At 39.3% G+C, this 70,260-nt stretch overlaps 5 protein-coding genes and 1 non-coding gene across 8 annotated transcripts; 3 read left to right on the forward strand and 3 right to left on the reverse strand.

Annotated features, from left to right (window-relative positions):
* Window positions 1–243: 243 nt before the first annotated feature.
* Window positions 244–348, reverse strand: LOC126612696 (U6 spliceosomal RNA). The gene has a single exon (XR_007619266.1). It is a non-coding gene; the product is annotated as a U6 spliceosomal RNA (small nuclear RNA).
* A 1,154-nt stretch (window positions 349–1,502) lies between these two features.
* LOC126610766 (cathepsin B-like protease 2) lies at window positions 1,503–6,008 on the forward strand. The gene is made up of 11 exons (XM_050278896.1): window positions 1,503–1,718; window positions 1,897–1,950; window positions 2,085–2,165; window positions 2,304–2,460; window positions 2,587–2,591; window positions 2,683–2,757; window positions 2,856–2,981; window positions 3,766–3,984; window positions 5,285–5,398; window positions 5,480–5,515; window positions 5,635–6,008. The coding sequence occupies exons 1-11, from the start codon at window positions 1,632–1,634 to the stop codon at window positions 5,770–5,772; spliced, it is 1,092 nt and encodes a 363-aa protein (XP_050134853.1). The 5' UTR covers window positions 1,503–1,631; the 3' UTR covers window positions 5,773–6,008.
* An 806-nt stretch (window positions 6,009–6,814) lies between these two features.
* On the forward strand, window positions 6,815–34,361 carry LOC126610752 (uncharacterized). Its single transcript, XM_050278877.1, has 19 exons — window positions 6,815–7,659; window positions 8,115–8,249; window positions 18,224–18,295; window positions 18,680–18,750; window positions 18,877–18,976; window positions 19,079–19,177; window positions 19,461–19,587; window positions 24,224–24,357; window positions 24,446–24,505; window positions 24,684–24,919; window positions 25,142–25,571; window positions 27,191–27,514; window positions 27,626–28,228; window positions 28,380–28,553; window positions 31,042–31,272; window positions 31,365–31,648; window positions 32,048–32,332; window positions 32,765–32,887; window positions 33,730–34,361. The coding sequence occupies exons 1-19, from the start codon at window positions 7,510–7,512 to the stop codon at window positions 33,860–33,862; spliced, it is 3,771 nt and encodes a 1,256-aa protein (XP_050134834.1). The 5' UTR covers window positions 6,815–7,509; the 3' UTR covers window positions 33,863–34,361.
* A 327-nt stretch (window positions 34,362–34,688) lies between these two features.
* Window positions 34,689–36,994, reverse strand: LOC126610759 (protein COP1 SUPPRESSOR 2). The gene is made up of 6 exons (XM_050278886.1): window positions 36,674–36,994; window positions 36,245–36,544; window positions 35,894–36,017; window positions 35,709–35,782; window positions 35,354–35,511; window positions 34,689–35,126 (listed from the first exon to the last, which is right to left on the reverse strand). The coding sequence occupies exons 1-6, from the start codon at window positions 36,778–36,780 to the stop codon at window positions 34,963–34,965; spliced, it is 927 nt and encodes a 308-aa protein (XP_050134843.1). The 5' UTR covers window positions 36,781–36,994; the 3' UTR covers window positions 34,689–34,962.
* Window positions 36,995–49,600: 12,606 nt separating this feature from the next.
* LOC126610763 (peptidyl-prolyl cis-trans isomerase-like) lies at window positions 49,601–51,900 on the forward strand. Of its 3 annotated transcripts, none has more exons than XM_050278892.1 (7): window positions 49,601–49,789; window positions 49,890–50,000; window positions 50,156–50,306; window positions 50,415–50,503; window positions 50,611–50,665; window positions 50,824–50,909; window positions 51,548–51,900. In XM_050278892.1, the coding sequence occupies exons 1-7, from the start codon at window positions 49,688–49,690 to the stop codon at window positions 51,701–51,703; spliced, it is 750 nt and encodes a 249-aa protein (XP_050134849.1). In that variant the 5' UTR covers window positions 49,601–49,687; the 3' UTR covers window positions 51,704–51,900. The 3 variants fall into 3 exon arrangements, with proteins under 3 accessions (XP_050134849.1, XP_050134848.1, XP_050134847.1); XM_050278891.1 differs by having other exon boundaries at window positions 49,602–49,789; window positions 49,884–50,000; XM_050278890.1 differs by having other exon boundaries at window positions 49,603–49,789; window positions 49,878–50,000.
* Window positions 51,901–52,716: 816 nt separating this feature from the next.
* LOC126611994 (protein-tyrosine-phosphatase PTP1-like) lies at window positions 52,717–53,410 on the reverse strand. Its single transcript, XM_050280280.1, has 3 exons — window positions 53,321–53,410; window positions 53,155–53,223; window positions 52,717–53,073 (listed from the first exon to the last, which is right to left on the reverse strand). The coding sequence occupies exons 1-3, from the start codon at window positions 53,408–53,410 to the stop codon at window positions 52,717–52,719; spliced, it is 516 nt and encodes a 171-aa protein (XP_050136237.1).
* Between the last annotated feature and the right edge of the window lie 16,850 nt (window positions 53,411–70,260).

Consider the following 70,260-nt stretch of genomic DNA (forward strand, 5'->3'; position numbering starts at 1 on the left):
TTTTGTTTCTGAGAACTCACAAGTAACTTCCCAGTGGGTCACCAATCATGGGAGTGTTTTAGCCACCTTCTCGCTTAACTTCAGAGTTCCGACAGAACCCAAAGCCAGTGAGCTCCCAAAAGGTATCGTGCTAGGTAGGGATGGAAATATCCATTTAAGGATCACTCCCCTGGGCGATGTGGGATGTCACAATCCACCCCCCTTAAGGGCCCGACGTCCTCATCGGCACACTTCCGGCCATGGATGGCTTTGATACCATTTCTAGATTTATGCGTGTCATCCTTGCACATGGGCCATGCTAATCTTCTTAGTATCGTTCCAATTTTTATCGGATGTCTTTGTCACATCCCCGCCTAGGGTGGACCATTTCCCAGGCCTGCTCCATCACCGTAGCACGATATTGTCCGCTTTGGACCCCGACCACGCTTTCACGATTTTGTTTCTGGGAACTCACGAGCAACTTTCCAGTGGGTCACCCATCATGGGAGTGCTCTGGCCACCTTCTCGATTAACTTCAGAGTTCCGACGGAACCCGAAGCCAGTGAGCTCCCAAAATGCCTCGTGCTAGGTAGGTATGAGAATATGCATTTAAGGATCATTCCCCTGGCGCGATGTGGGATGTCACAAGCGTCGTCACTGGTCCATTGAATGCTTGTTAGGTCTAGAGTTTATCTCTTTTGAAATCAATACACACAGTTTTAGTGGTGTCATTGATCTGTTAATGTCACATGTTCAAAACTACCACAACTATCCAATAAACGTTTGTCATATGTCGTCATCGGTTGCATGAGAATATGTCTCTTTAAACGTGACATTTCATTAATATCATCTAAATGTTGTGTTTAGAAAATTCATTTGATTTGGAGACTATTTTACATTCATATCTGTCAAACAAACCAATGATTATAGTAATTCATACGGGATGACTAAATAATCTTGAGATTGAATGAATTTTTCTAAGATGATAGTTATATGATAATAAAGAGAATGAACAACTATGATTATAATATTTCCAAACCTTTAAGGAAAGGGAACTTCATTTTTTTACTTCAAAATAATGGGATTAGTTATGGGGCTCACACCACATCGAACTTCATAATTATCTTTGCAAAAAATTAATTCAATTCGAAACTATTTGTCCATTTAATTATCATGAATTTTTTTAATATTTTTTAGAATATAATGTTTGTCAATTTATTTGAATTCAATTAAATGTCGCAAACATTTTTAATTTAGCTAGTGTTTTGTAAAGATGATTTATGAGGAGTACGAGGAAAGTAATTATCCTTACAAACTGGCGGATGAGGAAAGTTTTGCAAAGACCAATGCTGGATGGGCACTTAAAGGCAGTAGCCAGCCGGCCCATAATGTTTTACACAAATATCAAGGCTAAGTCATTGTCGACGTGTCGTGCAACAATCTCTTTAATCCCACCAATAACATTTCCATATAATTTTTTCTGACAAGCGACCAACAACGTAAATAAATAGATAAATAAATAAATAAATAGCAAAAGGAGGATACAAGGAGAAGACGGGAAGCGAGAGAATAATTATCTTTCCTGGAGTCGAGTCCTTGTTAACAAAGAAAGACTTGATAGGAAGATAGAAAGGGGGAGTGGAGGGAGGAAGATGGCTACCATAAGAATTCCGCAGGTGTATTTTGCTGCTGCGACTTGTCTGTTACTTTTAGGGGCCATCTCCAGCTTTCAACCACAGGTAAGTTGGTCTTGTCAATTAGTCTCCTTTGATCTTATCCCCTGTTTGTTCTGTTTCCTTTCTTTGACTCATAATCAATTATATGAATATGGTGAGAATTGGAGTTTCAATTGTTGAAGCTAACGCCAGTCGTTGGTTGCTGGCCAAAAATCAAACTAACGTTTAACACTCTCCACAGTTGATTGCAGCCAAACCACTTTCCAAGACTAAGCTTCAATCTCCTATTCTTCAGGTTTTTCTCTTTTGCTTCCTCATCTATCAATGCTATGGATAATACAATACCTGTTTTTTTTGGGGGGTTGGGGGTGTTAGGCTAATAACTGAGACTTCCATTCCATTATTAATTTGTGATTCACCCCCAAACAGGACTCGATCATTAAACAGATAAATGAAAACCCCAAGGCTGGATGGGAAGCTGCCATGAATCCTCGATTCTCCAATTACACTGTGAGTCTTTCAACCCCAAGGATCTTATTATGCTCACATTTAAACGAATTTCCTGCCCTCCTATTGCCTCACAGATGCATCTATTGCTTATTTTTGTATTACTACTAGGTCCCAAGATTTTTCCTTTTCTTTCCACAGGTTAGCCAGTTTATGCACCTCCTGGGAGTCAAACCAACACCCCAAAAGGACTTGCAGAGTTTTCCTATCAAAACTTATCCAAAATCTCTCAAGTTGCCAAATAATTTTGATGCCAGAACCGCTTGGCCTCAGTGTAACACCATTGGAAGAATATTAGGTCAGTTGGTGATTTCGTTTTATATGTTGTTATCCCGCTTTTTCTTTGATTTAAAAATTCAAAGGCAAAAGGTGCTGATGAATTCCCCTTTTTATGTCAAATGCTGGATCAATTTCTTTAATGAAGATCAGGTAATAATTTGTCCTACATCCCAATGATATATTGTCCAATAAATTGATGCCGAAAATTCAAGGGGAAAATTTGGTTTTCCTGGAAATATAGGGTCACTGTGGCTCTTGTTGGGCTTTTGCTGCTGTTGAAGCACTATCAGATCGTTTTTGTGTCCATTATGGCATGGTAAAAGCTGCACTCTTTCTCTTTTCCATTTCTAATTTACATTGATTTCTTTTGTATATTTTGTTCTCTTTTTTAATTTGCTTTATGCTTTATTGCAGAATATCTCTCTGTCTGTTAATGATCTCCTAGCGTGTTGTGGTTTCATGTGTGGAGCTGGTTGTAATGGGGGATATCCAATTTATGCTTGGCGGTACTTTATCCACCATGGTGTTGTCACTGAAGAGGTAGCAAATTCATGTACCAATCCTACCTCTCCAGTGGAATCTCAAAACGATAGTAGATAAACCTTACCTCTGTTCTTGCATCTGCCTATTATGCCATCATTTGTAGAACTATTGTCAGATACATAATGTTTTCAAGATCATAATCAGTACCAATCCTAACCTTCACATCAAATGCAAGTCTACCTTTGATATTGAAATGATATCTTAGTGCTCTCTTACCTTAGAACTCGAAGCCTTCTTGCAACATAAGAACCATTCCCAAACCTTGCTCCCAAGCTCAGTCTTCCTCCATTAGAATGACTGTCACTGCTTACTTTAGAATTAAAAGTTTTTCTTGCGATGTAGGTATAATTCTTAGCTCATCCTAATTCCTAAACAAGGAGGTCAGCATAACTGCAGAAAATAAGGGAGGTCATTGTGTTACCTAAAGACAATGGGTTCCTTTGTATTTCCAACCAATTCTCACCCAAAAGGGAAGTCCAACTCTCGCAACATAGGGACCATTCCTAACCCTTGCATTAAAAGCGTACTGTTCTTCCATTGTTAGAATGATTGTCAGTGCACGCGAATTGCAAGTCTTTCTTCTCACTTAGGAATAATTCCGTAGTTCATCCTAAACAGGGAAATCAATATAACAAAAAAAAAAAGAGGTCCCTGTGTTAGTCTCTCCATTTAATCTGCACCAGTCCCGTCTGATATAAAATTTAAGGGTTCTTTCTTTCATTAGGTTCATAAACAACTTTTTAATACTGCATGAAGTCCTGATTAGTGTTCCATCTGGCAGTGTGACCCATACTTTGATTCAACTGGCTGCTCGCACCCTGGTTGTGAGCCTGCGTATCCGACTCCAAAGTGCGTTAAAAAATGTGTAGATGGGAACCAGATCTGGAAGAATTCAAAGCGTTATAGTATCAGTGCGTATAGAATCAACTCTGATCCTCACAGTATCATGGCAGAGGTTTATAGGAATGGACCAGTTGAGGTTGCATTCACTGTTTACGAGGTAAGTTCTTGTTCCATAATTGAAAACAGCAATTTAGGTGTACAATGTTCTTAACACTTTCTGTCCTTTTCTCTTTTCCTTTTCCTCCCCATTTGTGATATTGGAAAAGAACTAAATATGATTATTTGCCTTCTTCATATGATTATCAGTCTTCACTGAGATTTCAACTCCTAATGCATTGATGGCCTGGCACTCCAAACTTGATATAATCTTATAACATTTTCAAGAACATTTTACGTCTCTTCACAACTATCATTCATATTAAAAGTGAAGGGGTTTTGGGGAGAAACTAGGGGGAGAGAGGGTGGCGCAGGGGGTGATAATACCTACAGAGTTGCAGCTTTTTTTCATTGAACACAACTGAGTAGTATGCATGAGCCGAGTGTGACACTGTAATGAACACAACTGAACTCATGGTCAGCTAAAAGTCAAGAAGATTAGAGAAAAAAAAAATATGGCATCATCACTTTGCATAAACAAATTATATCCCCATTTGAGCAGTCTTATCTTTGCTGTCAATTTGGTCATCAGACTTTATCCTAAACTTAATTCAGGATTAACCCTCATATACTATCTTGGATATGTGATCCTTGATTCTCCGGTGTCCTTGGTATTGTGGTTGCAGTGGGATAAGGAAATGGGATTGTGTTGGATAATTCCAAAGGATTCTTTCTCTTTTCAGTGAATCTTTTGCTATCTCTTGGAAGGGTAAGAAATCAAAGGTGATGTGGAGTTGTATGATTGCTCTGGTTTCATTTATTTGGATGGAAAGAACCGAAAGATTTTTGAAGATTATGGTGGCACTATGGAGTATAGTTAAGTTTGGTCGGCTCTTTGAGCTTCAGTTTCCCCCAATTCAAAAGGAATTGCATCTCCTTAATCTGCCTATTGGAAAGCTGCCATGTCCTAGTTCTGGTTAGGCCTTTTGTTCTTTTCAGTTGGGATGTTTTTGTCTCAGTTCTGCTTCATCTTTTTAGGGGTGGTCTGGCCACTGCCTTTTGTTCTTTTCCTCTCTTTATTCCTTAAGCTTTCTTTCCGAAGAAAACAAAAAGTGTGTTGGTTTTTCTGTTAAATGTCATGACATGTGAAATGCCAAGTTTATATACTAGGAACTTTGATGACCAGTAGCAAGAAATTGACATTTAAAGAACAAACAACGGGAATTGTTATTGACACTCCAAACTTTGTATATTTAGAAAGAAAAATACTCTTATGCGGAGTGCACAATTAGATTTTTGGAATGCCAATAATAGTTCGCTAAACTCAACGCAAATTTTGTTTTGTTTAAACTGTTTTACAGGACTTTGCACACTATAAATCAGGAGTTTACAAGCATGTTAAAGGTGATGTATTGGGAGGTCATGCTGTTAAGCTAATTGGATGGGGGACAACCAATGATGGAGAGGACTATTGGGTATGTCTATGCACTGGTATTTTCTGCAACCAGAATTTGTCTTCTAACACTAGTTGTTGACCGTGCACTCATGTGTTTCAGCTTCTGGCGAATCAGTGGAATAGAAGCTGGGGTGATGTATGTCTCAATTAAATTGTTTATTTGTTTTGAAACAACTATGGATAACAGTTATACGTGGCCTCTCAGATCCTAAAGCACAAACTAATTGTGTATGCGTAATTGCATATGGTGTGCAGGATGGCTACTTCAAGATCAGAAGAGGAACAAACGAGTGTGGAATTGAAGAAGACGTGGTTGCCGGTTTGCCTTCATCCAAAAATTTTATAAGCCAAGTTGCCAGTGTGGATGCTGTTGCGGCTGGTGTGTCAGTTTGATAGACATCATTCGGTATCTGGTGTAAACCAATTACAAATTGGTTTGTCACTTCCACTGTGTTATGCCACTGCTTTTCACGTTATAAATAAATAAAGTAAAAACATAAAGCGAGGGAGCGATAACACTTCTCAATCTCTCTCCCATGCGTACCTTTACATGATTTGTTGCATTCATAATATTTGTACGCTTGTTCTGCTCCCATTAGAAAGGGCGAATAAAAACTGAACGTAATTTACTTCCTCTGTTTGCTGGAGTAACCAATTGGTACTTGGTCTTTATTAACTTATTTCTAAGCAAAGATTAATTAACAAATTAGGTTATTTCTAAGCAAAGATAAATCTTTAAGTTCCTAAAACCAATTCAAAACAAATCGTAATACCAAATTAAATTGGAAAATTTATAGGAAAATTTAGTGCAGAAAGTTTGAAGAGGTGGGTTTTTGGAACCGATATCAACCTGCCACCATCAACTGAAATTTGGATTGGTTGCGCCGCGGTCACCGCTGTCGTGGCCACCACCTAAAACTACTACATCCACCCTTACACTATTGCCAACATCACCACCGTCATCGCTGCCACCGTCAAGTATACACCACTCTCCACCAGCATTAATGCCCCTACACCGCCAATTACCCCATCAATGTCGATGCCACAGCTGCCAGCGCTGCCATCACCGTGGTTGTTGTCACCACTCTCACTACCATGTTCGTCTTTGTTATTGCATTTTTACTTTTCATACCCACGACACTTTTAAAACTGTTATTTTTTATCCAATATTGAACTATTTTATTTTACAATTAATTATTCTTAAAATAAGCAACTTAAAAAATACACAGCAATTAGCCTTGATACATTTAAATGGAACTGGATCCTCTCCGAGGCAAACCCTCGGAATCCTGCTGAACGACAAACACGGACAGTTGGATTTCGATCCAACGGTTACAAACAAGAACTCCTTTTAAAATTATAATAATTATACCATTGGATAGAAATCCAACTGCCATGTTTGTCGCTCAGCCTTGGCGTGGCAAATGGCAAATGAAATAAACCAAGAATCCCAAGAAAAAAACACGCTTTTCACGTTTAGTATAGTGCGAGGAGTGATTGAGGCGGAGTAAGGAGGAGGAGGGGCCTCGAGGACTCTCTTCTGCCCCACTTCGCTTTCGCACTCGCACATCAACTCAGCAACTCAGCAACTCCGTCTCAACAAAACAACATCTCGTCATCGACATCCATCCCTCGCTCGCACTTTCTCTCTCTCTCTCTCTCTCTCTCTCTCTCTCTCTCTCTCTCTCTCTCTCTCGTTTTAGGAAAGAGACATTTGTTTCCAGTTACCGTGGATAAGATGAGATGAGAAACTGAGGATTGGATTGGAGGTAATTATAAAATCCAGCTCTTTTCCTATTTCTAAATTCAATTGTACCCATCTCTCTCTCTCTCTCTCTCTCTCTCTCAATTGAGGATAGATTCCTTTGGTTTTTTTGTTGTTGTTGGATTTCTTTCCTATTTCTTCTACTTTGTAGTCAGTGAATCTCATCCTTTCATCATCTTATGTTTGTATGCGGTCAGTCATTGGTCTGCCGTGTGCTTGCTTAGGGCAATTTTTGACCTACGACGACTAACTAGATTACTGAAATAGCAATAGTAGTAGCACTACTAGAAGAAAGAAGGAAATCGTTTCGGTTGCCTGGTTTGTTTTTTATTTGATACCCAACAAAGAAACTAGATAAATGAGCCATGTCGATACCAAAGGAGCCGGAGCAGGTAATGAAACTAAGAGGAGGATCAGTGCTGGGCAAGAAGACCATTCTCAAGAGCGACCACTTCCCAGGCTGCCAGAACAAACGCTTGTATCCCCACATCGATGGCGCTCCCAATTACCGTCAGGTCTCTTACTTCTCTTAAAATCAGCCAACCATTTTTCTTTTGATATGCTATGCATCCTTTTGGGTTAATGGATTCAATTTAGTCAGCACTTGTTTGTTTGATTGACCACTGGATCTATTGGTTGCTTTTAATGCTTCAATTCTACAACTTCACGCATATGTAGACAATCACATACTTACCACTTACAACTTCACTTGATTTGTCACCAAAATGTACATTGTCAAGTAGTTGCCTCTTCAACCACGTCAAGCATCGTGGTCTCAGGTATATAAATCTGTCCGTAATCAGGTTCAACATATTTTCATTGTAGCATCCTAATGCTTACGTTTTAATGAAACTTGAATATTACATGGAAACTTCTCTAAATCACTCGCACATGTTTCACGTCATTTCCCTTCTCATCCCTTGCGTTGTTTGATTTGTTTTCCTTCCATATTTATCCTCTTGGTTTATAGGCCGATTCGCTACATGTTCATGGTGTTGCCATTCCAACAATCGATGGAATCCAGAATGTTCTTAACCATATTGGAGCTCAACAAATTGATGGCAAGCGAGCACAAGTTCTTTGGATTAACCTTCGTGAGGAGCCGGTAAGGTTAATATGTTCCATGCTATTTCTACATGTCAGAGTTTGATTTCTTTCTTTCCTATATTGGAAGTTTGCACAATACAATTTGTGCAAATGACTAGCATCATATTTCAGTTATAAAATGTGCATCGTCTTTTTGATTGTTAATAACCAAAATAATACATTATTGTAGGAAATCTTGTTTTCAGAATATAATAATGATCAAGTTTCAGCAGTTTAATCTCGAGTATGCAGTCACCCAATCCGGAACTAAATGCAGTTTTGGGAAGTTAATATTGAAAATTATTGTATAAACAAGAAACCTAAAAAGGTCGTACCCAGTGCACAAGGCTCCCGCTTTACGCAGGGTCTGGGAGAGGTGAATGTCGGCTAGCCTTACCCCCATTTTATGGAGTGGCTGCTCCCAAGTCTCGAACCCGAGACCTACCGCTCATGGGCGAAGGCACTTGCCATCGCACCAAGTGCGACCTCTTATAAACAAGAAACCTAAACTAGAAATTTAATGAATAGCTATTGACAGTCAAAAGCTAATGAGCTCAACTGTTTATGATGATATTGTGCCTATACATCAAGTAATAGCTCTTGGCTTCATCCTTTCACTGAATCCCGTTGTAATTGTAGTATTCAATGTTGCCCATTCTGCCAACTGGTGTGTCGAGCGACGGATGAATTTTCCAGACACTTTTATTTTTTTAATGAAATGAAATATTATTGCATATGACAATAAAATTACACAAGTGGACAATATGTCAATAAAGAAAAGCAGAAAGCAATCAACAAGATGACAAACAAAGTCCCCATAAAATTGTAAGAGCTAAGAAAATTCCATAAAGCGAACGAATAGAAGCTTTCCAATGAAGCCAAATAAAGGAAAAGATTCTTTAAATTCTGTAGAAACCGAATACCATAATAAAGACCATAAACGAACTTTATCCCACAACATTTGTCTTCTGGTATGAAAGATCTGAATAAAGGATCTGAATTTGATTTGTAAAGATCTGAATAAAGACCGTATCTGTCTACTGATTCTTATATGGTGGGCAGACCTTAATAAAGGATCTGAATCTGACTTGTAAAGGATGGCAGAAAACTGTAAGGTTAATGGTGATCTGGCTTAAATTATTTAGGTTGTAAATCTTTAATTCTGCAATAAAGAACTACCACTTTGAGGGGGGACAATTCAAGTTTTGATTCCAAATCCTTTATTTAAAGTTATTACTGTACATATATGCATCTGAAAAGGAAGTAAAATGTGATGTTAAGTAGAGATTGAGGTTTGAAATCTTGCTGATAATATTCTTAAGATGATAATCCGCTTTGCTAGAACAGATATTAGTTCACAACTTTACAGTCTGCCCATTGCCAAATCACTATAGAAACGTCGAATCCTTATGAAAATGAATCCAGAACGAAATCGCGCTAAAGCTAGGGCGTCACCCGTAAGTGGCGCGTTGTGTGGCCTGAGCACAGTGATAAGTGAGCAAGGGTCGCTGTATCTCCATCGGCACCCGGATACAGTGTTAAATGAGCAAGGGGGCTATAGAAACTTCTTTTCGAACGACTCCACTCAAAGTTGTTTGGGAGCATATGCTCCTATCAACTTTACACGGGACACACAAAAGAAGTACTTTGATCCTATTAGACGGGGAAGGGTGAAGAAGCTAGGACAGAAGGGTAGAGTTCAAGAGAGCAAAATGCGTTTAGGAACGTGGAATATAGGAACCTTGACGGGAAAATCTATGGAAGTAGTAGAAGTTATGGTGAGGAGAAGGATAAATATTATGTGCCTACAAGAAACTAAGTGGGTTGGTCGTAAGGCAAAGGATCTAGAAAACTCAGGGTTTAAACTATGGTATTCGGGCACAAATAGAACGAGAAACGGTGTTGGCATCATCGTGGACAAGACCTTGACACAAGATGTTGTAGATGTCAAGAGGGTAGGAGATAGAATCATGGCAATCAAGATTGTAATAGGACAAGAACTTATCAATGTGATTAGTGCGTACGCACCTCAAGTAGGGTTGGATACGAGTTCGAAGGAGAAATTTTGGGAAGACCTTGGAGACTTGGTGCAAGGAATTGCTCAGACGGAGAAGTTATTTATAGGAGGAGATTTAAATGGACACGTGGGCAGGGAGACAGGCAACTATGGAGGTTTTCATGGTGGCCATGGTTTTGGGGAGAGAAACGAGGATGGGGAAGCTATCTTGGATTTTGCAATGGCATATGATCTCTTCTTAGCCAACACCTTCTTTAAGAAGAGAGAAGAACATGTGATCACCTACAAGAGTGGGTCGTCAAAAACACAAATAGATTTTCTTCTAATGAGGAAAGGGGATCGTATAACTTGTAAGGATTGCAAAGTTATACCAGGAGAGAGCGTGACTAATCAACATCGCTTGTTGGTGATGGATGTACATATCAAAAGAGTGAGAAAAAAGAACAAGACTTGGAAGTGCCCAAGGACTAGATGGTGGAATCTAAAAGAAGAAAAACAAGCCATTTTCAAAGAGAAAGTAATCACCCAGTGTGTGTGGGATAGAGAGGGGGAAGCTAACCAAATGTGGGATTCCATGGCTAGTTGTATCCGAAAAGTAGCAAAAGAGGTATTAGGAGAGTCCAAGGGCTTTGCCCCACACCAAAAGGAATCTTGGTGGTGGAATGAGGAGGTACAAGCAAAGGTGAAGGCTAAGAAGGAATGTTGTAAAGCCTTATATAAGGATAGGACCGATGAAAATGGTGAAAGGTATAGAAAAGCGAAGCAAGAGGCGAAGAAAGCTGTGAGAGAAGCTAAGTTAGCGGCTTATGACGATATGTATAAGCGACTAGATACCAAAGAAGGAGAGTTGGATATCTATAAACTAGCTAGAGCAAGGGAAAAGAAGACAAAGGACCTAAACCAAGTGAGGTGCATCAAGGATGAGGATGGAAAGGTTCTTGCTACAGAGAACGCGGTTAAAGACAGATGGAAATGTTATTTTCATAATCTTTTCAATGAAGGACATGAAAGGAGTGATTCTTTAGGGGAGTTGAGTAACTCAGAAGAGTGTAGAAACTACTCTTTTTATCGTAGAATCCGGAAGGAAGAAGTGGGTGTAGCTTTGAAGAAGATGAAGCATAGAAAAGCAGTAGGCCCAGACGATATACCAATCGAAGTGTGGAAAGTTTTGGGAGAGATAGGTATAACATGGCTCACTGACCTTTTCAATAGGATTTTGAAAACGAAGAAGATGCCGAATGAGTGGCGAATGAGCACTTTGGTGCCTATCTACAAGAATAAGGGCGATGTACAAAATTGCATGAACTATAGGGGAATTAAGCTAATGAGTCATACAATGAAGCTCTGGGAGAGGGTCATTGAGCATAGATTGAGGCAAGAGACACGGGTTTCGGACAACCAATTCGGGTTCATGCCAGGGCGCTCAACCATGGAGGCAATCTATCTCTTACGAAGATTGATGGAAAGATATAGAGATGGGAAAAAGGATTTACACATGGTCTTTATAGATTTGGAAAAAGCGTATGATAGGGTCCCAAGAGACATTCTTTGGAGGATTTTAGAGAAGAAAGGAGTACGAGTAGCATATATCCAAGCTATACAGGATATGTATGAAGGAGCAAAGACTGCCGTAAGAACTCATGAAGGACAAACCGAAAGCTTTCCCATAACTGTAGGATTACATCAAGGCTCATCCTTAAGTCCTTACCTTTTTGCGTTGGTAATGGATGAGTTAACAGGACATATTCAAGGTGATATTCCTTGGTGTATGCTTTTCGCAGACGATATAGTGTTGATAGATGAAACTCAGGAAGGGGTAAATGCAAAGCTTAACCTTTGGAGAGAAGTGTTGGAATCTAAAGGTCTTCGCCTAAGCCGATCAAAGACAGAATATATGGAGTGCAAGTTCAGTGCAAATGGAGGCCAAAACGAGTTAGGGGTGAGGATCGGAGATCAAGAAATACCAAAGAGCGACCGTTTTCGTTACCTAGGATCTATCTTGCAAAAGAACGGAGAATTAGATGGAGATCTCAACCATAGAATACAAGCTGCATGGATGAAGTGGAAGAGTGCATCCGGCGTGTTGTGTGACCGCCGTATGCCACTGAAGCTCAAGGGAAAATTTTATAGGACGGCAATAAGGCCGGCGATGCTGTATGGCACAGAATGTTGGGCGGTGAAGCATCAACACGTACACAAAATGGGTGTAGCGGAGATGAGGATGCTTCGTTGGATGTGTGGGCACACGAGAAAGGATAAGATTAGGAATGAGGATATCCGGGGTAAAGTAGGAGTAGCCGAAATTGAAGGAAAGATGAGAGAAAATCGGTTACGGTGGTTTGGACATGTGCAAAGAAGGCCTACTGACGCTCCGATTAGAAGATGCGACTATGGGACAGAGGTTCAGGGCCGAAGGGGCAGAGGAAGACCTAGGAAAACTTTGGAAGAGACCCTAAGAAAAGACTTAGAGTACTTGGATTTAACGGAGGACATGACACAGGACAGAACACAATGGCGTTCTAAGATTCATATAGCCGATCCCACTCAGTGACTTGGATTTTCCAAGTCTCCAACCGAGAAGTTTTCCTCACTCGGGAAATTAAGGGAACACTACCTCAACCTATATGCTCCACTCACAAAGCTTCAACATACAAGCTTCAACAAAAGAAAATTCAAAGAACTTAGCGAAGAAGGCTTTGGTGTATTTAACACAATACGTTGAAATGAAGGAAAGCTTATTTATTGATATCCCCGATAAGTTACAAATATGTATATATACTTGAGTCAAAATAAACAAACAAGAGGGAGCCTTCACAAAGGTTGCTTAGGAGAAGTCTCAGCAGTCGGTAGAGCCCCAGAAAGAGAAGGCACCGGAGGGGGATCATTCGGAGCCTCAGTACTGGACAAAACCCTAGAAGGAGGAGGCATCAGAGATTGATCATTTGGAGCTTCATTACGCGGTACAGCCCCAGAAGACGAAGGCAATAAATGCCTTTGGAACAAACCCACAAATCTCTGATGATCAAGTAAAACCTGACCATCAGATTCCTTCATCTGGTCAAGCTTCCTCTTCATGTTTGTAGTATAGTCATGTGCGAGCCGGTGCAACTGTTTATTCTCATGCTTGAGCCCTCTAATCTCCTGTTTGAGACTCATCACTTCAGCCGCCAATGATTCAACTTGGCGGGTTCGAGCAAATAGGCGTTGTGCCATATTAGACACAGAACCTGCACACTGAACACTGAGAGCCAGAGAATCCTTAACAGACAACTCATCAGACCGTTTGGAAAGTAGTCTGTTATCTTTGGGAGTGAGAAGGTTCCTGGCCACTACCGCAGCGGTCATATCATTCTTCATCACGGAATCCCCAACGGTAAGAGGACCAGTAGGGGAGACGAAGGATGGGCGGCATATGTTGTCTGGAGAAGGCGGGGCTGCCTCTTCAACAAGGTTCAAGTCAAAACGACGGTCGGAGGGGCCAGACATTTTCAAAGGTGTTGAAGAGAGAAGAGGTCGGACAAATCAAGATCTTAGAAGTGCAAGAATGGAGCTTCTACTGGTGGATATTCAAGTGTGCTTTGGAACTTAATGTCAGCCCCTATAAAAATCTGCACTCGACGAAGCTTCAGAAATCGAAGAGGCGCCTGCTCAGAAATCGAAGAGGCGTTTGCTTTCTCAAAAGCTGGGCTGCTCAGAGACCACGAGGGTCGATCTCAGAAATCGAAGAGGTGTTTGCTTTCTCAAAAGCTGGGCTGCTCAAAGACCACAAAGGCCGATCTCAGAAATCGAAGAGGCTTGCTTTCTCAAAAGCTGGGCTGCTCAGAGACCACGAGGGCCGATTTCAGAAATCGAAGAGGCACCTACTTTTCCAACCTTGTCAGCACCTGTCACACGCACACTCAGCTTTGCGGAAATTATGGGCATTCTGTCGAAGATTTCTGGCGAAGTAGAAAGCACATGAATCGTACTGTTCAATCACCCACTTCCCACACGCAACAGTAGCTCATGGGTACCACAGATAACTTTGCCAAAGTTCTCTGACAAAGTTGAGACACGTGAAGCTTGCAGCTCCCACTACATCGCTCTGACCAAGAAGGGTAAAAGAATTGCAAAGAAACAACATTAACAAAGTTTAGACACATAAATTTTGAAGGTCTAGCTACCATATTATTACCCACAAGGGTAAAGGAACAGTACCACTGCTGGATAATTGGAAAGTCCCGGTGTGTCAACCTCTGTGCTTCGTGGCAAGGTAGATTGCCCAACCTTTACTCACATTCGAGAAAACACTCCTAACAAGATTGCTTGCTCCAAAATCGAAGAGGCACCGCCCTCCGAATTTCGAGAGCCAGACTCCCAACATGATTACTTTCTCAAAAATCGAAGAGAGGGTAAAGGAACAGTACCACTGCTGGATAATTGGAAAGTCCCTGTGTGTCAACCTTTGTGCTTCGTGGCAAGGTAGACTAGCAAACATGCCCAACCTTTACTCACATTCGAGAAAACACTCCCAACAAGATTGCTTGCTCCAAAATCGAAGAGGCACCGCCCTCCGAATCTCGAGAGCCAGACTCCCAACATGATTACTTTCTCAAAATCGAAGAGAGGGTAAAGGAACAGTACCACTGCTGGATAATTGGAAAGTCCCTGTGTGTCAACCTCCGTGCTTCGTGGCAAGGTAGACTAGCAAACATGCCCAACCTTTACTCCCATTCGAGAAAACACTCCCAACAAGATTGCTTGCTCCAAAATCGAAGAGGCACGGCCCTCCGAATCTCGAGAGCCAGACTCCCAACATGATTACTTTCTCAAAAATCGAAGAGGCATCGTTCTCCGAATCTCGAGAGCCAGACCCCCAGCAGGATTGCTTTCTCAAAAATCGAAGAGGCATCGTTCTCCGAATCTCTAGAGCCAGACCCCCGACAGGTCTGTAATCTTCACACGCAACATCAGCTTTCCAGATACCACAAACCACTTTTTCAAAGTGCTCTGACAGAGTTAAAACATGTGAAGCTGGCAGCTCCCACTACCGTGCTATAACCAAGCAGGGTAAAGGAATAGCATTATTACTTGATGTTAGGGAGACTCCTATATATGTCGACTTCCATCCCTAACGGACAGGCAGACCTGCAAAAATGCTCAACCCTTTCTCTTATCTGAGAGGGCACTCCCAACAAAGCCTTTCGAAATATTCAGCTTTCTTTCCCTCCGATAATACCTCTGTAAACAAGCTATACTAGAGCAAGATTATCTCATATCATCAGGGTTAAAAGCAAGAGTATCCCATATCATGCTTTTTCCCTGTCTTTTCCTTTGGCCTTGTTCTTACCTGTAAGACAAGGAGAAAGAGAGCAATCAGTCAGCACTTGGAATCAAGCTTCCAGCCAGGAACTGACTGCCTGGAACCCCTTACCTAATTACTTACCTGGCATTGCTCTCGAGTACTCATCTTCAACATCTTATGCTTCCAGGGAAGATACCGCATCTGCCTGAGGAACAGATAGGGCAAGTGAGAAGGATACAAGGAAGCATGTGGAGACAAGCGTAACAGCACACGTGCCGATACATCCACTACTCTATCAAAAGCAAAAGTATCCCATATCAGCAGGGTCGAACGTACTCTAGATTTGATGGACTTGTTTTGACCCTCAAATTCTTCAGTCGACCTTATACTCTGGAGGAAACTAGAAAACCCTCCAGCCCAGTTCAAGAATAAGCCTGTGGAAAGTTACTTCTTCAAAAGCAAAAGTATCCCATATCATCTCTCCTCATTTTTCTTCTCTTTATCCTTCATGCTGCCTGCAAGATAGGGAGAATGTGAACAATCAGCCGGAGCTCTGATTGCTTACCTTGTCTGTCACCTCTTTCAGCAGATCCCCCAGCTCGGCGACTTGGGGGACTCCTACTACATGGTTTGTATCTCGCTTGACCAAGCATGAAACTACAAGTAAGCTTCAAGTGAAATTGATACATTACCTTGTGCATCTCCACCAGTTACAGATACCACCCCTGGATGGAGGAAGAGTACTACCTATGAGACAGATAAGGCAAGTCAAGACGATACCACACTCCGGTACTTAGAAGTTTCGTGGCTACGAGATCATTCTCCCACAATATTTCCTAATGTCATTTGTACTAAATCATTCACTTGTACCCACTAAAGGAGAGCTTGAACCTATGTACTTGTGTAAACCCTTCACAATTAATAAGAACTCCTCTATTCCGTGGACGTAGCCAATCTGGGTGAACCACGTACATCTTGTGTTTGCTTTCCTATCTCTATCCATTTATATACTTATCCACACTAATGACCGGAGCAATCTAGCGAAGATCACAAAAAGTGACCGTTTTCGCTACCTAGGATCTATCTTGCAAGAGAATGGAGAATTAGATGGAGATCTCAACCATAGAATACAAGCTGGATGGATGAAGTGTAAGAGTGCATCCGGCGTGTTGTGTGACCGTCGTAGGCCACTGAAGCTCAAGGGAAAATTTTATAGGACGGCAATAAGGCCAGCGATGTTGTATGGCACAGAATGTTGGGCGGTGAAGCATCAACGTACACAAAATGGGTGTAGCGGAGATGAGGATGCTTCGTGGGATGTATGGGCACACGAGAAAGGATAAGATTGGGAATTAGGATATCCGAGGTAAAGTATGAGTAGCCAAAATTGAAGGAAATATAAGAGAAAATCGGTTCCGGTGGTTTGGACATGTGCAAAGAAGGCCTACTGACGCTCCGGTTCGAAAATGTGACTACGGGACAGAGGTTTGGGGCCGAAGGAGTAGAGGAAGACCTAGGAAAACTTTGGAAGAGACCCTAAGAAAAGACTTGAGTACTTGGATCTAACGGAGGACATGACACAAATGAGCGCAATGGCGTTCTAGGATTCATATAGCCGACCCCACTTAGTGGGAAAAGGCTTTGTTGTTGTTGTTGTTGTTTAGAGGATGGTTTGGTATGGAAAAAAGTTTAGGGTTTTCAAATCAGGAATTTCCTCTTAGGATTTGTACATTCCACTTACCTAAACGCATTATACTCTCTTGAATCCTCCCTCAAGTCCTAGCTTCTTTGGCCTCACTCGTCCAGTAAGGTCAAATTACTTCTTTTGAGTGTCCCGGGTAAAGTTGATGTCATTAGATGTTTCCAAACAACTTTGAGTGGAGTCGTTAAAAAAGAAGTTTGTACGTCACCCTTGCTTAATTATCATTGTGCTTGGCCACACAAGGCGTCACTTCCAGGTGACGACCTAGCTTTAACGCAATTTCGTTTAAGATTCGTTATCTTAGGGATTCAATGTGAAAACAGAGTGTCGGCTGTCGATTACCTGACGCCCTCCACCTTCCTCCTTTATCCGAGCTGGGAACCGGTAGCATGAGATAAACTTACATAGGCAAAGTTCTATTTACCCCACCAAAGAGGGACAAAAAGAATAGGAGAAAGCTAGGGCTTGAAAGGAATGGATTGTAGAGAGATACTTCAGAATGAATGAGTTGAATTCTTCTACCATAAGGTGGGTCTGTTGGTTGTATCAATTAGTAGAGTTCCCTTAAGCCCCAGTTTTCCGTGTAAATCCACCTCTCCCCTCTGGTCAACCAATTATTCCTTTTGTTTTTTAAGGGTGCATTTTTGGGCGTCTTTGTGTGCATATGCCTTCAGAATTTAGAGAGTTATCCTTTACTTTTATTTGGTCAAATTGGAAAGCCTCTGTATAGTGGTTGTATTTTTTATGCTGCTGACCACTTGTTCACCATTGTTGTATTAGTTTTTCATTAATAAAAGTTTGTTTCATATAAATAAAAAAGGGGATTAGATTTGCCATCTATTCCAAGATGTTTCCAAACATAGGACTAATCTAAAATAGTCTAGTCCTACTCCTTAATCGGTATATAAAGGTACTCTTAGACTTGCAAAATCTCATATAAAATTACCCTTGAGTATGCATTTTCTGACTTTACTTCATATCTTCAAACAGGTGGTCTATATTAATGGTCGCCCTTTTGTTTTGCGTGATGTGGAGAGGCCCTTTTCCAACCTTGAATATACGGTATGCTTTTTGTAAATGTAATTTTACCATCAAATTTGGCATATTCGATGATTTAGTTATTAAATACTTGCCTTCATTACTTAAGAAGTAGTGAACGAATAACTGCATGGTCTAACATTATCTATTATAAAATATAGTTCTTCTTTTTTTGTGGGGGGGGGGGGGGGGGGGGAGAATATGGTGGTTTTTTTCTTTTTGTTCTTTTGTTTTTACCCTTCTGCTTTTGTTTTGTATTGGGGTCGGGACTTAGAGAATATAGAGGATTGCTAATTATAATACATGCATAATGCTATTTGCATTGCAATGCACAAGCATGTCAACGTGTTAATTAGCCACATTTTCTGTTTCCTTCTAAATTGATTGTGGCTTTACAAAAACCATCAGGGAATTAACAGGGCTAGGGTTGAACAAATGGAAGCCCGGTTAAAGGAAGATCTTTTAACTGAAGCTGCAAGGTATCTCCTTTGGTTGTACGCTGAATTTACCTCTGGATGTTAGGAAATTGTGCACCATAAACTTTAACATTTTCTCACGCCTGCTTTCTATGATATTGGACATTATTTCCACATCTGAAATAGCAGATATGGAAATAAGATCCTTGTCACTGATGAACTGCCAGATGGTCAGATGGTGGATCAATGGGAACCAGTGTCACGTGATTCTGTGAAGACACCACTAGAGGTATCTCATTGGAACAACTATCATAGATGGGAATGAGAGAACAGGTGAAAACCCACCTGTATACTTAATGTTAAGTAATTTATTTATTTTATTATTCTGTAGGTTTACGAGGAATTGCAAGAACAAGGATACCTTGTTGACTATGAACGTGTTCCTATAACTGATGAAAAGTCACCTAAGGAGCTGGATTTCGATATTTTGGTTAGTTCATTTTCTAGTCGAACAGTACATGTAGCACAATTCTTTTCAGGCCAGGTAAAACCTGGGACCAAACCTCAATCAATTGGGTCCAAGAAGATGGGAACCAAGACCAACCGAACCTAAATTGGTTGGAGTGCATTAGTTCTTGGCATGACCATGAATTGAGCTGCACTCCTAGAGTTAAAGTCTGTTTGTGGTCTTGTGGTCATAGAATATTATCACCTTCCTGAATTACATTTGCTGATGTTTGCGCTTTATTTACTCTTTTATTCTTTGTATTCAGGTTCATAAAATTTCTCAAGCTGACATAAATGCAGAAATAATTTTTAACTGTCAAATGGGACGTGGGCGAACTACAACGGGAATGGTGATTGCAACTTTGATATACCTCAACCGTATAGGAGCTTCCGGTAATCCTCTTACTCTATTCACTCAAATACTAATTCTATTGAATTGACTCATTTCAGTCATCCGAAGGAGTTTTGTTGTTCTAGAACTTGTTAACTTGGTTAATCTATATTTCTTTTCTGAAGGAGTTTGTTTGTGCTATTCTAATGAAAATAGGATTTCCTCATATGCTCCTTCTTCTCTCCACCTCTTCCATTTCAAGTTTAAACAGTATATTATGTGATTTCTGATATTAGAAGACAATAATCACAAAGACAACATGGTTATAATCATCCAACTCATATCAGCCTCCCTGAACAGCCTCAAACCACAAGGACAACACATTTGGACAGCAAATAAGCAAGTGGTCTAATTTTAAGTCTCACTTTTACTCAAAACACATCAATGTGGAGATTGACAAGAAAAAGGTCGTCTCCTTCTTGAAGCCATATACAAGTAATCAACCTCTTGTGACTAATTGATTATCTAAGCTAGCACCTGTAACTTGAGCGATACTTTAGCCTTCTAAATTAAATGAGAGGAAATAAATGGAGAAAGAGAAGAGTGTTCCATTAGTTGTCTTGAAAAGGATTTACAAGAGTATCTCTAACGACTCCGACCTCGAGATTCCCCTATTTCCTGTAAAAGGGACCGGAAAGGTAAAGCAAGAACCAGGACAGTAATGAAGTTAACTCCCACCTCCTGATCATTTAGGTTGTATTACAATTGGAAGATTCTGATCTCTCTCTATCTCATTCCGGAAACAATATTTTATTTAAAAGCTTAAAGTCACAATACAAAACTTAGTGAACCAGATGTCAGAAACAAAATGATACAAATGTCAAAAGACAGATCCAAAATACACCTGTTACACTGTAATACAACTCTAAAAGCTACCCCACAGCAGCTCTCCAATCTAATAAAATTACAAAAAAAAAAAAGATAAAAAAATGAAAGATTCTAAAGGCTTGAGAAAGAGAAGCTCACAAGGAAACCTGACTTCTTCTCAAGAACTCTCCTGTGGTTTACCTCTGTAGTTTTAAAAAATTATGCTATTCCTCTCCAGTCCAATTACCTCGAAACAGTTCCACAAAGTTCTATAATAGTACAAACACTTCCGGATATAGAAAGAGAAAACTTCCTCTGTAAGTTTTCCAATTGTGTTGAATGAATAAATCAGTTGCACAGATGTGAATATATATAGCCTTAGCTGTCTTAGGCTATTTACAAGAATACCCTCAACCACCTTAATACAGTTACTAACAAAACTAATTACATTTAGCTTTAACAAACTATTTAACATTAACTATATTGGATGACTTGTCATTCTCCCTAATACACCTCCTCAAACTAAAGGAGGAATCAGAGAGGATTCCAATTGGAAGTTTGGAACACAGATAAGAGAATCTGCTTCTAGACAAAGATTTGGTGTGGAGATCAGCTAATTGGTCTTCACTGCAAACATAGTGAACTTTGATGAGATTTGCTAGTACCAACTCCCAGATGTAGTGATAGTCAATCTCAACATGCTTGGTTCGAGCATGAAAAATAGGATTAGATGCTAAAGAGATTGCTGAGATATTATCACACCATAGTGTAGGCAGTGTTGGTAGAGGGAAATGAAGATCTTTGAGAATTTTGCAGACCCAAGTGAGTTCTGCAGTAGTATGTGCTAAAGAACGATATTCAACTTTTGTAGAGGAACGAGCAACAATGCTTTGTTTCTTTGCACTCCAACTGATGAGATTAGAGCCAAGAAATACACTATCCACTGGTGGACCGCCTATCAAATGTGCAGCCAATCCAATCAGCATCCGAGTATGCTGAAAGATTGATAGGACTTTTAGTGAACCATAAACCATGGGAAATAGAACCTTTAAGAAATCTGAGGACCTTTTTTGCTGCTTGAAGATGTTCTCTTGGAGCATGCATAAATTAACATATCTGATTGACAGCAAATGCAAGATCCGGTCGAGTCCAAGTGAGATATTGTAACCCACCAACTATAAGTGAGATTTGATAAGAGAGGTCCACTGTGATCCAGTTTCTTAGAACCAAGAGGAGTGCAACAAGGTTTTGCACCCTCCATATTTGTTTTCTTAAAGAGATCAAGTAAGTACTTGGTCTGATGTAGAAAGAGTCCTTTGTTAGATTTGCGTACTTCCAACCCCAAGGAATAGTGTAAAGGACCAAGATCTTTCATTGGAAACTGAGTGCTAAGTTGTATAAACTGTTAACAGAGTTGAGAGTTGGGTCCAGTGACTAAGATATCGTCCACATAAACAAGGACAATGACCAAGGGCCATTAAGAACAAACAAAGAAGCATCAGATTGGGATTGGTGAAACCCAATTGTATGAAGGGCTTGAAACAATTTATCAAACCAAGCTCGAGGAGCTTGTTTAAGACCATATAAGGATTTCTTCAGCTTGCAAACAAAACTGGGAGAGTTAGGATCAATAAGACCAGGAGGTTGTTGCATGTAAACATCATCCTTTAAATCTCCGTGAAGAAATGCATTGCTAATGTCTAATTTGTTCAAAAACCAATTATATTGGACATCAAGTGTAAGGAGAATCCGAATGGTAACTGGTTTAGCAACATGACTGAAGGTTTCTTGAAAATAAACTCCTTGCTGATGAAAGCCCTTTGCCACCAAGTTGCAGAGGATGAAATAATAGTCTTGCAGCGAGCCATAGATAACTCTTTGGTGAGTAAGAGACCATGGAGTTCATCAAGGGATGTAGAGGATAACCGCTGCATGATGGAATCAATAAAGGACTTGAATTCATCAGGCAATCCATGTAGTGTGGCAGCAATTAGGTCATGATCGGACATTGAAGCACCAGCAGCTTGTAAGGAATAAGCAATTTCCATGATTTGTTGAAGATACTTAGAGATGGACTGAGATCCTTTCTGAATTGATTGAAGTCGCGATCGCAATTGGTGAATGTGAGCCTCTGAAACTCCACCAAAGCGCTGTTCAAGCTTCACCCAGAGCTCGCGAGAAGAGGAAACCCCAACCGTGAACGGAATGATCTCTTCTGATAGGGTAGAATTAAGCCAGATCAAGAGATTTTGATCCTTTTCATACCAATCCTAGAAGGCAGGGTTCATCGAGCGATCAGGCAAGAATGGTGAAGGAAAAATCTCAGTGCCATCAATGATACTAAGAAGTTTGTATCGCTTGAAAATTGGAGCAAACAGTGCTCGCCATGGCAAATAGTTGGATCTTTTCAGCTTGATCGACACTATACTGCTGATGTTGTGAATCGTAAGAGAGGTATACGAATTCAGAGGACTTGGATTACAAGAAGAATTAGGGTTTTGGACCTAAGGGGAGATGATCGGAGAAGACGATCTAGTTGGTGGCGATTCAAATTGAGCAGCCATATCTTGTAGAGATCAAGATTCAAGAGAGATCGGAGACGAAAAATAGAAGAATTAGAGAGAAGAAAGCAAGAATCGATCGAGAATCGATCGATTTGACGAGCTGAAGGGAAGGTCGATGTTGTGAAGCAGAATGGCTCTGATACCATATAGAAACAGAAAACTTCCTCTGTAAGTTTTCCAATTGTATTGAATGAATAAGTCAGTTACACAGATGTGAATATATATAGCCTTAGCTGCCTTAGGCTAGTTACAAGAATACCCTCAACTACCTTAACTAATTACAGTTACTAACAGAACTAATTACATTTAGCTTTAACAAACTATTTAATATTAACTATATTGGATGACTTGTCATTCTCCCTAATACTGGAACCCAACACTCATCCAAAGTCACACCCCTTCTCCGTTCAACACCCCAAAACGACAATAAGAAGAAAAAAAAGAAGGCAGTAAAATTATCTTTCCATGGACATCAATTTGAGGCTCTTGTCACAAAGTTGGATCCCAACCATTCTCATAAAGCCCATATTATATAATGACAGCATACGGAAGGGGATTTCTCTCTAATCGAAACCTTGAAAACTATTTTCCAAGCACCCTATAATTCTTAACCAAATTCCTCCCATTTCCTTCACCCGAGCCATTACTTTCATCAACTCAAATGATCTATTTTCCTCTTCGCTACCCCCTCCCATGAAACATTCCTCATCTCTCTTTAGCCTCTTGGTCACATTACTGGAAATCTTAAAAAGTGAAAGGTGATTACCGGTACGTGTTTAAAACCGAATGGATTACAGCCTACCACCTTGAGACAAAAATTCTTGGCTCCAACCATCTAGCCTCTTCTCCACATTTTCTACAACAGGATACCAAACGCTATTCCCTCTGTGTTGCCTTGTCATTTGAAGATAATCCTAAATGTGTCATAGGCCATCTCCTCACCTCACATAACAAAACTGAGACTAACTCCATCTTTTGAGTGTTTATCCCTGCCACTCAACACTCAGCTATTAATATTACTTTTGACTTCTGAGAAATACCAGAAGCTTCTCTTACCATTAGCAGATTCCTCCATTGAAAAATAAACCATGTTCTGCATTTTCTGCTGGTTTCTTGTGAGAGTCCTGGGCATATTTACAATAATTTCAGTTATCTTTTATTTTGGGTGTGTCTAGTTTAGAGAATTTCAAGTCCTTTATTGGTTACTTTTTTGTTGGTTATGCTTTTAAAGGATTTCATAATTGTATATTATTTTCAAATAAAATAGGTATTCCAAGAACCAATTCAATTGGAAAAATTTCTGAATCCAGTGAAATTGTTGGTGACAATGTTCCAAGTTCAGAAGATGCGATTCGTAGAGGTGAATATGCTGTCATAAGAAGCTTGATTCGGGTATTAGAGGTATTTGATATCTTCTTTTGCTGCCTATGGTTATGTTAAATGGTTAAGATATTCTCAAGTATTTTATTAATCAACAACATGCCTTTAGGGTGGCGTTGAAGGCAAGAGACAAGTGGATAAAGTCATTGACAAGTGTGCCTCTATGCAGGTATAGTTTCAATCCTTTATTTATTAACTTTATGGTACAGCATCTCAGTACATGTTTTACCTTTGCATGAATTTATTTTTTCCTTTTTGGATAGATGATTTTATTGCTTCATGTTATCTAAGATTTTGATGGTTTATCTTAAGAGTTTGATGTTTCTATCTATTGAATCTAAGTACAGAACTTACGTGAAGCAATTGCTACTTATCGCAATAGTATTATGCGCCAGCCAGATGAGATGAAAAAGGAAGCATCACTTTCATTTTTCATGGAGTATTTGGAACGATACTACTTCCTTATATGCTTTACCGTGTACATTCATTCAGAGGGAGCAGCCCTCCGTTCTAGTTCCTGTGATTATATTGGTTTTGCTGATTGGATGAAAGCTAGGCCTGAATTGTATAGTATTATTCGCAGGTAAAAATAACAGGTGTAGCATTTGAGTTTTCATTTCTTTTTTTATACCATCTTTGGTAATTTTTCTTTTCTTATCTACTAAGGTACAAATAAGATGAAACTTAGTTAATAATTACTTTATGTTCATGGCTTTTTGCGAATTCATAAATGAAATATAGCACAGCTTAGTTATTGGGACACCATCTGGTTAAGTTCTTTTGCTTCAATTTCTCTTGGTTGTAGGCTTCTGAGAAGAGATCCAATGGGTGCACTTGGATATGCAAGTTTGAATCCATCTTTAAAGAAGATTGCTGAATCTGCTGATGGTCGGCCTTGTGAGATGGGTGTAGTTGCTGCCTTGAGAAAGGGCGAGGTTCTTGGTAGTCAAACAGTTCTGAAAAGTGACCACTGTCCTGGTTGTCAAAACCAAAATTTACCAGAAAGAGTGGATGGTGCCCCTAATTTCCGAGAGGTCCCTGGATTTTCTGTTTATGGAGTTGCAAATCCAACAATTGATGGTATACGATCTGTCATCCACAGGATTGGTAGCTCCAAAGATGGCCGCCCAGTTTTTTGGCATAATATGAGAGAAGAACCTGTTATTTATATCAACGGAAAACCATTTGTACTTCGTGAGGTTGAAAGGCCTTACAAAAATATGCTCGAGTACACGGTAATTTTTTGTCTTAGTTTTACCTTTCATGTCACATCTATATGATATTTATTGGAAATAAAAAATGAAGCAGTACTTGTTGCTTGGAGTTAACTTTAACCATCAGACACTTTGCATGGTAGTTTATACTCAAAAGTTGTTTGATCATACCATAAAATGCAATTTTCTCCTTGCAGTATAAAGCTAGATTAAATTAATAACTTGCTATATGCTACAAGGAGCAAAATGGACTCTTCTACGGCATAGGTAGTACACTTTGCATGGTACTTTAATCATCTTCATACTGTCAAAATACATGTCTAGCTGTATGCAAATGTGTTACCTTGCCAGATAATTGGGCATCATGAGATGCTTTTGTTGCCTGAAGATTGGTGCAATTCATTGTTTGAGAATTTGAGAACATAAGCATGTTATGGTAATAAAAGAAAATATTATCCTTTATATACGTTGGACTGTCAAAAAGCAACATGTCCAGAAAATGAGTGTAGGAGAGATGAGAATGCTTCGTTGGGTGTGTGGGCACATGAGAAAGGATAGGATTAAGAACGAGGATATCTGAGGTAAAGTAGGAGTGGCCACAATTGAAAATAAGATAAGAGAAAATCGGTTAAGATGGTTTGAACACATGAATGGAAGACCTATGGATGCTTCGGTTAGAAAATGCAACTAGGAGACGGAGGCTCAGGGCAAAAGGGGTAGAGGAAGACCTAGGAAGATTGGGAAAGAGACTATAAGAAAAGATAAGGAGTACTTGGAGCTAACGGAAGACTTGGCGCAAAACCGAGCGCAATGGCGTTCTAAGATTCATACAGCAGAGTCTCTCTTGTGGGGGAATGATAAACATAACCACCCGCTGGCATCTAGACAATATTTACTCCTGAGGACAGCATATCAAATGGATTTGCTCCTTGATCACATCCATAATGTATATATTATACCACCTAATAACGATACCACATTGACTCTACATTCCACCCTGAGTCTGGTCCTATTCCAATAGGTATAAAACCAATTCCCACTTCACCATGTACTAACCCTTTCTCCTCTGCCCTTCCCTAAATGATCTCTAATTTACCTTGCACGCGATTTGGAATTTTGAAGAAAGACATGGTATGCCAGTGAATTTTCCAGAACCTCTTTCGTTAATAAACAGGAAAAAGAAAATTGCACAAAACTAAGCCTCCCACCCCTAGATAACAAGCATTTCCTTGATCTTTCATCTAGTCATACTTATATTAGAAATAGAAATAATTATTAACAGAACTGTCGTGCAGTGTCCAGTTTTATTGCACCAGTCCATAATTAATTTTTTTTTAATCATATGAAGACAGATGTCTTTACAGTTATGGATGATTTGTACTACAAAAGGGAAAGAGTAAATGGCTCTCTTCTCAGACCTTTGATTCCATTGAACTTTAACAAGAGTGAACAGAATACGGACCTCAACCTAGGCACATTTGGGGTTTCAAGCACAAAGATGTTGTAGCATGAACATGGCATCTAAGACCCATATAAGGGTAAAATCTCAAGGCGTAATTACAACTGTCATCATTGGTACAAATGGCTTTGTTTTTGTTCCTTTTTGAGGTAGATATTGAAACTATGATCTATTTTTCCAGGGTATTGATCGTGAGAGGGTGGAGAGGATGGAAGCTCGGTTAAAAGAAGATATCTTGCGAGAAGCCGATCATTATGGGGGTGCCATAATGGTTATTCATGAAACAGATGATGGGCAAATATTTGATGCTTGGGAGCATGTAAATTCTGAGGCTATTCAGACCCCGCTAGAGGTTTTTAAAGGTTTGGAGGAAGATGGTTTTCCTATCAAGTATGCGCGTGTACCCATAACGGATGGTAAAGCTCCCAAAAGTTCTGACTTTGACACATTGGCTATTAATATTGCTTCTGCTTCCAAGGACACTGCTTTTGTTTTCAATTGCCAGGTTCACATTTAATTCTTTCCCTTTTCCTTCTTTTCTGTTTACGTGCAAGGAGACAATAAATTTTTTCCGAACCAATCTGTAGTATTTTTCTTTTTCCTTTAATATTCACAGATGGGTAGAGGAAGGACAACCACAGGTACGGTAATTGCTTGCCTTTTGAAACTCCGAATTGACTATGGGAGACCTATCAAAATCCTGGTTGACAATATTACCCTTGAAGAGGTGGATGGTGGTAGCTCAAGTGGTGACGAAACTGGAGGTAGTAGTGCTGCATCAACCTCCAGTGTTACAAATTTTAGAAATGAAAAGGAGCAAAGCCGTGTATTCGGCATGAATGACATCCTCTTGTTGTGGAAAATAACAAGATTATTTGATAATGGGGTGGAATGCCGGGAGGCCTTAGATGCTATTATAGATAGATGTTCTGCTCTACAGAACATACGTCAGGCTGTTCTGCAGTATAGAAAGGTATTCAATCAACAACATGTTGAGCCAAGGGTAAGGAGGGTGGCACTAAATCGTGGTGCTGAGTACTTGGAGCGCTACTTCCGTTTAATTGCTTTTGCAGCATACTTAGGAAGTGAAGCATTTGATGGATTCTGTGGGCAAGGAGAATCTAGGATGACGTTTAAGAATTGGTTGCATCAGAGACCAGAGGTTCAAGCAATGAAATGGAGCATAAGACTAAGACCTGGACGCTTTTTTACTGTCCCTGTAAATCCCTTCTACTTTTGGCTTAGAGACTTTCTTTTTTTTTTCTTTTTTTTTTTCTATTGGTTGGCAAGCTTACTCTAAGAGGTTAATTTATATTTCTTTATTTTGGGATGGATATATAATTTTTGAACACTTTGGTTTTGGAATTCAGGAGGAGTTGAGAGCACCACATGAGTCCCAACATGGAGATGCTGTCATGGAGGCCATTATCAAGGCCCGTAACGGTTCTGTTTTGGGGAAAGGTTCTATACTTAAAATGTATTTCTTTCCAGGTCAAAGGACGTCTAGTCACATTCAAATCCATGGTGCACCACATGTTTATAAGGTATGCTTATAGTTCTTTCTGGGTGATAGATAAGTAGGGATCTCAAGTTTCTATTCAATTGGATAAGGCTACAGATGGAATGTGTGTAACAGCATTACTTCATGTAGTTGCGTTTATTCAAACTTATATATTTAAATTTACATATTTGAGGTGAAGCGAGTCTGCAGGTGGTCTTCTGGTTTTAGGTGTCCTTCATGGTCAATGATTTATTAAAATAAGTTAACAGGGTTAGGAAATGGTTTATCCTATAACCTTGCAGAGGGGTCGAAATTTGGAAGAATAGTGCTAAAATTAGAGCACCCAACCCATTACTAATGAGCGGAGAGGTCCAGGATATTATATATTGTGGTCCAAAGACTGTTATATTGGATCCATATATATATTTTCAAAATGAGACCGAACATGTGTCGGAGTCTGAGACAAATATTTGGATGCATTATGTTTGGATGATGTGGAATATTTGTAGCCATTGTGCCTGACACGTGAAAAATTTCTCTGGTTACGTAACCAACCCAAAACCACCTGACGTTGGTGTAGAGGCCCAAGATATTTATGTATTGGGGTGCAAGGCTTGACATACTTGATGTGGAACGCTAATCTCACCAAATAGAACGTTGATAGGTCAATAGGAGCAGGTAGGGAAAATGAGGTGCTGGGATTCTTCACTAGCAACAATACTCTCACATTTTGGGGAAAATTTTAAGCCTCTTTTGGGGATGATAGTTGTGGAAAGTAGTGAAAGATGTGGTAGGAAGGTGAAGGAAAGCCTGTGGCATACATATCTTCCGTAAGCCTCATTGAATGTTGGCTATTTAATCTAATGATGGACAAGTAATGTATATTCTTATTGCCAAGGTTAAGGGGATTCATAGTGTTACATTTGAGCTTGTTGCTAAAGTTGTTGAAGAAGTCCATGTGGGTTGTATTCTCACTAGGCCAGCTATGGTTTATGTACCAGGAGAGACAAAACAACACATCCATGTATAGGAAATGAAATGGTTTATAAGACGACTACAGAAAGAAAAAAATATTGGGAGCAGCCTCTCCATAAATGGGGGTAAGGCTAGCCGACATTCACCTCTCCCAGACCTTGCGTAAAGCGGGAGCCTTGTGCACTGGGTACGACCTTTTTTACAGAAAGAAAAAAATAATCAATGCCTGGGATATTAGGAGTGGTGAGCTATGTCGTACGTATATTTAAAATTGGTTAGCAATCCAAACATATACGGCCCTAACTTTTTGGTTGGTATGTCACACAGATACAACAGGGGTACATTTGCAATTTCGCTTCAAATGGGGGTCTTGGTTTTTAAAGCAAGCGTAAGGGCCTACCTTGTAATATTCAAAATATTTCTGAGCCAGCCACAGAAGACCATCCTTTCTCTGCTCCTTTTTGTTTAAAATCATGAGACAGAGGCTAGGGTTGTTTTATTATTACCACCATGTAGGAGGAAAAGAGTAAAAGAAAGAGAAGGAAAAAGAAGATAACTCACCTTTTCATATACCCAGCTCTATCGTAGGAGTAACGAACCTTGCAAAGCTGCCTAATGTTTTTTCACCCAGATAACTAATTGGATCGCCTTCTTTTCTCTGCTCCTTTCTGGTTCGACAAGATAAAAGGGGCAAGTTTTTTAAAATATTTTTCAAGCATTCACTAATTATTATACTTGCGTTTCTCTTTTTTAAAAAAGTTTGGATATTTGTATAGTCTAGTTTATAACATAACTACTACTTCCCTATATTAGAGATAAAATGCCTCAAGAGTCATCCTCAGCCACCAAATTGACAACACAGCATCTATCTTAAGCAATTAAGTTAATTTTCGTTTAAGGTCATACAATTGAGAGATTCTAGACATTCAAGGCATTTGACTTTTTCCTTGGTAATGATGGAAATTACAACTAATTGGGAAACAGTATCGGCCATGCATCAACTACATCGAAAGCTAAAACCTTCAAATCGATGCCAACCAATGATTATGAAGCATAGATTTATTTACTTACACTTGCTTGCATCTTTGAACCAAAATCCTCACAAGAATCATAATAGTTTTCAAGTTAATTCTATGGAGTGTTTTTCGTAAAAAGCGGGTTTATTCAGTAGTGTTATTTGTCGTGGTTCTTTAATTTTTAACATGTAGAAATTTTTTATTAAGAGCCCAATTGCTTGTAAGTTGTAACTTATTCATTTGGAAGCATTTCCTTAGGTGTGCTGCCAAAAGAACTCCCAAGCAAGCCATAAACAGTGCACAGTGGGTTTGCTTAAAGGCTACACTCCCTGCTTAATGATATGTTGAAGGGCTAACTCCGGCACTCTGAGTTATTGATTGCATGAATCAAGATATTTTTTATCATATTGGAGCCATATTTTTACATTGGCATGTATAACTGTTTTTATAAGCTTTAGTGGATTACATAGAAAGGTAAGTTGGACAGAACAAAGAGACTTTCTACTTTTTTTGGCTAATTTTGTTTTTTTCTTCAATCAGGTGGATGGATATCCTGTGTATAGCATGGCTACACCAACAATTCTTGGTGCCAAAGAGATGTTGGCATATTTAGGTGCCAAACCCAAAGCAGAAGGATCTGCTGCTCAGAAAGTGGTTTTAACTGATCTGAGAGAAGAAGCAATTGTCTACATTAATGGTACACCATTTGTCCTACGGGAGCTAAACAAACCTGTTGATACACTCAAGCATGTGGGAATCACAGGCTCAGTGGTGTGCACCAATGTTTTTTCTTTCATATTTCAAGTACAATTCCCTAAGCTAGCTATAAACTCCAGTTTTAAATTCAACGGAACCATTTGCAGGTGGAACACATGGAAGCACGACTAAAAGAAGATATACTATCTGAGGTCAGGCAGTCCGGTGGCCGTATGCTTTTACACCGTGAAGAATATAGCCCGGCATTAAACCAGTCCAGTGTCATAGGATACTTAGAAAACATCTTTGCAGATGATGTTAAGACACCTGCTGAAGTATATGCCGCTCTGAAAGATGAGGGTTATAATATTGCATACAGGAGAATACCATTAACTAGAGAAAGAGAGGCTTTAGCGTCTGATGTGGATGCAATTCAATACTGCATAGATGAGTAAGTATCCACGCTTCGTATGATTCCCATCTGTAACTGGTGATACCACTAAAGATATCAAAACTAACAAAATTGTACCAAACAATGAAAATTGTGAAACAAAATTTATAGATGTGAATTACAAGTACTCTCGACACCATTATTTCTTTTGGGAATTTTATCTTTGCCCTCTGTTACGATAACAAAGTTGTATGCTGAAGGGATTTTTCCTCATCATGATACCACACACATTTTACAGGAGTTTATTTTATATTTTTCTAAATGAAAAACACTCGGAGGTTTTACAGTAATACACCACTTCTGGCATTTGGATACCACTAACATGTTACGGGTGTTCAATTTGTGAATTTATTTATGAATTTAATTATAAATTTCAGTAAAATTGACTTTTACCTATAGCTCTGCAGGGTGTTACCTTTTTGTATCACACACAGGGTTTGGAGGAGTTGCATATGCAATGGCTATTATTTGTATCAGAATTGGTGCAGAAACAAATTCCCTACCAAAGGATCCACAACCTTTGGTTGGAACAAACCTCATGTGTACACCTGAAGAGGATTTGCCTTCTCGAGCTTCTGATGAAGAAGTTCTGAGGATGGGTGACTACCGAGACATACTAAGCCTTACAAGAGTTCTTGTGTACGGTCCTAAGAGCAAAGCAGACGTTGACATTGTTATTGAAAGGTATTTTATATATGAAAAAGTCCATGTGGAACTTCTCTCCTTATGGTACTTCCTTCTTGTCTAAGCATCAGGTAATGTCTTCAAATGTAAAAGCAGGTTTAGCAATCAGTAGTGTAGAAAAAATAAATTGGGGTGTTGGCTGTGTCATTATTAATCAAGAATTTCATACAATAGCTACAACGACCCTCACAAATTGCAAATACTAATCTGTTAGGTATTGGCTGTGTCATATAACCCATGTCTTCAGTCGACATAAAAAAGAAAATAATGCTTCTATGCTTGTGTGATTGTGTTTCATTCGTGTAATTATGCACTTGCTCGATTTTTGCTTATTTTACATTTGTGGGGAGTAAATGATCCTTAACATACCTTCAGCTGCTAATAATTGGCACTTCTTGTTTATGCTTCTTACTTTGGTTCTTCAATTAAAAGGTGTGCAGGTGCGGGACATCTGCGAGATGACATTCTTTATTATAGTAAGGAACTCAAAAAGTTCCCTGATGCTGATGACGAGCAACGAGCATGTCTCATGGACATGGGGATCAAAGCATTAAAGTAGGTTGAAGTAGCATTGTCCTGCTTTTCTTGTATTTATTATGAATGTTTGCATCATGTCTTCCACCTTTAGATAAGAAGGTTTGGCCTATGTCAAATTTCATTCACCTTTTAAAGTATTGGATAAATATAGTCAGTCCAGGTGGTCTATGAAAACCAATTCCAACAGTAGGAGGTTGCATATCAGTAGAGGATGAGAACTCTTCTTTGATCTCCAAATTTTATGTTAGGAATGACAATGTCGATCCTGTGTAGTGTGTGAGCTGGTGTCATGTAGCTTTCTCGCAATAGCCAAGTTAGCCTATTCGCTTTGGTTTAGGTTTGGGCCTAAATATTTGGTCTTAGCTACAATATTATACCCTATCCCTTAAGTATTCTCTTTACACTTCTCTTTGGGCTTTGGGCTTGTCATAGTTTAGGGATTTATTTACTTTCGACTATCTTGCTAGACTGGGCGGCAGCGGAAGATGTTAATATCATAGATTTTTTATGTGGCTGCTGTAAATTTCTGCTAGTTCCCTTTGTATCTGGCTTCTAGTTGTTCACTGGTTACTTTTTAATAAATTTGTTCCTTTTCATAAAAGAAAAGAAAGAAAGAAAGAAAGAAAGGAAAAAAAAATAAATCATTGATTATGAGTTATTTCTTGTGTTGTATTGAGTCTTGACTATAGGTTCTCCATTTCTCATCTTACTGTTGAAACCCACAAAAACCTGAATTTGTACTGCATTGATCCCAGATATGAATTCTTCACATGGATGTGTTCAGCAAGCAATAACGTTTTCGTTGAGTTCATGATTCATTTTTTTGTTATATTAATTTAACCCACTCTTTCCATCTGCAGGCGGTACTTTTTCCTAATCACATTTAGGTCCTACCTTTACTGCACTTGTGCGGCTGATATAAAGTTCACATCATGGATGGACGCGAGGCCTGAACTAGGACATCTATGTAATAACCTTAGGATTGATAAATGAGTGTCAAATAATTTTATGTGCAGTTGGCAGTACATTGCCAGTCATGGTTTTCATCTCTCCCTTGTTTTGTCTCTGATCATATCACCCAGCTGTGGCATGCATGCAAGTGGTCGATCGCCCAGTGGTGGTTTGGGCCTTCGAATTTGTCCCACTGCACCTGTTTCAAAACTTTCCCCCTTAACACTAGTGTGCAGTCATGATACGATATAAAACGATCTGGCATTCAATTTCCTCCTTAAGCTCTGAATGCTGGGCAAATTTAAGTGGTTGTTTCAGTTATGCACATGCGTAGGGATGACGCAAGTCCCTGACCCAAGGGAGAAGTGAGTGTTTAGAACTCGGGAACGGGTTCTATGCAGGTTTTGGAAGAATATATAAGGATTAAGTTCTATGTTTTCGGGGTTTGATTTTTCCAACAGGATGCTTATATCGAGGCTAATGTATGCATCGTGTATGTGACATTATTATCTCATGAAATTCCAATGCCTATTGCCATTGATGTGTGGACTGTCGAATGAAGTATGAGCTTATTCGTGATCAAACAAGATTACAATTCGTTTGCAAGGTATTTCTGAAGGGTAGTGGTTTTCGGAAGACGAGCAGCCACCTACAAAGCCAAAGAGCCCTCGCTATGAACTCAACTTTAGCACAGTTTGTACCACTTCCGGTGGAATGGAGACATTGACATATCCTAAAGAACCTCCAATGCATAAATATGGTCCTTTATCGAAACCAACACAGTGGGCACCTCAATACCCCGAACAAAAACACAAGTGAAAAAAGTCGAGGAGGCGTGAGGACCAATAGTCGAGAACCAGAACCAAAATTCCCAAATCAAATCAAAGGATAAGAGCCTTGATAAATGGATAGACATGCAGCTGTGTGCTGGAGATCTGGCTCCATCAAATTCAGTACCACCGTTGCTTCTAAGCACGCAAAGTCATGCTAGATATTACATAAAAAAAGGCAATGCTTTAGCGAAACTATGAGTTTTCGCCACATAAACTGCAATGGATGCCGTATTTTAATTAGTACATTACCTAATGAGTGCACAAGCTACTCGACTCCTTTTTATTAGCTAAATTTTCCATCTTGGCATTTTATCTCCTCATGACGCGGTGACGCTCTCGTTTGCGGAAGCGCTCGAGCATGAACTGATCTGTTGCAGCTTGCCTCTGCCCTGCTGCTTCTGTGCCAGTATCATTTTGTCTGGAAACACCACCATCATCCTGTGAACTTTTGTCCTTGTAGAGCTCGGGATGTTCTGTGAGTTTCATGTTTGTTGTTAGTAATTGGTAGCATGCCATACACATAATATAATTATAAAGAATTCAACAAAAAGAAATATTTTGTGAAGTTAAAACAAAGATTAACATAAAGGAACCTAGATCTCTTTACTATGATCACCCTTGTCTTGCCAGTCTGGTCGGAAGTCAATCTAGGTAATCTACTTATATTGTTCAAGGGGATCAAGAAGCAAATCTAACCAACCTCGTCTAAGCTTCTCAGCATAATCCCTGCCACGCTGGAAATAGTCAGCACTGTAACTTGAAGGGATGCTAAATTCTGATTTTGTCCGCCCAGTGAGCCGCTTCTCCTGCAAAAACTTCTTGGCAGCCTCAGTTTCCTCAATATTTCTCAGCTTATATCTGCAACCATTAGAAAGAAAAATGTATAGCATAAATTAAGTATCATGAGAATACATGCAAGGATTGTGCTCTCACTCTATCAATGCAGATCTAACCAAGGCATAACCTTGCGGGGATCAATGCTCTATCATTAATGTCAAATGAGAATTTTCAATAACATATATAGTGTAACAAATCTAAATATAGAAGAGCTTTACTCAATGGGAAGCTGAACCTCGGCAATCCCAGTAGTCCATTGAGTGGAGCTTTCTTCTGAGTTCCGCCTTTTCACCTGGCAGGGAATGAACCAAGTTAAAAGAAGTCATAGGTCTAGATAGGTCCGATGTTTCTAACGTAGCGTAGAGCATTTCACAAAAGAAAACTAGAGGACTGAGTGACTCACTTTAAGATGGTCAGGTATTTTGTACAACTCATCTTCAGCACGCTTTAAATCATTTTCAACTTGATCTGAAGTATCAATTTTTTTGCCCCTCTTCTTTGCTAGTTCTTGTTCAACATATTTCAACCTGTCAAATGAATGATCAATATATAAGTCTGTCTTAATCATGCTGAGCGATAACAGCAGTCTATAGTAGTCCCATTCAACTACACCTAATGTGAATATTGTTTTTATGGATTATGTGGGTGGCAGATGCAGTGGAGGTTTTAGAATACAACATGTGATTTGAAATACCAATTCAACTCCGGAGAACTCAAAAGCAATAGCAATAGCAAAATAGCAAGAGGACATTACATATTGGGATCTTCAGCCATGACCGCAGTTTCCTGAGCAAAAGTATCTTGGAGAACCAGATCGTCCTTGTCGCCATCGCCTCCGCCTTCACCGTTGTTGTTATTACTCGGAGAATGAGTGTCGTCACTACCTCTTTTGTTCTTGTTCTTATTAAAGCTAGCATTATTGTTGCTGTTACTATTGTTGTTATTAGTGGAACCGGGAAGAGTCTGCGTGGCGGCGTTATTATTGGTTAAGGCGGGGATCCCAGACTTCCTCTCCCTCTGCTTCTGAAGGAATTTCACCTCCTCCAGTGCCAACCTAAGCATTCAGTTCAGTTCCATTATTTGCAGAAACATTACATATTCTTTCTTTTCAAAATAAAATAACAGTAGAATCTGTATTTCTACCTTTCAGACAGATTTATAAATCAAGAAACGAAAACAATACCTCCTCTCTTTTTCTTCTTCATCTTCTTGGGCACTGGTTTTCTCACAATCTTGGTCGTTATCCTCCGCCGGAAAGCTTCTTTTTCTGAAATTCTTCTTCATCTTCATCTTCTGCTGCTGCTGCGGTTGCAATCTATTCAATCTTTCCCCCAAATTCAATTTCAGTTTCAATCTCAATTTAAGCACTCGCTATTAGATCTAATTTTCTTAACCCTAGGCGTAGGCTACCTCCATCGCAGCCGGTGCCACGCGCGCGACACCCTTCTTATCTGCCCGCTTTGGTGTTTTTTTCTTTTGTTTTTTTATTTTTTTTCCTTCTCTTTTCTTTGAAGTGTATAATCATCTCACATTTTGTTGAACACGGCCATACATACTAACCCAACAGCCATTTTTTAAATAAAAAATTATATTTAATATACCTCTTTTACCTATCTAAACCACTCTCACATTCCACAATCTTCACATAAAATTTTAGCACGTATTTGCCAAAACTACATAAAATTTCAGTAGGCCTTCGGTGTTAAATATTAGATCTACATATTACTACTAATATGCATTTGGTTATCACAGACACGTATTTACCTATCCAAACCACTCTCACATTCCACAATCTTCACATAAAATTTTAGCACGTATTTGCCAAAACTACATAAAATTTCAGCAGGCCTTCTGTGTTAAATATTAGATCTACATATTACTACTAATATGCATTTGGTCATCACAGACACGTATTTATCTATTCATACCACTCTCTCATTTTCTTGTTTTACTTTATTAAGTTGTTAAATATTAGATCTACATATTACTACTAATATGCATTTGGTTCTCATAGGTAGACCTGTCATTTTGGACCTGACCCGACCCGACCCGTTAATATTAGTATTTGGGTGGATGCTTAACGGGTCGGGTCGCTTAACAGGTCGGATCGCTAACGGGTGAACTCGTTAACAGCCTGTTAAATAACGAGTCATTTTAGGTCAACCCATTAGACCTGTTAGTATCCGTTATCACCCATTAGTTGATGATATTTTAGTAATTTCAGTAAAGTCTTAACAACAAAAAATAAACTATATGAAAATAAAATAAAATAATAATAATAATTGTTAACGGGTGTTAACCGGTGAAATGGTTGACTCGTTAGCTTAACGGGTCAGGTTTGGATGACCCGTTAGCTTAACGGGTTGGGTTCAGGTGACCCGTTAACTTAACGGGTCGGATTGAACCCAAACTCGATAAACCCGACAAACCCGACCCGTTTACAGGTCTACTCATAGACATATGTCCTCAACATGAAACCTTAGGAGAGCAGGACTTTTGCTATCGATAGCTCAAAAAGTGAAGCTTTCGTTGGACATGGTTAAAGCTTCCAAGATTATTTGACTTGGGGGATTGTTTGTGCAACTAAGAGTGTCAATGCAATTAGTGTTGTTGCAATCAACTACGTTAAAAGAGTGATTTTGTTTACACTCAAAAATAGATTATGGACACTCAATTTCTCTGATTGTTGACTTGTATAATATTTCCCGTTAATTATGGGATTCCTATAATATTGGGTTTCCTAGTTTAGGTTGTAGATTGTAATTATTCTTTCCTTATTGTAGTAGGATTGTACATGATTATATATACCTCAAAATGAGAAAAATACAATTAACACATTCAAAGCATTCTCTTCTTGGCACCAAAGCCAGGTCGTAAAAAAAGGAAAGAAAGTTTCGAACCCTAACAAGGTTTGTTACTGTGTCGTGCCCAACACCACCGTAATGCCTTCGACGAACAGCTAGCAACGTGAAGTTGTTGCTGTGTCTCGATCTTTTACCCCGAATTCTGGTGAACAATGTGTGTTGTTGCTGCCTCGAGTACCTTTGCCACTGCACATGTTTCCTATTCTTCGTGAACGATGTCTGCTGAGAACAACCAAATCGTTTCTGCTACCGCTCCGATCATGATTTAGTTGGATAATTCAAGCTTCAACATTGGGATGGTTTTGGTTAAGAAGAACTATGATTTATGGGCTTCTCTTATTCAAATTCATAATGCTAGAAGGAAGAAAATGGGATATGTTCATGGCTCCATTAAGGCCCATGCAGAGGATAATCCCAAATAGGATGATTGGTTCTCTGAAGATCAGAGAATTAAGAGTTAGCTCTTATCGGCAATGAAGCCGGAGATCATGAAACGTTATTTTCGATTGTCAACTTCTAAAGAGATATGTGATGCTTTTAAGACTGCTTATTTTGATGAGAATGATGAGGCTAGAATTTATTCATTAAATCAGAAAGCTTCACGTCTCAAGCAGAATGGGCGGTCTTTGGCTGGTTACTTTGGAGAATTAACAAATATTTTTCAGGAATTAGACCACTTTAACAAAGTGGCCATGGCATGTGCAAAAGATGTTATGATTTTCTAGAAGACAACCGAGCGACAAAGGTTGTATTTGTTTCTTGGTGGTATTGATGATGGGTTTGATCAGGTTCGTGGAGAAATATTGCACAAAGACCTACCACTTGGACTTAAGGTTGCTTATGTGTATGTTCATCGTGAAGCAAATTGCAAGGAAGCTATGAAGATGGAGGGTCAAAGCTCAGAACTAGCTGCAATGGCAGCTAAGGCTCGCGATCCCTCCAACCGCACCGACCGAGGTGGGTTTGAGAATAAAAATGGGTAACCAAGAACCGGCCAACCCAGTCGTGATCTTCCTCAAGGCAAATGTCCCTATTGTGGTATAACGGGACATTCCAAAAATCAGTGCTTCAAGCTGATTGGGTATCCCGAGAATTGGGATAAGAAACATGACCCTCGCTTCAACAAACCTCGAGCTTCCATTGCAGAAACCAAGGATGATTCAGTGGATGTAGCAAGCAAAACATCAGCTCTGATTGCCGCAGTAGGTACTGATGGTAAGGCACTTAACGTCTCCACTTTTGTTATGAATACTACGTGGATAATTGATTATGGAGCTAATGAACATATGACTTGTGATTCTAGACATATTTCCTCACTAAAAAACTCTACCCACACTGAGGTTAATGTGGCTAATGGTGATGTCGCCCCAGTCTTTAGGGAAGGCACAGTTTCCCTTTCTGATACCATGAAACTTGATACTGTTTTTGTGATTCCCTCATTGAATTATAATTTATTATCGGTTGCCCAAATAAACCTTGCCTTACATTGTTTGGTGGTGTTTTGGCCTTATTTTTATGTATTTAAGGATATTTGGATGCGGAAGATGATTAGTTATGGTATTAGACAAAGGAAGCTATACTACCTTGAGTTGAATTCCAGTAGCTCGGGATTGCTCACTCAAGCACTGTCAGTGAATGGGACTCCAGCCGAGAATAATAAAGGGTTCGATTTGTGGATGCGGCACCGTCGTCTTGGCCACGCTTCGTTTGGTTATTTGCATAAGTTATTTCTTAGTTTGTTTGTGAAAAACGATGTTTCTTAGTTTAAGTGTGATGTGTGTGAAATGGCTAAGAGCCATCGAACTTCTTTTCCTCCAAGTTTAAATAAGAGTTCCGTTCCTTTTATGAATGTGCACTCGGATGTTTGGGGCCCTTCCAAAATTGCCTCTCTTGGTAGAGCTCATTGGGTTGTCACATTTATTAATGATTGTACGAGAATGACTTGGGTCACTTTGCTAAAATAAAAAAGTTATGTGAATATGGCATTTCAAAAATTTCACAAAATGGTTTCGATACAATACAATATGAAAATTCAGGTGGTTCGAAGTGATAATAGAGGCGAGTATGTTAATATTGAACTTCGCTCTTTCTTTGATACGCACGGTATTGTTCATCAGACCACATATCTGTATACTCCTCAGCAGAATGAGGTGGCTGAATGGAAGAATTGACACTTGTTAGAAATGGTTTGTGCTTTTCTTATTGAAACACGTATTCTCTTGTATTATTTTGGGGTGTGGCTTTCACGTCAGCTGCTTACCTTATTAATCACTTCCCTCTGGTACCCTAGAGTTTCAGATACCATTTTAGACTCTTATGTCTCTGCTCAGCTGCCCACCAGTCCCTAGCCTTTCCCCTCGAGTTCTTAGATGCATGGCTTTTGTCCACGTACATCATTCATAATGGCAAAACAAACTACAACCTCGAGCTCTTCGATGTGTGTTTATGGGGTATGCTACTACTTAGAAGGGTTATCGGTGCTATCACCCCCCCACTAAGAAAATGATTATCACTGCTGATGTCATTTTTCATGAAACAGAGATGTATTTTGGTTCATTTGAGTCCTCACTTCAAGGGGAGTTTCATGGTGATGAAGTTCGTATGCTTGATTATGGAATTGAACAGCAAGTTATGGTGCAGCCACCCACCACCTAACGACAGACCATTCCACAATATCCTGCTGCCAAGCAGCAAGCTACGGTGCAGCAGTAGGCCGTCGAGCAGCAGGCCACTGTGCAACAGCCTACCACCGAACCCGTGTCGACTGCACAACAACCAAGTTTCGAGCAGGTTGCTGCTGTACATCAGCTTTCTATCGAGTTCGAGATAATAGGATACATGGCTCTATCGGCCCTCTTGCAGGTGGAGCCCGCGGTTGTAGAAGAAACAGTACATGCCAACTCGTCTCTTAATGATTCTTATAACCAATCATTTTCTACGCCAGATGGACCACCACTTCGTAGTCTCCTAGAAAGAATTAATCGAGGTATTCCTAAAGCCACTTATGCCCTAAGTGTAAAACTAAGCATTCAATGAGCAAACCAACCCATAACTCAAGAGTGAGGTACCCATTAAACAATTATGTGTCCACCTGTCACTTGTCTGAATCAAATAAGTCCTTTATGAATCAATTGTCTATTATATATATTCCTAACAGTGTGCAGGAAACCTTAGCCGATCATAGATGGAAAGAAGTAATGAATGAAAAACTAAGGTTGCTGAAGAAGAATGCTACCTGGGAACTATCGGACTTGCCAGCAAGCAAGAAACATGTGGGATGTAAATGGGTCTATATAGTGAAATACAAGCAGATGGAACGATTGATCGGTTTAAAGCAAGACTAGTAGCAAATGGGTACACTCAGAAGTATGGCATAGATTACACGGACACATTTACGCTAGTAGCCAAGATCAATACTATCCGAGTTCTCTTGTCCATGGCAGCGAACCTAGATTGGCCATTTCAATAGTTCGATGTCAAAAATGCATTCCTACATGGAGATTTAACTGAAGAAATTTATATGGAGCTTCCACTAGGATGTACCAGAATAGACATGAATAAGGGTAAGGTATGTAAGCTAAAGAAGTCACTATATGGATTATACCAAAGGCATGGTTCGACAGGTTCACTAAATCAATGAAGGCATTCGGGTATAGCCAGAACAATTAGGATCACACCCTATTCTTGAAACGAAAGAATGAAAAGATTACAACACTCATTGTATATGTGGATAACATAGTGGTTACCAGGAATGACCCAATGGAACAATCGGTTCTAAAGAAGTATTTGTCTACGGAGTTCGAAATGAAAGATCTTGGACCTCTGAAGTACTTTCTTGGGATTGAGGTATCAAGAGGCAAGTCTAGGATATTCTTGTCCTAAAAAAAGTATATCATTGATTTGTTAAATGAGATCGGGATGTCAGCCTATAAACCTGTAGCAACTCTGTTAGCTGAAGGAACAAAGTTGAGCCTCGACAAGAATCAAGTAATAGTAGACAAAGGGAAGATATCAAAGGTTAGTTGGGAGATTGATGTATTTGGCACATACAAGACCTGATTTTGCTTTTGCCTTGAGCGTAGTCAGTCAGTATATGCATGATTCGGGAGAACAACATATGAGAGTGGTGATGAGGATATTGTGTTACTTGAAGGGAAGTCTAGGTAAAGGAATTATGTTTAAGAAAAATGAGCATTTTAGAATCGAAGGGTATACCGTTGCGATTGGGCGAGTTCGGTAGATGATCGACGCTCAACATCAGGATATTTCACTTTTGTTGGTGTGCAGAAGCGGAATATAGAGGTATGGCTCTTGATATTTGTGAACTCTTGTGGTTTAAGTTTCTATTACGAGATTTGGGGGTCAACCATAGTTCGCCGATGAAGTTATTTTAGGACAACAAAGCTGCTAGGGATATCGCTCATAATCCGGTACAACATGATAGAACAAAGCATGTAGAGGTTGATAGGTTATTCATTAAAGAGAAATTGGAGGAAAAAATAATTGAATTGCCCCTGATTAGGATCGAGGATCAAGTGGCTAATATTCTCATAAAGGCTGGTTCGAGTGACAAGTTCTCAAGCTTCTTGGACAAGTTGGGCATGTGTGACATATATGCACCAACTTGAGGGGGAGTGTTGACTTGTATAATATTTCCCGTTAATTATGGGATTCCTATAATAGTGGGTTTCCTAGTTTAGGTTGTAAATTGATTGTAATTATTCATTCTTTATTGTAGTAGGATTGTACATGATTATATATACCTCAGAATGAGAAGAATACAATTAACACATTCAAAGCATTCTCTTCTCTGACCACCCACCATTCGAGTTTAAGTTATTTTGGAAAACAAACTAAAATTGAATAGGAAAATTAAGAAATTAAGAAATAAAGAACCCAAATCAATAATATCAGTATCCCTCACTTCCTCTTTTATATGCAATCCTTTTGTGTTAGAGCTACGAAGCAAAACAGTGTGATATTTCGTACCCGCTTCGTTCCTGTCCTTAGCAAAGGTTATCTCTCTAACTTTTGTCTATTTATAACACGTTATCAGCAAGGCTCTCTAACCCTAAACTGTTCACATCGGTGAAAAACATTTATTCCAAGGATTTTCCTGTTCTTCTTTCTCCTCTGCCTTACCTGCTGGATGTACCCTCGTAAAGAACTGCTAACACCATGCCTGTTTCTAGTTCTCAATATGACAATTACTTATACCTTTGATTTTTTGTTTGGTGTAGTTCCTGATTACTAACCCAGTGTTTATCTTACTGCAATCGAAGAGGGTGAGGTATCATCGCCCATCTTGAACTGCAAATTTAATTTTACTGCAAATTTAGGTGATGCGGTATAATTGCCCACCCCGCTCTGCATATTTAAATTTTTCTGCTACTTAAGTGGTGCGGTACAATCACCCATCTTATGCTATATTGTTTCAATGAGAGTGGTGCGGTACAATCGCCCTCCTCATTAAAATCTCGAGCATGAAGTTTCAAGTGCTTATCATTTTGGCTTGAAGATCAAAATGAAAAATTTGTAAGAACCAGAAGTTATAACATTACATTCCTCCAGAATACATATTATTGCAAGTTCTTGCACATCTCATTTTTCTTTCAGAAAAGAAAATGGTGAACTTGACAAATCTTGATTTTGTTGCCCTGGATATTACTGGGAAGAATTACCTTACGTGGGTAGTGCATGCCAAGATCCATCTAGAGGCAGAGAATCTTGGAGAAACCATCAAGGAGGAAAACAATGCATCCTCTTAAGATCGGGCTAAGGCCATGATCTTTATTCGTCGCCACCTTGATAAAGGACTGAAGGGCGAGTACCTAACTGTTGAGGATCCATTAACCTTCTGGAAGGCACTGAGAAATAGATACAATCACCAGAAAACAATGATTCTTCCAATGGCTCGTTATGAGTGGACTTACCTAAGAATCCAGGATTTCATGACAATGGCTGAGCACAATTATGCAATGTTTATAATTAGCTCCCAAATGAAGCTTTGTGGGGAAACCATCATTGAGGAAGATATGCTGGAAAATACTTTCAGCACCTTTCATGCCCAAGGCTTTACTGAGTACAACCAGCAGATATATGTGCTCCTTGTGGCTGAACAGAACAATAAGCTCCTGATTAAGAATCATCAGTCCCAACCTACTAGATCGGTACCATTCCTAGAAGTGAATGTTGCTTCCCTTGAAGTAAATACCCCATCCTCTCGTGGTAATAATTACAAATGAGGATATGGCAACAAGCGAGGGCGGTGGAACGGGAAAGGCAAAAACTATGGTGTCCAGTTTCAAAACCAGGTTCTAAGGCATAATTCGGGCCCGAGCTTCAAAAATGCAAATCGCCAAAAAGGCAAAGCTCATATGAATAACACTCATAGAAATCCTGAAGGAGTTTACCATAGGTGTGGTGTCAATGGGCACTAGGTGCGTACCTGTTGTACCTCAAAACATCTGGTGGACTTGTATCAAGTCTCCCTCAAGGAGAAGGGTATCGAAACCAATTTTATCGACCAGGCTAAACCGATGAATATACCTGATCCAATGTTCGATTTATCAGGGCAATTGAATACAACCTACCTGGATGTTGCAAACTTCATTGTGGAAAGAAGGAATGAAGTGTATCGGTTCGATTGAATCACTTATATTTGATGTACTCTTATTATCTAAATTTGTAGCTTAAAGCTCGTATTTTCAATTCAATAAAAATGACATTTCAGTTTCCTTTTATTATGAATAAACTGTTTTTTTAACCATGATTGCCTTACTTAGAGAGCATGGATAAAAATTATGGTTATTGTCAAAACAAGAGTAATGGCGGAGATATTTATCTTGCAGACAGCACAACCACGCATACAATACTTCGAGATCGAAAATATTTCTCAAGCTTGATGCTTACAAAAGTAAAGGTAACAAAAATATCAGGCTAATCAGATGTAATTGAAGGCTCAGGAAAAGCCCAGATCATGTTACCAAATGGAACAATATTGTCCTTACAAAATGTATTGTATGCTACTTGATCTACTCGAAATTTGTTGAGTTTTAAAAACATATGTTTAAATGGATACCACATTGAACCGAAAAGTGCATAAAATGTGGAATATCTATGCATTACCTCCAATGATACCTAGAAGCGTATATTGGAGAAGTTGCATGGTTTATCGAGTGGATTGTATTATACATACATAAAGACAATTGAAGCACATACTATCATGAACCAGAAGTTCATTGATTCAAAAGTTTACATGCTTTGGCATGACCGTCTGGGTCATCCAAGATCCACTATGATGCGTAGAATCATTACCAACTCTAATGGACATCCATTGTTGAGCAGACACATTGCTATCTCAAATGATAACCCTTGTAAGGTTTGTTTTCAAGGGAAGTTGTTAATTAGACTATCACAACTAAAGGTTGATGTTGAATCCCCATCATTTTTGCAAAAGATTCAAAGGGATATTTATGGGCCTATTCAACCACCTTCTGGACCATTTCGACATTTTATGGTTTTGGTTGATCTATCTACTCGATGGTTACATGTTTGCCTATTGTCTACTCGAAATGTAACTTTTGCGAGACTTCTTGCTCAGATAATTAAGTGGCGAGCATAGTTCCCAGATCATCCTATTAAGTCAGTCAGATTTAATAACGCTGGTGAATTTACGTCTTAAACCTTTGATGATTACTGCACGACACTGGGCATTGATGTTGAACACCCTGTTCCTCATATCCATAATCAAAATGGTTTAGCAGAAGCCTTTATCAAGCGGCTTTAATTAATAGCTTGCATTCTGCTCATGAAAACAAAATTACCAGTCTCTGCATGGGGACATGCCATCATACATGCTGCATCATTGGTTCAATTGAGACCCATAGCCAACCACCAATACTCATCAATATAACTCATGTTTGGGCATCAACCAAACATTTCATATTTACGAGTTTTTGGTTATGCTATTTATGTGCCTATTGCACTGCCACAACGCACTAAAATGGGACCTCAGCGCAAACTGGGAATTTATGTGGGGTTTGATTCACCATCTATCATTACATATTTTGAACCCTTGACAAGTGATATGTTTACAGCTCGTTTTGCGGATTGTCACTTTGATGAGACAGTTTTCCCGTCATTAAGGGGAGAAAATACTGTTTCAGAAGAACGGCAAGAGCTGACATGGGTTGTACCTACCTTATCTCATTTTGATCCACAAAACACTCAATGTGAGAATGAAGCGAAAATAATATTTCATCTTTGAAGTATTGTTAATCAAATGCCAGATGCATTTAATGATGCTTCGAAAGTGACAAAATCTCATATACCAGCTACAAATGCACCTGCAAGAATTAATGTCACTGTTGGACAAAATAAAGTGGCAGCAAATGATTCATCCAGTGCACGTCTAAAGCATGGTAAACCCCATGTTCAAAAGATTCAGCCCCTCGAAAGAGAAAGATGAGGGCACAACTGAACCCAAATGAAATCATTCAGGAAAAGAAAATGAATGACAAATCCCCAATTCATGATTCTGAACTTTTAGAAAAGGAAAATTTCCTTGATGAGACACATGTCCCTGAAGAAACAGAAGTACATGAAAGCAAAGAAATCTCCATAAATTATTCATGTAATAACGAATTGTGGGATCGAAATGAAATAATCATCGACGACATGTTCACATTCGCAGTAGCCGTTGAAATCATATTAAGCGATGATATTGAGCCCCACTTTGTTGATGAATGTAAACAGAGACAAGATTGGCCTAAGTGGAAATATGCAATCCAGGCAGAATTAAATTCCTTGGAAAGGCGAAGTGTTTTTGGACCGGTAGTCCAAACCCCGCCTGGTGTAAATCCTGTGGGTTACAAATGGGTATTCACAAGAAAATGCAATGAGAAAAACGAGATTGCAAGATATAAAGCACGACTTGTTGCACAAGGTTTTTCACAAAGATCTGGAATTGATTATAAGGAGACATACTCTTTTGTAATTGATGCAGCTATGTTCCGTTACTTAATAAGTTTGGTAGTTTCAGAAAAAATTAACATGCAATTTATGGATGTCATCACCTCGTATCTATATGGAGAATTAGATACTGATATATATACGAAAGTCTCAGAAGGACTTAAGTTGCCTAAAACGACTAACAAACCACGAGGTATGCTCTCAATCAAATTAAGGCGATCATTGTATGATCTGAAACAATCTGGATGAATATGCTATAATCGTCTTAGTGAATATTTGATCAAAGAAGGATATACTAAAAATGTCATTTGCCCTTGTGTGTTCATTAAGAAATCAAATTCTGGATTTGCTATAATGGCAGTATATGTCGATGATATGAACCTAGTTGGAACCCCTAAATAGCTTAATAAAACTGCTGAATATTTGAAAAGCGAATTTGAAATGAAAGACCTTGGAAAAAACAAAATATTATCTCGGCCCTGCAGATCGAGCATTGTGCTAATGGAATTTTGGTCCATTAATCAGCTTACGTTGAAAAAATCCTGAAGTGATTTGGCATGGACAAGGCTTATCCACTCAGCACGCCAATGGTCGTTCGTTCTTTGGACATTAAGAAAGATCCATTCCGTTCAAAAGAAGATGATGAAATGGTCCTTGGTCCAGAAGTACTATATTTGAGTGCAATAGGTGCTTTATTGTATTTAGCACAATGTACTATACTAGAAATAACTTTTTCAGTCAACTTGCTAGCAAGATATATCTTTGCTCTAATAATTCGTCATTGGAAGAGAGTTAAAGATGTATTGCGATATCTTCATGGGACAATAGACATAGGTCTCTTCTACTAAGACAAATCCATAAATGACCAGATCCTTGTTGGATATGCAAATGCTGGTTTTCTCTCTGATCCGCACAAAGCCCACTCACAAACTGGACATGTGTTCACTAATGGAGATACAACAATTCCATGGCACTTAACAAAGCAAACATTAGTTGCTACATCTTCCAACCACTTGGAAATACTTGCTTTACATGAAGCAAGTCGTGAATGTTTTTGGTTAAGATCAATGATCCATCATATTCGGAATTCATGTGGTCTACCTTCAAAGACAGACACTCCAACTGTCATTCATGAAGATAATGCAGCTTGTGTTGCCCAAATGAAGGAAAGATTCATCAAGGGCGATAAGACTAAACACATATCTTCAAAGTTTTTCAGTATACATGAGCTTTAGAAGGCTAAAGTTATTGAAGTCAAACAAATCCGTTCCAATGAAAATTTGGCAGACCTATTCACCAAATCTCTACCAAAGTGCATGTTTCAAAAGTTAGTGCAGGGTGTCAGATTATGTCGGCTTACCAATAAGCTAAATTTGAAGAATGCGGAATCAAGGGGAGATACATTTCAGGGGGAGTATCCATGATACATACCTGTTGTACTCTTTTTCCTTTGACTAAGATTTTTCCCACTGGGTTTTTCCTATCAAGGTTTTAACGAGGCAACATATGCATACTTAACAGTATATCAACAATCTGGGTAAAATTGTACTTTTTTTCCTTTGCTATGGTTTTTTTTTCCCACTGGGTTTTTCCAAGTAAGTTTTTAACGGGGCAACTGATGTTGATTTGTGGGAATCCAAGGGGGAGTGTTGTAAACAGTGGGAATGTATGCCCACATGCCAACAGTAATTTTCTCACATGCCTAATAATGTTGTTTTTGTTTGTTGTATAACAATCATCCACTTTCTGTAAACTAGTCACGGATGTTGTTGGATTAGTCACAGGTGTAATTTTCCTTCATTGTAAACCTACAGATGTAGCTCTATAAATAGAGCACTTCGCAGGTGATCAAGGTACAACAATTGAAAGAGAAAATTACTAAAAGCAATAATATCATTATTCATCCCTTCCTCTTTTATCCGCAATCTTTTGTGTTAGAGCTATGAAACAAAACAGTGTGATATTTCATACCTACTTCATTCATGTCCTTAACAAAGGTTATCTCTGTAACTTTTGTCTATTTATAACAATATATGCATTAAAATAATAAAATTTTAGAGTTTGTTAATTATCCTACTTCTTAGTCCGATACTCTACCAAACACTTCACTAAATCAATCCAGCTTAGTCTAGTCTAAGTCAGTCCAGCTTAGTCCTTAAAGTTAGTCTAGTCCAAAATAGTCCAATGCAACAAACACATCCTAGTGGGAAAGTCCGGCCCATATACGCCAAGCCCAGTTACCAAATTGGCTGTTTATACGCAACGCTAGCTGTCGGCGGAGGATTTGAAAGAAGGAAGACCCGATTGAGCTGAGTTATCCACACACACAACACGAATACATAGGAGCAGAGCAGTGCAGTATGACGATGGCCTCACAGTCACAGTCACTCCAATTCTTTCACAGCCACATAATCATAAGAAGAAGCACTCTTCCTCCTCCTTCCCTTCCTTTTCATTTCCAGGTCCCCAAATCCCTATTTCTTAATTATTTTGTACTTTTTTACTCTTTCTTCTTCTTTCAATTTAATTAGGGCTTATCCATACTTGCAGTTGCAGTTGCAGGGTGGTTATACTTATACGCCATATGCTACAGTTGGCGTTGTACGCAGGAGGCCTCCCTCCAGGTTCTCTCTCAAGTATCAAACAATGGCTATGGCTATGGCCAATGCCAATGTGAGTGCTTCGCCTTCGCCCACTCCCACTCCGGAGGCACCACTTTCATTTCATTTCATTACACTTAGAGCTCTGCACAATCACTCACTCAATCAATAGAATGAATAGGTTTCACAACATTTGGTATGGTAGGTAATTTGGTTGTGTGATTTTAGGATGTAGGGCAGCCGCAGCTGCAAGCCACAGTCACAACCAAGTGCTTCTTTGACATAGATATTGGCGGCGAAGCTGTTGGTCGCCTTGTATTGGGCCTCTTCGGTCAAGTTGTTCCCAAAACCGTTGAAAACTTTCGCGCCTTGTGCACAGGCAAACCCCCCAAACAACCTTTCCTTATTTTTCCCTTTCCTTTCTAATTTCTTCTACTACTTCTTTTGCTTTATAGTTTATACTAATATTGATTTATTGTTCTTGTAGGAGAGAAAGGATATGGTTATAAAGGATGCTCTTTCCACCGCATCATCAAAGATTTTATGATCCAAGGAGGGGACTTCACTCAAGGAGATGTGATCCCTCTCTATCTCCCCCGTTCTCCCTCTCTAATAAATGCAGTAGGATCGGATCTCATTGGTTTCTAAACTAATCCAAATTTAAATGTTTTTACTTGCCGCAGGGAACTGGGGGAGTTAGTATCTATGGTTCCAAATTTGCAGATGAGAGTTTTGCATGTATGTTCTTGTCACATTTATTTCTAAATTGTTATTATTTCAATTTGTATGGGAACAAGAATTGTTAACTGAGTTGAGAATTGAGATCCTATCATTTGAGAGGCATTTGATTGTGAGCTGAAAGCGCTTACCATAATGACTTGAATAAACACTTGCAGTGAAGCATGTTGGTCCTGGTGTGCTGAGCATGGCTAATGCAGGCCCTGGTACTAATGGGAGCCAGTTTTTCATTTGCACGGTGAAGGTGAGATGGCTGCTGCAACTATGCAATCCTCTCTCTCTGTATCACACATTTAACTAAATACTTTTCTCTTACTTGGGTTTGAATTCTCGCCATGCTTTCCTTCAAATTCCAAGTCTATTCTTTATTTCCATCCGTTATGGTCAGCAGTGATTTTTTTGCAACTTGATAGCTGAGTAGGTGCAACTGCTTTGTTCGGTTACAGTCTGGTGGACAAGATTTTATTATATTATCTTCGAAACAACCATACAAAACTTTGAGATAAAATCTTTAAACAAGCCAATACAGCATATATGAGATTCATCAGCAGTTGAAAGAAGCACTGAGATGCTTATATATGCATGCACAAATGATTTTTTAAGGTTTTACTTCTATCTATGGATCAATTTGTGCTTTTTGCATCATCACATATCCAGTCAAAGTGGTAGACATTGGGATGATTGGAAAACACTCATTAGTTCGTAGTTAGTATTTTTATCACTGTTAATTTCAGCTAAAGCAAATAAGTGTCAGAAATGAAACCCTGTCCTTCTTGTCTGTAATTATTTAAAAACAAAAAAGAAATAGAAGATCTACATGCGGTATTCTGTTCAGCCAATTTAGCTCTTTGTCGATTAATGGTTTTGGTATGCCTCATGTAGACTCCATGGTTGGACAACCGCCATGTGGTTTTCGGACACGTGATTGAGGGAATGGATGTTCTGAGGAAACTCGAGTCCCAAGAGACAAGCAGGCTAGATGTCCCTCGTTTGCCATGCAGAATAGTTAACTGTGGAGAGTTGCTGTTGGATGACTGATCTGTTTGCCTTACTCGGCATAAAGTACAACTGTGGGATGAAGTTTTCTGGTTTGTCAATTCCAGAGTTGTTCTTAACTATGATTATTATTCTTGCGATGTTTTTGGCTGTGAAATGAAATATACCAGACATCAACATTGTTCATTTCCGCCAAGTTCAAATGCGATTTATATATATAAACACCAGAGATGAAGGTACATGTATTCTGTTGGACTGAATACAGGGACACACTTATCCCTTTGTTTTTAGAACAGAAACTCACGGAGTCAATTACGTGAATTAATGCGGCATCCATTAACTGTATTGTTTTACAAGTGTATAACAACTTGGCCATAATTCGTAGGGATCCTTAACTCACTTTAATATGCCAAATTACCGCCAGCCCTTGTTAACTGAAATTTGGATTACAAGGTGACTGAAATCGTGACACAGTAGAAGACAAATATGCAACGCAATGGCAACTGTTTCAAGACGAGCTTTTGCCTCTCTCTTGTTACATCGACTCAATCTTCCAAGAATTATAAATACAAACCAAAAGGGATTTCTAAATCATAGAATCGATCTTGTACTGCATTTTCAAGTTTCAAAACCAAAGAGATTAGCACCACAAGGCACAAACTTGTTTGGGAGCAACTGACTTTCAGTTCCGCATTCATTTGCCAAACCTCCCCACATCATATTACATAAAGAAAAAAACTATGATTTTGCAGCTGGTGCCCGTATTCGGATAAAGAAAACTAGCAAGGAGGGGCTTTTGCAGAAGATATATGTATAACAATGTCGATGAGGGCATTAGGTTTCAATGGAAGAGAAGCATAAAGCAAAGATTAACAATACAAACTGCAAAAGTACTGTTTCAAAGTCAAAACTTAAGTCAAAGACAGATTGAAACAATTTATTAGCCTTAATCTGCCTTTTCTAATTTATTAACTGTGAATCTGGCTGCATACCTCACATGTAATAATAAATTCCATGTCCTTTCCAAAGCAACTATTCTACTGGAGGAGTTTGGCTCATTTCACTAAATACTCAACTGGGGATCCATCCGAGATGTGGTCTTCTAATTCATCAACAAGGGCATCATAACATAAACGATATTGCTCTGGTTTCTGAACCATTCCATCTCGCTGAAATCTGAATGTGGTTATTGTTTTTACTAAATCTAAACCAGGCATGTTCCCAGAAAGAATTCTCTGCAATGTATCATGAATGGTGCAGTACGTTCCAGTTCTCCCAACACCTATATTGCAGTGCACCACAATTGGGCTGCAGTCGGGTATGGCGGGTGCCACCTGATACATTACTCTTTTCTCAATTTCACGAACAGAAAATGTATCTTCGGGAACTCCTTGGTTAGGCCATTGAGAATACTGAATATGCAAAACAGACATTAGTGGTGAAGGTTCCTCTGAGCGAAGAAGAATGAGCAGTTAGCGCCATTTGCGGTATACAGCAGGAATACCCAAGGTGACGTGAATCTTCTTCATATCAAGCAAGGTCTTTGAAGTAGAGCCCAACCTCTAATCTGCACAAAGAAAGATGGACGTTCAACTACTTAAAGTCAAGATCAGCTCAGCAAAAATTCCAAACAGACCAAGAATGAAGCAGTTCACTTACCATCAATAAACTCAGTCGAGATACGCAGCCCAGGCGAGAAGTTGGATTCCCACTCTCAGCTGATCCCCAGAGTGTCCCTGGACCACTCATGGCCACATTTGCTTGACAAATCAAAAAGCCTATGGCAAGACCTCAATTGCCCTACTTCTTCCTTGTGGCCGATCTCAAAGAAATACTAGAACTCGTTGACAGTTAGGCTCAAATCGAAGAACTTGCTCAGGTTTGAGAACCATACTATCATTCAAACTGTATTCAGGGAACACTGAGTATGAACGCATTTCATGATGCAGATCACCTCTGGAAAATGCGCGGGATGAGAAAGGTGAATCCCAACATATAGTAGTATGAATGGGACTTGATGGCTCTCTTCCCAGCTTTGGCAGCCTCACTGCATGATTCATGGCTACTTCCTTCTTCACTTGTTTCATGCAAACTCTGGGCGGGATTGTGTGCTTATACGTCTCAAGGAAATCCCGAAATAGCTCATCTTACAGGAAGACCTGCCTTGCGGCAAGCAAAGAAGAAAACTAGGGGATATGGTACAATTTCCTCTAGCATTTTCTCTTTTTATTGTTGGGATAAAAATTTGCTCTCTAAATTTATTTACCTCCTACTTAAGATAGGTTTAAATAAGCTCCAGAGGTAATTGGTTTCTTTTTCCTCGAATACTTAAACTCCAAGTCAATGTGGAGAATCTACATCAAATCAGGAAACAACCATTTGCTCGCCTACTCAGCTTGAGATTTTCTACATATTGCCATTTCTGCATATAACCCAACAGGTGTAGGAGTATTTGTAAAGCCAAAAAATAATTCCAAAATCCAGAAGACGACATGTGGATTTTTTTTTCCCAAGAATAGAAGATTGCCCTTATTAAATGGGTGGGGCCCGTAAATATTCTCAAGTGCACTTCAACATCCCCGGAGGTTTGAGCAGTTGGCTACGCCATCTCCAAGCTCTCATGCTCATGGCCAAAGACATAAAGGATACGATTAATCACCAAATATTATCTTTAATACATTCCTGATTGAAGATCAACTCAATCAATTAAGAAATCCTCATCACAATCAATCAATGATACTTTAACTGATAATCCCAAGATATCATCTTATAATTAATATCTTCAAAATAATTTTTTCCTCATCCATTTTACAGATGACTCACCTTGGCCAATTGGAAGCCTTCACTTGTAGGTTAGAACCTTACCATGGCCGGCCACCTCTTTATAAATACTCCATCTACACCATTTTTTGGTAAGCTTTTGTTACTCACTTAAGCCCTAAACTCTCTCTTGTTAGGGAAACCGACTTAAGCATTAGAGATCTATTGGTCAGACCCCCCCCCCCCCACCTTGTGGGCACGAGTGATCAAATGTGTTTATTGTTTTGTTGGTACAAATTTGTCAAGCTGAAGACGACGATTTTTTGTCACCATAAACAGTGAATGGCTGGTGGGGTGGGGCTGGTGTTAATTTGGACGGGAAAAAGGTTTAGTGAGTTTTTGTAGTAGTTGGATTCCGGCTACAAATCTGAATTTGGGGTTGATTAGTGGTTAGATCGAGAGAAATTTGGCCGAGTCTTGGATGAGTTAGGGTGGTCGAGCTACATGTGGGGAGGTGAGGGATAGCGTGACTGTGGGCAAGGGTGGATGGTGGGGGAATGGGTGGTGCAAAGGTTAGGAGTGGTTGTTATTAATTTGTTTTCTTTTATTATTATAATATTTATAATTTTATTAATTTTTAAATTAGATTTAAGAAACGTGGGAAGCACAAGGCCGAATTCATGGGGTCCACGTTTGTAATGGAGCCCCAAGCGTTCATCATCTTTTTGTCGACGATAGTTTTATATTTGCTAGAAGTTCTCTCCAGGAGTGTATGCAATTGAAGGAGTTGCTAAGAGCTTACGAACGGGTGTCTGGGCAAGCTGTTAATCTTTCAAAAAGTAGTGTGGCTTTTAGTAGAAATTTAACGGATATGGATGCACAGCTTCTGGTTGATTGTCTTGGGATGGAACGAGTGGAGTATCATGACCAGTATCTCAGTTTATGTCACGCTCCGACCTGCGAATAAAGACTATTCACGAGTTAGGGTGTGAGCCATATCTTAGCTATATAAATAAATTCTACAAATAAGATATGGTGGAAAAATTAAAATTAAATTATTAAAATTGATTGAATACGTAGCGGAATAACTATAGTGCACAAAATAATTCACAACAAAAAGTACCAACAAAATAATAATTAAATTGTAACAATTCTTTCGAATGCATGAAATATATGCAAATGAGATGGATGAATGTACTCACTCCCTTCTAATCCCGTCAACACATACCTAAGGCACCCAAGCCTGCATGTCCCATACCATGCTTATACCACTTGGCTTCGAATACCTTAGAATATGAGTTAACGCTCGTTCATCCCTTAACCCAATTTTTGTAATTAAACTCCCAGTTTCCACTTTATTAAACATGCACTTCCCCTGATGCCTAATTGTATATTCAAGCCCTTCTCTCGAAGCCTAACATATACATGATTTCATTATTTTATAATCAACCAATTTGTATACTCAAACCTTGCACACCACACCTGACATATATAAGGTTCATTATTTTATATTTAAGGAAAACTTCAGCCCTTGAATATTCTCACAACTTAACTGTTTACAAACTCAACACAACTCTTTTTCTTGCTTTGCAATACATATGTATATGTCATGTTCACATAGATATCACTACTCACATTTTATCTAACAAGCCTGCAAGCTTCAACATAAATTAAATTGATTAGTGACAAGCGTAGTATAATCATAATATTAATAAAATAATAACCTTAATATAAATGATAAGCAATATGTTACCATTTCCTCATTTTTTTATTGTTTCAATTTCATTTCCTCCCTCTTGTTCTCTTTCTTCATTCGCTACTTCCCCTTCCTCTTCTTTAATATAGCTGAAACTCTACATATGTAATAGGAGTTGGATTACTGAAAAACTTCCATGAAAGTGAGCGAAAGGAACTAGAGATGTTAGCCATGCAGAGAGGTTGGCAGAGAAGGCTAGCTCAACCGAACATCAGCCGTTCGAATTGGGGTACAAGTCAGCACATAGATTGGATTGTCGTGGATTTTGGATATATTATAGATGAGATGATAAGAAACAACTTTTGTTAAGGAAGTGTTTTGATTGGAGCTCTAAAAAATGGGGTTTTGGTACTCATAACATGGCTGTCCACTTTTCTGCAGGAATAGAGACTGAGTTGGTATTTTAAACATATTGAACGATCGCACTGTTGGATATTCCTAAAATTTGGATATATCATGGTAGAGAGACAGAAAAACAACTCTCCTGAAGAAAGTAATATGATATAATCTATGGGTGATGGTGTTTTGATCTGTTAAATACGCTAGATGAATTTCTATTTTTTGGATATCTTTCTTTTGATAGATGAAAATGATGGTGGTTTGATGGAGAGATCTGTTGGGTAAGGTCTCACATATTTTTCAGGAATTTGTCTCAGACTTTTTGTACATCATTCTCAAGAGAAATAAATGGAGATTTTTGATAGTTTGGTGGAACTGCTTCTCATGGCAATGATCTCCAAATGTAAATGCATAAACAACATAAGATTTAAGTGGTTTGCCAAATTGACTACATCCATTGGGTTTGCTTTCATTGTATTTCACTATATATGGGAAACTTACAAATATAATGAAAGATGGCTTAGAGCCTTCAAGAAAGATAAAGAGATAATATGAAAAAGAGGATGGCTTTTTGTTGGAGTTGTTCTCTTCCTTTTTTCTTCTTCTTTCTTCTTCTTCTTTCTTCTCTCTTCTCTCCATGTCTTCCGTTTGGTGAGTGCTCCTTCCTTAATAGAGATTGCATGACATCTTCATCTCCAAAGAGTCTCCACAAATGTGCCAATAGAAAGAAAGCAAGTGTTGTGCCAATCATTAGACATAAAATGTGTTCCAATAGAAACACACTAATTGTTAACCTAATCATCACCATGAAATGTGTTCCAATAACAAGGCAACAAATGTTGTCCTAATCCTTAGCAATGAAATGTTGTCCAATGGAAAAACAACAAATGTGAAGCTAATTATGAACTAATGAATAATATGCAAGATGTTCCTTGCATCAAAGGCCACGTGAAATGTTCTAACCACAATAAGTTGTCATCTTCCTTCATTTAGAGTGGTGAATATCATGCAAAGTGGACAAAAGCTCAAAAGCCACATTCAAAGTCTAAGGGATATGAATCCTACCTCTTCAAATTTTGGAGGGATGAATCATCACCAAACATTTAACTCCTAGATTCCTAATGAATACAAACTTGCCAACTCATCCTTAAGTAGACTTCCACCTTCACATTTAGAGTGGTGAGTAATCACCAAATCATTAACTCCTAATGTTACAAACTCTCCACCTCATCTTTGAGAGAAAATATCAAGACAAAATTACTCATTTAGTCCAACCTCAAACTCTCGGCCCTTTGTGAGGAAAATCAAACCAAACTCATTTAATCTCCCTTCTCCAATTCAAACTAAAAATATCTCTAATTACATATGAACATGAAATAGCTAGTTTTTGAAATAATTTGTAGCAAAAAAGATTTTGCATTTAAACTATTTTACATATCGAAAATAGGTTCTTGGACTTAAAAATAATTACCCACATACATACATATATACATATAACCATTTTTTTAATACGGGGTATTACAATTTACCAGTGTTTGTTGGTCGATCCAAAAAAGATACATTTGCATTTATTAAAGACCGTCTGTGGAAGAAGTTGAATGGATGGCATGGTTCCTTTTTGAGTAGTGTAGGGAAAGAAATTTTGATAAAAATGATGGCTCAAGCAGTTCCGTTATATACGATGCAGATGTTCTTGTTGCTGATAGGAGCATATTTATGCGACTGAGTTAGCTTGTTCTCATGCATTTATGTTGTTATTTCTTAATTAATTATGTATTTTAAGCTATTTTCGTGTGTTTGTAGGTCCATAGGCCTTATAAAGCAATAAGGCGCATTTTGGTGCATTTTGGGCTTGGAATGGATAGCACATGCATGGAGCAAGGTGGATGGACGAAATTGAAGACTAAAGAGGCTTGGAATGTGTTAAAAAGAAAGAAGAATTAATGTAAAAATGACAAAGAGCTCAGCAACCAAAGAAGAAACATGAGTCAAGATTACCTTATCATCATCCATGTTCCCTCCTTGCACTTAATTGCTACACTATTCCTTGTTCCCTCATCATTTCAGATTTCATGCATCATTACTTTAAATCATTTCAACACCACTCCATTTTACCTATGCTTTGCATCATTACTTCACTTTCACCCTTGAATCATTTCAACACCGCTCCATTTTACCCATGCTTTGCATCGTTACTTCACTTTCACCCTTGAATCATTTCAACACCACTCCATTTTACCCATGCTTTGCATCATTACTTCACTTTTACCCTTGAATCATTGCACACACACTCCATGTCCGCCTCCATTGCCTTGCACTTCGTCTATAAAAGGAAGTGTGTGTAACATAAATTTGGTTCATACTTTGTTAGAGCATTCACCACCATTTCAACACAACCTTCATCCCAACACATCCATTCATCTTCACATCCATTCCTCCATACAAACAAACCTTCAAACACTCACCAACACCTTGTGCCGTAGCAAAGGAAGGAAAGGAAAGTGCTTGGACGTGCTTGTTGTTAACTTGGATCGTTGGAGCGTTTAGGTGTTTTCTTTCTTTTGTTTCCAATGTTTAAATTCATTTTCTTTCGTTTTGTTGTGAACATGAGTGGCTAAACCCCTCTTGGAAAGGGGTGATTTCAAAGCCATGATTATGTGTACAATATGATTTGATAAATTCCAGTTATGAATTCTTGAATCATGAATGCAATTGGCTTAACTGTTTGATTGATAACTTATTTGTATTTGTTGATTAAGGGTCGACACTTAATTGGCATGCATAAATCCGATGCTAGAGTATAAGAAAGTTTCACATAATCGTTACAAACTTATATTCACAAGTAGTGAAGGTCACTTATAAACGATCGCGTTAAGTTTAATTCCTAGCATGAGTGACATGATGTCATAGTTGCAAGTGCTTTGTCAATGCTTATGATTTTCATTAAACGTAATGATCTTTGATTGTATCTCTATTATGATGTCATGTAGGGAACTTTTGAAGAATGTTTTGGGTTGTCGAATGATGTCATCCAATCCATTAAAACAAGGAAAATCTGAGGGTTAACTAGTGATGTCACGGTTAATTTGGGGCATTGTCATTCATAATTCAATGAAGTATTAACTGGAAATCGAGTTGTTTGCATACATGTCATGTGTGGAGAAAAAACCTCTAGCTATCCCATCATCCATCTAATTTCCTAAATTTATTTTCAAACCTGTTTTTAAGTTCGTCCAAATCAAACCCCCCGTTACTTTCTTGTTTAAAATTCTTTTAAACTTGTTTTGTTTACGTTCTAAGTGTTTTGAGTCAAGTTCAAACTTAATTTTCGTCCAAAATTGTGTTTAGTGTCAGAAACTGCCTAGTTGGTGTTTTTAGGTAGTTTTGAGTCTTCTTAGCTTATGTTGAGTCTTGTGAACTAGTTTTGAGTATTTTGAATTTATCCTAACCCTTTTAAGTTTGTTTTTGTGTCTTTGAGTCAGTTTAGAGTCAATTAGCAATCCCTCCTAATCCCCGGCCTAGAACGATCCCTACTTATACATATACTACAATTGTCAAAAGAGGGTTAAATTTGTGTGTTAAGTTAATTTTCGCAGCAGTTGCCTAAGTCCTTTTGCGAGGAGTTGAACCAAATAGTGGCGCAGTTTTGGTGGGGAAGGGAAGTAGGTAGGAGTTGCATACATTGGGTGAAATGACAAAAGTTGTGTAAACCAAAAAGTGAGGGTGGCCTGGGATTTAAGGACCTATATGCATTCAACCTTGTGTTGCTTGCCAAGCAAGGGTGGAGACTAATTCAACAACCTCATTCTCTTGTTGCTTAAGTTTTCAAAGCTTTGTATTATCCTACAATAGATTTTCTGCAAGCTCCAGTTAAACTAAACTCGTCTTATTGTTGGAGAAGTGTGGCGGCATCAAGGGTAATTATTCAGAGAGGCGCTATATGAAGGGTTGGATATGGCCTACGAATACACATTTGGGGGAATAATTGGTTGCCAAGGGAGAACTTTTACAAAGTTCTTATCCCCAGACAGATGGGGGTGCATCCCTCTCTTACTGTGAGATCCTTGATGGTGGACAATGATGGTGTTCGGTGGAAGACGAATTTAATTCATAGCTGGTTTTTGGAGGATGAAGCAAGCTTGATTTTGAGCATTCCGTTGAGTTTATTCAATCTGGCTAATTCTATGATTTGGACTAAAGAACCCAAAGGTCTGTTTACAACTAAGAGTGCTTAGTTTGTGGCAAGAACATGTCATGGTATTGGTGGGGACGAGCCTATGAGATTTGTGATAAATAAGGAGACCAAGTTCTTATGGAAAGCATTGTGGTGAGCCAAGGTCCCAGGGAAAGTTAAAGTTTGTGCATGGCGTGGGTGTATGAATGCTTTGCCATATAAGGTGAATTTGAAAAACAAACGAGTTCTTACGGAGGATGTTTGTGGGTACTGTGATAAAGAAGCGGAGACAATTGAACATGCTTTATTACATTGCCCTCGATCTACTGCTACTTAGTTTGGTAGTTCGCTGGGACTTCGTTCATTTCATAGAAGTGAATTGGGTCTTGGTGGTTGGATGACAAATATGGCGAAAATTTTATCGAATGACAATTTTGAGTTGTTACTTGTTTTAGTATGGAACATATGGAAGGTGCGTAATGAGTTTCTATGGAAGGGTGTGGATGCTTCCCCCTTAGACACCCAACTTAAAACTTAAACGTGGCTGTTAGAATACAAAAAATAGAATGAAGTAAAACCGCACACCACCACGGCACAAGTTCAGAAATGGTAGCACCCAGATTCTGGTTGGATAAAGTGTAATTTTGATGGTGCTTAGGATGAGAATGGTTCATACGAAGGTATAAAGATTGTGGTAAGAAACTCAACGGGAAATTTCATGGCAGCAATGGTGGTATAGGAGAATGAGATTTGCTCTGCGTTGCACGCTGAGGCTGCTGCTGCATGAGCAGCAGCTGTGTTTTCACGGCATTGGAGAACTAAATACGTGCAGGTGGAGGGTGATGCTCTTATGGTGATATCTGCAATCCAGAATGAAGGATCAACGCATCATGGTCAATATGGCCATTTGTTTACTAATTCATGGCAAATTCTTCAAAGTTTCAAGCAATGGAAGGTTTTTTTTGGTCGACGAGATACAAACAAAGTGGCCCATCGCCTTGCAAAGTTTAGTTTAACTCTCGATCACTCAGTTTCTTTGTTAGAGGAACCTCCTAATGTAATTTCTGATTTATTACTAGAGGATAATACTAGGAGTTAATTTGGTGTGGGACACTTTTTTTCCCTTCGATCGGGTTGAAAGCCCCGTCAAGGTTTTTATTGAGGCCCACTGTTAGCACCCTATTCTCGATTTTTTATGTATTTCACTATTCAATGAATATCATGCTTCATCTAAAAAAAAAGTTAACAAAAAATTATAAAAAATAGAGTAAGGGTTGGTTTGATATTGCTGAAATTATTTTAAAAACAGCTTCTTAAAATGGTTGGGGCTAAAATTGTGTTTGGTAAATGAAAAAGAAAAGTGCTTTTTGTCAAAATCATGGGTCCAAAACAGCAGAAAACAGAAGCAACGCTATCCCTACTTCTTAAAACATCGTTTTGTTTTTCACAACACAGCAACCCCAAACTAGTCCTAAGATTTCATCCCTTTAAATATGACTGTTATGGGAGATTGGCCAATTTTGAAAAGTTTAGGGCCTGTTTGGTATCCAATTAAAAAAAAATTCATTATTTTGCAAAATATTTTTTAAGAACATTTGTTAAGAACAAGTTTATTTTTATTTTATTTTTAATTTAAAAACTTGTTTGATATGAAATTCACAATTGTTTGTAAAGAAAAAAAATCATCCTATGGTGGGAACTTCTAAATTCAACAAAGAGGAAGAGGAGAAAGATAAGGAGAGAAACAGGGGAGAAAGAAATAGGAGAGGGGATTGGAGGAGAGAGAGAAGAGAGGGTAGAAAAGCGAGAAATATGACACACCCTGACCAGAGTCGAGGCATGCTGGCCGTCACCCAAAGGTGATGTAAACAAAAGTGTAGAACTTATTTAAACTAATAAAGTGAGTGTGCAATAGTGGGTAGAACACATACAATACAAATATTCAGAGCATAGATGATAAAAGAGTGTGTTGATGCACAAAATCAGTAAGGACTTTGGTACAACAGAAAGTGTTAAGTTTGTGACCTTCGCTAGATTGCTCCGGTCACTAGTGTGGATAAGTATGTAAATGGATAGAGACAGGAAAGCAAACACAAGATGTACGTGGTTCACCCAGACTGGCTACGTCCACGGAGTAGAGGAGTTCTCATTAATTGTGAACGGTTTACACAAGTACATAGGTTCAAGCTCTCCTTTAGTGAGTACAAGTGAATGATTTAATACAAATGACATTAGCCAATATTGTGAGAGAATTATCTCTATTTATAGAAGAGAGTTTCTAGTTTCATTCTAACATTGACACGTGTTGCCACAGCACACAGAACGACACCCCTTCGCACCTGGTGGGGATCTGGATCTCGAGATTCAGAGAGCGTTGCCTCTTCGATTTTTGAACAAGCATTCCTATTGGGGGTCTGGCTCTTAAGGTTTAGAGCGCGGTGCCTCTTCGATTTTTGAGAAAGCGATCCTGGTAGGAGTCTGGCTCTCGAGATTCGGATAGTGGTGCTTCTTCGATTTTTGAGAAAGTAATCCTGGTGGAAGTCTAGCTCTCGAGATTCGAATAGCGGTGCCTATTCAATTTTTGAGAAAGCAATCATGTTGGGAGTCTGGCTCTCGATATTCGAATAGCAGTGCCTATTCGATTTTTGAGAAAGCAATCATGTTGGGAGTTTGGCTCTGAAGATTCGGAGAGCGGTGCCTCTTCGATTTTTGAGAAAGTAATCCTGTTGGGAGTTTGGCTCTTGAGATTCGGAGGGTGGTGCCTCTTTGATTTTTGAGTAAACAATCTTGTTGGGAGTGTTTTCTCGAATGTGAGTAAAGGTTGGGCATTTTTGCCAGTCTGTCTTGCCACAGAGCACGAAGGTTGACATACATAGGGACTTTCCAGTTATCAAGCAGTGGTGCTGTTCCTTTACCCTTGTGGGTAATAGTAGGGTAGTTGGACCTTCAAAATTGATGTGTCTAAACTTTGTTAGAGATCTTTGGCAAAGTTATCTGTGGTACCCGATGAGCTGATGTTGCGTGTAGAGAGTGGCGTCTCTTCGAAATCCGAAGAGTGGTGCCTCTTCGATTTTTGAACCAACGGCCCTATTACCCTTTCTTTTATAAGGGCACCAATTGTGTGCAAGAAGTACATTCAAAGAGTTATTACTTGTAGGAAATTTCCCCTTATTTTTATACTTCAGAGATTTATTGCACTTCATTTCTCCTTCATCATTTCTGAGAATGTCTGGCCCATCCGACCGTCGTTTTGACTTGAACTTTGGTGAAGAGGCAGCCATGCCTTCTCAAGACAACATATGGCGCCCATCCTTCTTATCCCCTATTGGTTCTCTTACGGTTGGGGACTCTGTGATGAAGAATGATATGATCGCTGCGGTGGTGGCTAGGAACATTCTCACTCCCAAAGATAATAGACTACTTTCCAAACGATCTGATGAGTTGGCTGTTAAGGATTCTCTGGCTCTCAGTGTTCAGTGTGCAGGTTCTATGTCTAATATGGCCCAACGCCTATTTGCTCGAACCCGCTAAGTTGAATCATTGGCGGCTGAAGTGATAAGTCTCAAACAGGAGATCAGAGGGCTCAAGCATGAGAATAAACAGTTGCACAAGCTCACACATGACTATGCTACAAACATGAAGAAGAAGCTTGACCAGATGCAGGAATCTGATGGTCAGATTTTACTTGATCATCAGAGGTTTGTGGGTTTGTTTCAAAGGCAATTATTGCCTTTATCTTCTGGGGCTGTACCACGTAATGAAGCTCCAAATGATCAACCTCTGATGCCTCCTCCTTCCGGGGTTCTGCCTAGTACTGAGGCTCTGAATAATCACCCTCTGGTGCCTCCTCTTTTTGGGGCTCTGCCGACTGCTGAGACTTCTCCTGAGGAACCTTTGTGAAGACTCCCTCTTGTTTGTTTATTTTGATTCATGTATATGTACATATTTGTAACTTATCGAAGATATCAATAAACAAGCTTTGCTTCATTTCAATGTATTATGTTAAATACATTAAGGCCTTCTTCACTAAGTTCTTTGAATTTTTCCTTTTGTTGAAGCTTGTATGTTGAAGCTTTGTGAGTGAAGCATGTAGGTTGAGGTAGTGCTCCCTAAATTTCTCGAGTAAGGAAAACTTCTCGTTTGGAGACTTGAAAAATCCAAGTCACTGAGTGGTCGTGAGACTTCCGAGTATCAAGGTGTAGTAGCATATGGTAGGAGTCCCCTAAGTCTCCGGTCGAGGGAGTTGACGAATGAGGCATTTCCTTTCTAAGTGGTAGCCCAAAAATCATTCTTCATATATATTTGTTATGAAAGTTGTTAGGCCCAGAGAAGATGAGGCCTAGGAGATTTTTTTTTGATTTTTTTTTTTTTGAAATTTGTTTTTCGATTTTTTTTTTCTTCGAATTTTCTAATTTTTGAATTTGCAGAGTTTTGAATTTCCAAAAATATATATATATATATATATTTTAAAGCTTTGCATGTGAAGCTTTGTAGGTGAAGCTTTGAGGTTGAAGCTTTGTTGGGCACCATGAATTGATTTTGCTTCGCACTATCTTGATCAAGATAGTGTGAAGCTTTTGTAGGTGAAGTTTTTGTGTTGAATATTTGTAGGTGAAGTTTTTGTGTTGAATATTTGTAGGTGAACCTTTTGTGGGTGAAGCTTTTGTGGGTCAAGCTTTTGTAGGTGAAGCTTTTGTGGGTCAAGCTTTTGTGGGTGAAGCTTTTGTGGGTGAAGCTTTTGTAGGTGAAGCTTTTGTGGGTCAAGCTTTTGTAGGTGAAGCTTTTGTAGGTCAAGCTTTTATGGGTCAAGCTTTTGTGGGTGAAGCTTTTGTAGGTGAAGCTTTTGTAGGTGAAGCTTTTGTGGGTCAAGCTTTTGTGGGTCAACCTTTTGTGGGTCAAGTTTTTGTAGGTGAAGCTTTTGTAGGTGAAGCTTTTGTATGTCAAGCTTTTGTGAGTCAAGCTTTTGTAAGGTACCATAAATTGATTTTGCTTTACACTATCTTGATCAAGATAGTGTGAAGCTTTTGAGAATTTGTAGTTGTCCTCCATTGATGAAGCTTTTGTTGGTGAAGCTTTGGAGTTGATGCTTTGTAGGTGAAGCTTTTGTGTTGAAGCTTTTGTAGGGTACCATGAATTGATTTTGCTTCACACTATCTTGATCAAGATAGTGTGAAGCTTTTGAGAATTTGTAGTTGTCCTCCATTGATGAAGCTTTGTTGAATTTCCCTCCTTTTTTTTTTGGAAGCTAGAAATTTGAAAATGTGGGAGAGACAACATATACAAATTTTGCTTCCACACTGTCGAGCAAGAGATTGTGATGCAAGCCACACCTTGTAGTAGTCGAAGGTTTGGATGAACCATATAAATTGAATTTGCTTCGAACAGTCTTGATCAAGAGTGTGTGAAGCTTTCTACGAGTTGTAGTTGCCCTTCATTGATAAAGCTTTTGTTGGCACCATAGTTGATTATGCTTCACACTGTCTTGATCAAGAGTGTGTGAAGCTTTTGAGAATTGTGGTTGAACTCCTTTGATGAAGCTCTTGTTGGCACCATAAATTGGATTTGCTTCACACTGTCTTGATCAAGAGTGTGTGAAGCTTTTGAGAATTGTGGTTGCCTTCCATTGATGAAGCTTTTGTTGGCACCATAAATTGATTTTGCTTCACACTGTCTTGATCAAGAGTGTGTGAAGCTTTTGAGAATTGTGGTTGAACTCATTTGATGAAGCTTTCGTTGGCATCATAAATTGGTTTTGCTTCACACTGTCTTGATCAAGAGTGTGAAGCTTTTGAGAATTGTGGTTGCCCTCCATTGATGAAGCTCTTGTTGGCACCATAAATTGGTTTTGCTTCACACTGTCTTGATCAAGAATGTGTGAAGCTTTTGAGAATTGTGGTTGAACTCATTTGATGAAGCTCTTGTTGGGATCATAAATTGGTTTTGCTTCACACTGTCTTGATCAAGAGTGTGTGAAGCTTTTTGAGAATTGTGGTTGCCCTCCATTGATGAAGCTCTTGTTGGCACCATAAATTGGTTTTGCTTCACACTGTCATGATCAAGAGTGTGTGAAACTTTTGAGAATTGTGGTTACCCTCCATTGATGAAGCTCTTGTTGGCACCATAAATTGGTTTTGCTTCACACTGTCTTGATCAAGAGTGTGTGAAGCTTTCTATGAGTTGTGGTGTTTGCATTGTTACAGAGGAGAAATGTCTGAAGCAGATGCAAGAAGGCTAAATAGCTTGATCTTCGTATGCCATGCACTGAAGTTGTTGTTGACTTGCAATAAGACTTTGTTGGTGACTATAACTCTTGTTAGGCATAAGTGCTCCCTTAGTTGAATTGTCAAGCTTGAGGGTTTTGGATTATTTGTTAATGCTAGGAGTTCACATGTACAAGTTGTACCACTCGTCTTCTGGTATGTGGAATGAATGGTGAGTTGCTTTCATCACTTGGTTGGTGGTACGAAAGTGAGTTCCTTCATCACCTTTCATCACATTTCATCACCTGGTTGGTGGCACGGAGATGAGTTCCTTCTTCACCTGGTTGGTGGCATGAATGGCAAGTTGCCAAATGATATTAGAGTACAGGTTGTTCATTTCATCACCTGGTTGGTGGCATGAAGATGAGTTCCTTCTTCACCTGGTTGGTGGCATGAGTGGCAAGTTGCCAAATGATATTAGAGTACAGGTTGTACATTTCATCACCTGGTTGGTGGCATGAAGGAGAGTACGGGTCGTACATTTCATCACCTGGTTGGTGGCATGAAGATGAGTTCATTCCTGGTTGGTGGCATGAGTGGCAAGTTGCCAAATGATATTAGAGTACGGGTTGTACATTTCATCACCTAATTGGTGGCATGAAGGAGAGTACGTGTTGTACATTTCATCACCTGGTTGGTGGCATGAAGATCAGTTCCTTTTTCACATTTCATCACCTGGTTGGTGAGAATAAGGGCAAGGTGTCGAGGCACATTGTAGCAAGTGTCGAATGACACAAAGTATGTTGAACCATTTTGAAGCACAGTTGGCTTATGTATGCATGTGTTGGAATGTATGATTGAACGAATATACTGTGAAGCTGTTCGTTTATTTGTATAGTCTTGTTGACATATACTTAGACTTTGTTTCATGTTGAAGCTTTGAACCCGAATGTTTCATTGCTAGGAATGTAAGATGATTAGGACCGAGTTGTCTAAATCACCTCTTTATTGAATTCATGCCAAATAGTCTTCGTTACATAGGATGCCGAATGGCTGAAGCTTAACACTTGTACAATGTGAGTTTACTTGTAATAGTACTTCAAATGATCAGCGTTCCATGGATGGCCAAGGGTCTTGCCATCGGAGCTTCTAAGCTTGTAGGAGCCAGGGCGACTGATGCCAACAACTTCAAACGGTCCATCCCAGTTTGGACTAAGTGTTCATTCACTCGGGACTCTGTCGCAGAGTAATTTTTTCTTCAATACCCAGTCCCCCACTTTGAAAGAACGAGGTTTGACCCTTGAGTCATAATAGTTGGAGATGCGCTGCTTGTAGGCGACATTCCTCAAGTGAGCCTGGTTTCTGTGTTCCTCGACTAGATTTAAGTTGAGTGTAAGTTGTTTGTCATTTTCGCTTTGCACATAGTTCTGGACTCGGAACGTTGCTTGCTCAAGCTCAACTGGGACAACTGCCTCTGTACGAAAGGCAAGTGAGAATAGGGTTTCTCCTGTTGATGTCCGATACGAAGAGCGGTATGACCAAAGAGCCTTGGGTACAAATTCTAGCCAATAACCTTTAGCCTTGTCCAAGATGGTTTTCAAAGTTCGCTTGATTATTTTGTTGATGGCTTCAACTTGTCCATTAGACTGGGGATGAGCTGGGGAGGCAAAACATAAGTTGATGTTGAACTTAAAGCAGAACATCCTGAACTTATTGTTGTCGAACTGTCGCCCGTTGTCAGTGACTATCGCATTGGGAATGCCGGATCTGCAAATGATGTTCTTCCATACGAAGTCTTCTATTTTTGCCTCAATAATGGTTGCCAAGGGTTCTACTTCAGCCCACTTTGTGAAGTAGTCAACTGCAACGATTGCATAGCGAACCTTGCCCTTCCCTACAGGCATTGGGCCGATCAAATCAAGTCTCCATTGGGCGAAGGGCCAAGGGCTGATCATAGTAGTGAGCGGTTCGGGAGGGGAGTGAGGAATAATTGCGTAATGTTGACACTTATCACATGAGCGGGATATTCTGATGCCATCTTGGTGGTGTGTTGGCCAGTAATATCCTTGGCGAAAAGCCTTGTGTGCTAGGGATCGAGATCCAGCATGATCTCCGCAGACTCCTTCATGTATTTCCCGAATGACAGTTTCCGCCTCTGCGGGCATAAGGCATCTTAGGTATGGTAGGTTAAAACCCCACTTGTAGAGTTGGTCATTAATGATCAAGTAACGGGTAGCCTTGTATCGAATCTGCTTAGCTTGGACTTTGTCATTTGGAAGGGTGCCATGAGCAAGGTATCTATAAATCGGGGTAATCCAACTATCCCCCTGTTGTAAGTTGCACACTTCCGCAGCCATGGTGCTTGGTGATGCCAACAATTAGACTTGAATTTTTCTCCCAATCTTGTCTTCCACCGCTGAGGTGAGGCGAGCCAAAGCATCTGCATGATTGTTTGCCGCTTTAGGAATTTGGGTGATCTGGTAGTGGAAGTGTTTGAGCAACAATTGTGTTTGTGCCAGATATGCTGCCATAGAGTTATCCTTAGCTTCAAAGTTGTTAGTGACCTGGTTAACCACCAATTGGGAGTCACTGAAGATATCAATTCGTTTAACCCCAAGGTGTTTGGCCAAACGTAAGCCTGCTAGGAGGGCTTCATATTCGGCCTCATTGTTCGATGCTTTGAATTTGAAACGAAGAGCATACTCTATTGCCACTTTGTCAGGGGTAGTAAGGACTAGTCCTGCTTCACAACCCTGTTGGTTAGACGAGCCATCAACATATAGACTCCATGCTGGGGCTGTTGGTTCTATTTTTCGAGCTTCCGAGGGTAATGAAACCACTTCTTTAGGCTTAGAAACAATGTCAACAGGATATGTGAAGTCAACGATGAAGTCTGCTACTGCTTGGCCTTTCTCAGCTGGCTTTGGTTGGTAGGAGATGTCAAACTCACCCAATGTTATCGCCTATTTGATCATTCGCCCGGAAGTGTCAGGACTTTGGAGTATCTGTCGAAGAGGATGATTGGTAAGCACGATGATGGAGTGTGCTTGGAAGTAAGGGCGAAGTTTTCGAGCAAACATGACCAATGCTAGAGCCAATTTCTCAATGTTGGAGTATCGTGTCTCCGCATCATGTACGGCCTTGTTAGCGTAGTAGACAGGCCGTTCGACATTACCATCATTTCGAATGAGAACCGAACTTATTGCTGAAGCTGATACTGACAGATAGATAATGAGAGTGTCACTAACCTCAGGTTTGGAGAGCAGAGGGGCTTTACTCATGTAGTCTTTGAGGTTCTTGAATGCCTCAGCACATTCATCAGTCCATGTAATGTACTTCTTACTTCCTTTAAGTGCTTTGAAGAAATGAG

The sequence above is a fragment of the Malus sylvestris genome, chromosome 17 (genome assembly GCF_916048215.2).
Source record: "Malus sylvestris chromosome 17, drMalSylv7.2, whole genome shotgun sequence".
NCBI classification, from domain to species: Eukaryota; Viridiplantae; Streptophyta; class Magnoliopsida; order Rosales; family Rosaceae; genus Malus; species Malus sylvestris.

What these genes read in the sequence shown, in the direction of transcription:
- LOC126610759 (XM_050278886.1), bottom strand. Translation starts at nt 36,780, where the DNA reads ATGAAGATGAAGAAGAATTTCAGAAAAAGAAGCTTTCCGGCGGAGGAT. An exon ending in GAGGTTCAGCTTCCCATTGA is followed by an intron (nt 35,512 to 35,708) that starts GTAAAGCTCTTC and finishes TAATGGTTGCAG; the next exon opens with ATATAAGCTGAGAAATATTG. An exon ending in TGCTGAGAAGCTTAGACGAG is followed by an intron (nt 35,127 to 35,353) that starts GTTGGTTAGATT and finishes TGAAACTCACAG; the next exon opens with AACATCCCGAGCTCTACAAG.
- LOC126610766 (XM_050278896.1), top strand. Translation starts at nt 1,632, where the DNA reads ATGGCTACCATAAGAATTCCGCAGGTGTATTTTGCTGCTGCGACTTGT. An exon ending in TTCAATCTCCTATTCTTCAG is followed by an intron (nt 1,951 to 2,084) that starts GTTTTTCTCTTT and finishes ACCCCCAAACAG; the next exon opens with GACTCGATCATTAAACAGAT. An exon ending in ATGGTGTTGTCACTGAAGAG is followed by an intron (nt 2,982 to 3,765) that starts GTAGCAAATTCA and finishes TCCATCTGGCAG; the next exon opens with TGTGACCCATACTTTGATTC.
- LOC126610752 (XM_050278877.1), top strand. Translation starts at nt 7,510, where the DNA reads ATGTCGATACCAAAGGAGCCGGAGCAGGTAATGAAACTAAGAGGAGGA. An exon ending in AGCTGGATTTCGATATTTTG is followed by an intron (nt 19,178 to 19,460) that starts GTTAGTTCATTT and finishes CTTTGTATTCAG; the next exon opens with GTTCATAAAATTTCTCAAGC. An exon ending in GCTTGATTCGGGTATTAGAG is followed by an intron (nt 24,358 to 24,445) that starts GTATTTGATATC and finishes ACATGCCTTTAG; the next exon opens with GGTGGCGTTGAAGGCAAGAG.
- LOC126611994 (XM_050280280.1), bottom strand. Translation starts at nt 53,410, where the DNA reads ATGAGTGGTCCAGGGACACTCTGGGGATCAGCTGAGAGTGGGAATCCA. An exon ending in CTCGACTGAGTTTATTGATG is followed by an intron (nt 53,224 to 53,320) that starts GTAAGTGAACTG and finishes TGTGCAGATTAG; the next exon opens with AGGTTGGGCTCTACTTCAAA. An exon ending in TCACCTTGGGTATTCCTGCT is followed by an intron (nt 53,074 to 53,154) that starts GTATACCGCAAA and finishes TTGCATATTCAG; the next exon opens with TATTCTCAATGGCCTAACCA.
- LOC126610763 (XM_050278890.1), top strand. Translation starts at nt 49,688, where the DNA reads ATGACGATGGCCTCACAGTCACAGTCACTCCAATTCTTTCACAGCCAC. An exon ending in TGGCTATGGCCAATGCCAAT is followed by an intron (nt 50,001 to 50,155) that starts GTGAGTGCTTCG and finishes GTGTGATTTTAG; the next exon opens with GATGTAGGGCAGCCGCAGCT. An exon ending in TTTTCATTTGCACGGTGAAG is followed by an intron (nt 50,910 to 51,547) that starts GTGAGATGGCTG and finishes TGCCTCATGTAG; the next exon opens with ACTCCATGGTTGGACAACCG.